General features: G+C 37.0%; 1 protein-coding gene and 1 pseudogene across 17 annotated transcripts; one reads left to right on the top strand and one right to left on the bottom strand.

Annotated features, from left to right (window-relative positions):
- Positions 1-21,859: 21,859 nt before the first annotated feature.
- Positions 21,860-52,155, bottom strand: LOC149948232 (uncharacterized). Of its 17 annotated transcripts, none has more exons than XR_016480591.1 (14): positions 51,917-52,155; positions 51,364-51,679; positions 51,085-51,278; positions 35,873-35,948; positions 27,078-27,167; positions 26,972-27,008; positions 26,573-26,710; positions 25,997-26,133; positions 25,770-25,940; positions 25,145-25,231; positions 24,650-25,074; positions 24,365-24,567; positions 24,002-24,300; positions 21,860-23,907 (listed from the first exon to the last, which is right to left on the bottom strand). XR_016480591.1 is itself a non-coding variant. In XM_090173202.1 (8 exons), the coding sequence occupies exons 3-8, from the start codon at positions 51,154-51,156 to the stop codon at positions 26,128-26,130; spliced, it is 351 nt and encodes a 116-aa protein (XP_090029328.1). In that variant the 5' UTR covers positions 51,157-51,278; positions 51,364-51,679; positions 51,917-52,153; the 3' UTR covers positions 26,022-26,127. The 17 variants fall into 17 exon arrangements, 8 of the variants coding, with proteins under 8 accessions (XP_090029328.1, XP_090029321.1, XP_090029325.1 ...); XR_016480592.1 differs by having other exon boundaries at positions 24,372-24,567; XR_016480587.1 differs by having other exon boundaries at positions 24,398-24,567.
- A 16,657-nt stretch (positions 52,156-68,812) lies between these two features.
- On the top strand, positions 68,813-69,798 carry LOC149948231 (speckle-type POZ protein pseudogene; annotated as a pseudogene).
- The last annotated feature ends 2,291 nt before the right edge of the window (positions 69,799-72,089 follow it).

Raw genomic sequence — 72,089 nt, 5'->3', positions numbered from 1 at the left:
ACGCATCGACTGGAGTCGGCCACCCAGACTGGACACGTATTCTGAGGGCGCGTTATGTTCCAACGCGTCCAACTCTTCTAAATTTTGACAACATTCGGGGGTTGTTGGAAAATTTTGAAAGAACTGACGTATCTCCAGAAAAACCATAATGTTTTTCAACGAAAGCCGACTAACGCAGTCGGGTATTACAGACGGCCCTTCTGTTAAATTAAAGTTGCATTGCTGGGCTAAGCGATAATAAAAATTAAAAATTTCAGATATACGCCACGGCCTCCTAACTGAGAAATTTTCTAATGACGCGTCGACGAATTCCATAATTTATCCGAAAACCTATTTTCGAAACTTCAGAGTCGCATGCAGTCGCTGAGATCGAGTGGCGCGGAATCCCCTGACCCGACGACCTCTTTACTTTTAAGGATCCACGAACTTACTTACTATACCCGCCTACCGAAACAATGAAGGGGTGGGGCGAAATAGCCTATTTCACGCTAATTATGTCCCGCTAATTCTAATTGTTTTAGAAAAAAATTCCATATGTGGATTTAGCCCCATTACGAATGAGATCTATTTATACTTAGAGAGGATGTTTATAATAAATTTTATTGAGCAGGAAGAGAAAGCTTACACCTTTGGAGCCCTGCTTTTGTATTGCGAGGAAATTTAATAGCAAGGACACGAATGACGATGTTATGGCACGCGTTAAAGCCTCTCGGTAAGAAAATTAGCTATCCAGTGAATAATCATAGGGGGGGGGGGGGTGTAACACGACATCAGGCGCTATATAATATTATTAAAAAAAAATGGAAATTTAAAATAAATCACACCGAGTTGACTGGAATCAGTCTATAGAAACAACTGTTATAACTACGGTAATCGGACGCTTATTATATTGGCTTCAATGCTAAAACTATACACATTTTAAAAATAATATACAGACAGGGCCGGATTAAGACCTTGTGGGGCCTATAGGCCCAAGCTAATTTCGGCGCCCCCTTTCCGTGGCGATCGAGTGAGGCGTTTCCGCAATTTGTAATTGGCAAAGGATGGAAAATACAATTTCAATGTAGACTTTAATAAATGATGTTGCTTTACATGGTATTGAAAAATGTGGACACATATACTAAAATCACTCAGGAATAATTTTTTTTTCTGCTTAAATTTAAATTTACTTTTCATGAAATGTAAATTTAAATTTAATTTTTTTTCGAAACTTCTTAGTGCCCCTTGTAGGCTCGGTGGCCCGTGCAGGCCTAGTCGGCCTATTGGGTAATCCGGCCCTGTATACCGATATCTTTCGCTCTTAGGTGAACATAGAAATTCCACGGCACTGAATAAACCTTTAAACTATAGAGTGACGACGGGGGTTTTACGAAGGTTTATGATGGTAGTAAATATAGGAACAGTGACGATTAAAAGGATAAAAGGTACTAAAAAAATTGTTAATTGACAAATGATATACGTCACGTAAGAGACGGGGAGGAAGGTTGTTAGGGCCAGAACACTCGATAATGATGTCGTCTTCACATTCCGACGACGAAATCGCAAACTATCCTTTAAACGATTGCTTTTATAAGAAAAGTTCACCGATAGAATTGATATTGCCGTCGGTTGATGGAGATAGACTGCTCGAAAACAGGATCGCGCGTAGTCGGATGTGCTTTTACAACAAATGGAATAGACAGCCCAACGACGACATCGAATTCATCATGTACGAGACGGATTTACGAAATGTCGTAAACTACGAATTATACGAAGACGAATACTGGAGTTACGTGAAAGTCGAAATACTCTATATGTTGGCCATATTCAATCACCACGCTGAAAATCCGCGCAAACGAGTGATCAATGATGACTTCAATAGAGGATGGCGACCAAAAAGAAGAAAAATAATGGAACGATCCAATCAATGTCATTTTTTATCCCAATATTAATTTCGTGATTTATACGTATATTAGAAACTCAAAACTAGTTACTTCGCGTCTAAGATATTAATCGACAAAAAACGTATTAAGATAACTATTATGTGCCACAGAAAAAAAAAATTAAAAGTCCAATGAAATATGAACAAAATGGAATAAAGAGAAAATTAATAAAATGATGGTTCGATAAAGATTTGAGAAAAGCCGCGGAAAGGGACGTTTCAACGGGAACTCTTCGGCAAGAAGCTGCCAGTTCGAGGCCATTCTTGGAAACGGGGTGTTTCGGATAAAAGGGTTTATGACTGTCTCCGCGCCCAGAATCACAGACGCGAGCCGCTGGATGCGAAAAGGATCCCCCCCCCCCCCCCTTCATGGAGCATCGCGAAGAGCATTGAAGTTGTTTTGCCAAACCTCTCTTTCTACACTTTACCGAGACTTCAAGGTTTATACCTTTTTTATTTTTTTAGTCTAGCGCAAATCCTAATATAAAATGTTGTATATTTTACGGCCCTTATATTTGAAAAAAAAATAAAATTTTTGATAATAAAATCGTATTGATTATTTCTAGTACTTTGGGAATATAATACGAGATAGCCGACATTTCAATTATAATTTTAGTGTATAGTTCGATATATTCGAAAATTTACTTTTGTTTAATAGAAAAAATATTACACAACCCTTTAATTAATAATAATAATAATAATAATAATAATAATAATAAAATCGTATTCATGTTAATTATCCTCAATGTAATTCGATATTTTAAAATTCTCTCTCAGTATCTCTCTCTCTCTCTCTCTCTCTCTCTCTCTCTCTCTCTCTCTCTCTCTCTCTCTCTCTCTCTCTCTCTCTCTCTCTCTCTCTCTCTCTCTCTCTCTCTCTCTCTCTCTCTCTCTCTCTCTCTTTCTCGTTTAAGAGGAGAGCCCGATGCCGTTTCGAGAGTCACCGGAAACAAAACGTTTATTTTCTGCAACATGTTGTTTAACGCTTTGCGGGAGTTCCCTCTATAGCCTAGCCGACGATGTGGTCGCTCTACGTGGCGCGCCGTCAGCGAGCACCCGTTCAATCTCCCCCCCCCCCCCCCCGCCGTTGTTTCTCTTTGCGCGACTGCGGCGTTTCCGGCTCTCCGCCTGTTTACGCCTGGAGCGTAACATATGTTTCCTAGGTATCAGCGAAAGACAGGCGAGGCGTGTTTATCGGGTGGGCGGCGCAGCGTCTTCCTTCCGAGAGATTTACTCGCAATAAGATATCTTTCGAGGAACGAAAGAATAATCACCGAATTTGTCAAATAGTATTAGTGTATTTTAATTACCATAATAAAAAGTGTCAATTGTCCGATTGAATTCCCTGATATTTCCCCCGATTTTTTTTACGCATTCTTAAAATTTCCCAACCGGTCCCTGATATAAATAAATGATACTCAATTATAAGCCGTTAAAAAATATAGAGAGTGACTAAATAGGAAAAAAAAACTTTTTTTTTGACAGTGTAAAATAATTTCGTTTTATTACACATGTTAAAAATATAATTTATGATATTCACAGTAAACTTTGATTTGACCCGAACATTCGTTACGTATAAAAATAATGACTAGATAAAACCACATAGAAAATCATATCACTTTAAAAAAAACACACAAATTAGATTACTTTACATCAATTCTATACAGTTCACTTGAAATACTAGGAAACAAAAACCATACAAAAAAAACTTCAAAGAAAAATTAATTATAAATATAGTAACAAAATTTGACCCGAACATTCGTTACGTATAAAAATAATGACTAGATAAAACCACATAGAAAATCATATCACTTTAAAAAAAAACACACAAATTAGATTACTTTACATCAATTCTATACAGTTCACTTGAAATACTAGGAAACAAAAACCATACAAAAAAAACTTCAAAGAAAAATTAATTATAAATATAGTAACAAAATTTGACCCGAACATTCGTTACGTATAAAAATTATGACTAGATAAAACCACATAGAAAATCATATCACTTTAAAAAAAAACACACAAATTAGATTACTTTACATCAATTCTATACAGTTCACTTGAAATACTAGGAAACAAAAACCATACAAAAAAAACTTCACAAAGAAAAATTAATTATAAATATAGTAACAAAATTTTGAACTAAATTTGAAAAATAAAAGCGCATGATTTTAAGCGCGTGCGTACGTCTTGCAGCGTGCCCGCTGCCGGCGGTGAAAGATAGAGTAAACCAAACCGAATAACAATAAACTACTTAATTAGATGTTAAGTCTTTCGAAATTTTGGGAATTTTGTACCGCGCCCAACGTGATCCTACGGTTTTACGTTTAACCGCGGTTTTATCTTTCTTGGTAGCCGCGAGTTCTTCTTTCTTTTTTAAGCGCTCAATGCGGTTATAGGTCATTCGCGTCTTGCTACTAGTAGGGTTTAACCGTTCGTTGGTAATAAAAGTTCTATTATCGCCGCATCCGTTAAAACAAATGGGCGCCTTAATTTTTTTCGCGATCCTTTCAGCCAGCAGCTCGCCATCAACGTTCAACGAGTTTAAATGAAAAACACATCGCACGCAAGACGCGACTAAAATTGTATTTTCTTTCACAAATACGGCCTTAGTGGTCGTTGTGTTGAAGCATAATACGCATTTCGTGCGGCTGATGCTATTCGAGTCTAGTTTATATCTGTCGGTCTCTGAGAACGTCGTAGTAATTTTGTTTTTTGAACGAGAATGTTTGATGGGAACCTCGCTCGCCGACGTAAGCAGCTCCGTCATTTCGGGATAGGGTCGCGCCAACTCGGAAATGTTCTCGTCTTCCGAATCGGTCACGCACACGTTGTCGCGTTCCAAGTCGAGAAAGTCAAAGGCCACGTTACCGTATTCGTCGTATTGGTCCACGTCCTGGTCATCGTATAACGGCCAGGCGTCCGGATTATCGGCGTCGGCGCAATGCTCGTCCATGAAGCGGTTTATGTCGTCCGTCAACATTTCGTTCCACGGTTTCGGCGGCGGGTGCTGATGGTCGTTCACCTCGAAACTGTTTATGCACGATGACGTTGCTCGCGAAATGATGGTTCGGATTAAAGACAGCAACACGTTCAAACCGGCCTCGGTCATTTTGATCTTCTTCGTGACCACGCTTATATTGTCGTATATCGCGTGTAAAATGACGCGACCCATATTGCGTATTACCGCGGTATCGGAGATGAGCGGAATGTTTGGATTCACTTGGTGAAATTTTATTTTTTCCAACACCACCGTCGCGAAACCGGCCACGTGCTCTTGTTCGATAACGTTCGAGCCGACGTGGATTCCCATTTTCACAATATGGAGTCCGAACAAACGACAATAGCCGTAGACTAAGTTATTGACGCACTGTTGGAGGTCCCGCGTAACGGCGCTTTCGGAGGTCAGCCAACCCTTCACTCGAAACATTCGGAAAACCGCGTTAGCCGATAACAAGCTCGCGGTATATTCTTTATGTTGAGCTTCGATTTCCGCCACCTTAATCTTAAGTTGGTTATTTAAATCGACCAACCGTCTTTGCAAATCAATCACGGTGTGATTGCACAGAATATGATGGACGTTACAAACGTTCATAAACATCATCCAGGCGCGTTTCCCGTCGGCAGCCGTGTCGTTACTTTTTTTCGACGATTTCCCGCTTTCAATGTCCAATATGATGTTATGGAAATTGTCCTTGATCCATAACAAACATTGACCCGTTACTCTCGATTTATGGTCAAACTCCGCGTATTTGGCGAGAGTCGTTTTCAATTTAGGATCTTTGAGAAAATTCCAAGCGTAAGCCAAACATTGTTTGGCACGTAGCCTGGGATGATCGTCTTTGTGATTGAGCAGATCCTGAGTGCTCAATTTCCAATATAAAAAAGTCATGAGTTCGATTTCTCCGACTCCCAAGGGCACCGGGTCGTAAGGAATCTTACTTTTTTTACCTTGGCATTTTAAGTCTTCGCGTTTCTTCGCTTCTTTTTTAATGCAGTCTTCAACCGACTCGTTATAGGCTCGCTTGCAGCATTCAATTAAATGCGTGGCGGCGTCTTTATAACGCGAAGGAACCGCCCCAAACACCAAGGGATATTGGACTAAATCAGTCTTCCCGTTGTTCGTCAGCGTGTGTACGTGATGCACGTTTTGGATGTACGTTTCCGAGTACCGGAACAAGTTTGCACCCATGACCGTGGTGGCCAATTTCACGCGGGGATCAATTTCGCGTAGGGGCGTTAAGTTTAAATTGTCCGGATACGCGATACCGTCCGGGATATCGGTATCTTCGGCGGTAGAGTACAGCGCGACTTCGCTGAAATTCACAGCGGAGCCTTTAGCGTTGTGCGGTTTCCTTTTCAAAATGTCCAACTGTTTGGGCATTTTTGGCGGCGGGGCAACGCAATTTGGCTTGTGCGGTTTCCCGGTCGGTTCAGTCCGACGGACGGCCGATTTGATTTGGTAAGGTGACACTTTGCGCACGCTTTTCGGCCTACTGACCCGTTTAAAATCGTCATCGTCGCAGTTAGAGTCTTGGTCACTGAAGCCCGCTTCAGTAGCACTCGATCGTTTTTTGTTCAAACGCTTATGTTTTCGGACACAGTAGCTGCTCGAGCTGCTGCTACTGCTTTCGGAACCCCTTCCATTGTTCCGGGCGCTTTCACCTTTGGCGCCGCTACTTGTTTTTCGGCGTTCGTCGCCATCATGAGACTCGTTTTCACTGCTTTCGCTATTAGAACTACAGCTCGAACACGAACTCGAGCTTGAATTTGAACTTGAACTTGAACCCGAACTGTCTTTGTTATAAGTCCGAATCATCGCGATACTTTTACCCGCAATTGGCGCGCGCGTAATTGGCGTGGGTATATAACTGACCGTCGGACAGTTGGAGTGGAGTTCATCGACGGGTTGGGGGGAATACGCTTCCGGAAGTGGCAGGTCCGTTGGCGGGGTTTGACGATGGTCTTCGCGACTGGCCTCGTCTGCCGGAACATTTGGAAATAAAGTGTTGCCCGGCGTCGCTGGCCTAGATGAGTCCGAAGAGCCATCGGTTGTAATGTCCTCGAACTCCGGCCTGACCACTCCTACCAGCGTGTCAATAACGTTGGTCACTCTGTCCTGGACGGCCGCCGCTTCCGTCGGCTGCAGTTGATTCTGTACCTGATTCGAAGGTGGTTGAATGGCATTCAACGCGTCTAGGGTCGATAGTTGCCACTGTTCTTTAACCGCCGAAGTGTCATTTTCGAAACGGGCGATACTGGCGGATGGTGTTCGAAATATTAAAAGATTACTTATGTCGGTCAAAAAATTGTTCTCAGGGTTACGGATTTCATTATCAGAAAAGCAGGTAGTAAAATCCATCTTTGTCTCTCGCGAACTAAAAAAAAAAAATTTATACAATTAGAATTCCACCAAGTATCGCCTCTTATACCAGAGAGCTCCGTCGTTCGAAAAATGAGAACTGCCACTAACGATAATTCCGGGTTTGGAGCTCCTTTTAACTGTGATTTCCGAGAGGCGGGGAATGACGGAACACGCATCCGGTAAATCACGTGTAAAAAGGGGGTAAAAAGGGGGTAAATAATCGGTAAAAACTACCGATATGCGGCGATAAAACGTTTAGTAAAACAATCCGGTAAAAATTTCAGATAATGACTCTAATTTTTACAATTCTATATTGTTGGAAATGAAGCTACCATGTTATACAATGGAATTTTTTTATCGCGAATATTGTATATCTTTTAAAGCCCCCAGTTAATACAGGATATAAGATTGCAATGCGTAGGCGGGTGGTGGCCAGCCCTTCGTGCTACGCGACCCAACAGCTCCCTTATACTCGAAATTACCGAACAATGTTACGCGGCAAGATTATATGAAAAGCGGGAAAAAGAAGAGCCCTAGGGAAAAACCCCTTTAATGGGTGGAAGTAGAATATAGTAGAAATAGTGAAATACCAGGGTCGCCACTTTTTGATTTTTTTTAACAAAAACCAAATCAATCGAATTTTATTTTAAATTTAAATTTGATTTTAGTTTTACATTTTATTGAATTTATTGATTTTCAATACAATTGATGGCTCTTTTCCAGCATAATTAAAGGATATTTTACTTTTATCAGTTAACCTATTTTAAATAAAATAAAATTTTAAGAAAACTGACTACTATTTAATATTCTAGTTTACTCAATAAGGACCAAGCCTGAGGCGAAGAGTGTGATTGGATTTGATTTATAAATGCACGCCAGCCCTTAACGAAAAATGAATTCTGTATTGAGGAGTGAACGACGATAATTAAGGATGAAGTCCGAAATAAACCGATATTTTCGAAACATCAAAATATAAACTATCTAAAACTAATCTAAACCTAAATATAAATTCTGCAGAACCAGGCTATATGTAAAAATGAATGGTTTACCACCCCACGAATAAATCGAAGCTGTTTTTGCGTGTTATGAAATTTTAATCGAGAAAGAACTTCCATGTTTCAAACTATAATTGATAGAGCGTATAAAATGCAAAAAAAAATTAAGTGATTAAAGCGTCTGCTGCTGGGAGCGGTCTGCTAGCTGCACTTTCCCTAATTGGCTGCGATGGTATCACGTGTGAATTTACGGAGGCCAATCTCGTTGGCTGGCGGTCGCTGCTCTCGTATAGGATGTTTTTGGGGGGAAGAGTATCTAAGCTAACCCCTCCGGCGCCGCGAGATCGAATTGAAAGAGGAGAGGCGTTCGTCGGAATTGTGTCCCCCCCCCCCCCCTAGGTTTTCTAGTAATAAGCATTCTCTATAAGGTCGAAATTATAAGCGTACGGGACTGTGGCAGCTTAATTAAAACTTCGATTTTCGTAAAGGGTAATAAAACGAAATATTTCTTTAAATTTTTCATATGAAAACTTGCAATTTCTATATTCGCGTTCTCGTGTATGTAAGCAGTACAGTTTGATATTATAAAGCGAGGTGGATCGTTTCCGCTTAAAATAGATAATACGGGGATTGGATTGAAAACGCATTCATGGCGGATTTGAAAGTTAAACCGTTATTTCTCACTTATAAAATAAAAATAAACGACTTGGCAAATGATTTTAACGTGTGGGATTTTCAACTAAGAGATCATTTCCTAAACGCGCGGAATATATATATTGCAAAGTGCGCTTGTCCACCGCATAAGCATTCAAAATTAAAGTGTCATTTAATAGACGATCCAATATGTGCGAAGTGTAAAAAGCCGAGTGAGCTTTATTTGGATTTTCGTTCGTTATTATTTCACGATGATATTGCTACGAAAGAATTGTCTACGTGCTGCGTTCATATTCACGTACCACCGTGTAAACGATGCCTACACTGCAAAACTAACGGAGAATGCGTCGTGCAATACCCATTCGAATGCATCTATACCACAGGTGATTGTCACTAACTAACCCCCCCCCCCCCCCTGGCCTACGACGGGATTTTGTTAGTTCGTCCAAAACGCCCTTTTTTTTATAAATTAATTTAAACTTCTAACATTTATTCGTTAATTTTAGATGTAATTTGCCGAAATCATAAAAATGGATTTACCAAACAAGTACATTCTACAAATGTGGCTCTACAAGAGCATGTCTATAACACTCGTCTGCCAATTTTCTTCTTTTGCAAAGCGCATCGACACCGCCATAATCAGCATCTTGACGTAGAGTGTTATATAAACACTTTTAAATGTTGCGACACCGCCGTTTCGGTCAAAGATTTCGATTCAAGCTTCACCGTAACAACGACTCGTAAAGACGGTCAATCTCTCAAACAAGAATACGTCATTTTTGACCCTCGGATATGGCGAGAGCAATCTTTCAATCATTTCATGTCGTTTGTTCGAGGGGTAATTCATACGCCCGATACCGCGTTGGAAAGATATAAACGATTTGAATCTTCCAATTTTTCTATATCAAATATCAAAAAATATAGAAGCGGTAAAGAATCCATCATTAGATCAGCCGTGACTGGATTTGAAACGAAAGGATTGTATCAAACCGCCACGATTTCGAACGTTTTACCGTATTACCAGATATTGGTACCCCAAAGATTATATACCATTTTATCGGACTCGCATTATGACTTATCGCTAGTTTCTGTAAAACGCGACCCAGCGTTAAAACAAACGTGCATGTACGTATGTATTCCTAAGAAAAATCCCGATCCAACCGTGCACACGTTAATAATTCCTGCCAGTATTGCCAAACCGTTAAACCAAGACCAAGATGGGGATAAGAACGGAGTCTATGTTCTGCCTTTAATATCGAATGGTTACGATAGAAGCGGATCTTTCTTACATAAATTAGCTAAAATGGAAATGGCCGAAGCGTTTAGAAAAAAACTGACTCTAATAGCTACTCCGAGATATTCGATCTCGGAAACCAACTTGTTACTTATCAAAAGAAACGAGGACGAACTTATGTCGAATGATTTTTTTAGACGGACTTATAAAAAGGGACCTAGGTAAAAAGCACGAGAACCGAGCATTTTTTACACGGCTGTTTCCGATATAAGCGTGTCGTTAAGTCGAGGGTGCGCTCTTTGGGTCCAGATGAGTCGCAAATTACCAGATATTTTTGAATTTCCCGACTGCTTAACACATTTTTAATATTCCTTGATTTTTTTGGGTCTATTTTTAAATTCCATAAGAAGATTTAAAAGATCCTTCCCGACCCCTTAAGAAATTACCTCTAAGCGAATTAAAAAGAGAATAAAAAAAAACAGACTTAATATTCAAAACCTTAACATTGTAATATATTTACTATAGGGCTCCAATTTTACATAGTTGATCAAATTCTATTTTGGACCTGTTTTAGTACTAATTGTCGTTCCGATATAGATTGGGGCACCCCCGCCCCCCCCCTTCCCATTCAAAGAACCGTACATAGCCTCGGGACCAGTTTTCAGCCAAAAAAACATCCACACACACATACGGTGATTGTAAGACCTCTCGTAGGGAACATAATACCCTCGGGGAGGTGAAAAAACAAATGCGCATTTAATGCAAACAATTTGGTTCGAGGCAAAATATCTTTCGCACATTCGAGCGATTTTAGTTGTTTTCGGCGGTACTTTTGGGGAGCCCCCTATCTCTGAAACGAAGCGCTGTAGGACACAGTCATAGTCATTAGACATTTTTTCAACTCATCTGAACCCCAAATAATACGCCCTCGATTTTACGACGCGCTTATCCGAAATATCCTGTTATACTCGCGACATTTTTTTCTTTCATATTTATAAATTTTCGTAACACATAACGTATGTTTTTTTTAAAATGGTTCTCAAGGTATATGATCGAAGCTGGTTGCGGATATCTTAGCAAGGAGCACGACCAATTTTGCGACTTATTAATCGAAATAAATAAGCGGAATACGCATCGGTACGTAACCGCGGAAGATTTAACGTTGAACACTGACAGATTACAAACCATTATAACTTCTAAAGCGAAGGGGCACGAAAAATTACTAGAAATGCTATTGGCCAATATATCGAAAAATGAAACCTTGTTCGAGCGCTTACCAGAAATGGTTGATCAAATGAACCGGTACATTTCATCGAGCCAAGAACTTAGTCGTAATGGAAGAAAACAGTTCATCTCGTTATATTCCGCTCACGATTTGGTGGTTTTATTCGGAAATATATTTATAAATAAAGTGTTTTACGCGGACTACAAACCATTTGCTAGCGCTGGAATGTTTATGTTTAATGAAGCGTCTTTGGATTTATTTGTTAACGATTTAGAATCTTTGTAATTTACCGTATATAAAATAAATTAGTAAAAACAAATTGAAATAAAATTATTGGTTTATTTGTCTACTGATAGACGAATGGAATTTAAATCTCAACATGGATCGATAACCCAATACACAGTGAACGAACCAATGGATGATGAAACTAACTGTGTACTATCGTATATGTTTAATTTTTTTTTTACCATGGTTAATAACTAATTTAATAATAAAAAATTTCCAACGACAGATACTTCATGGTACTACTTTTATTTTTAAAATTTACGCGAGCTTTCGGGCCTTAGCCCCTTTTCAAGCGTCTTGTCAATGCAAAATTATTTGTATAAACATATGTAACATAATTACTCATAAGTATGCCTCTGTATAACATTTCAATTGAAAAAAAATCAATGAGACCTAGTTTCACGCGGAACATACATTAAGCGAACCCAAAAATGTAAAAATGCTTATAATCCTTGCGCTATTGAAAAGGTTACCAAGGAAACAAAATCTCGTCATCGCGAGACACGAGCTAAACTTGACATGGGCAAAGCCAGAAACGCGCGAGAAATTCTCACTAAATTCCGTTTCCAATCAGTAAAGTTGATGACGCGTATTACGTCACGGAATTGTAAGTGACGTAATTTACGTCATATCCCGCGAACAAGGTTTCATTAACGAAAATACTTTTATGGCCTACTTAATACTTATGAGTGATTATGTTACATATGGTATAAATGATATATTATTTTGTCTTGACAAGACGCTTGAAAAGGGGCTAAGGCCCGAAAGCTTGCGTAAATTTTTAAATGTTTTAAAAATAAAAGTAGTACCATGAAGTATCTGTCGTTGGAAACACGCGGTCTAGTTTTCTGTCGCATACAGTATAAGTTGGCTGCAGGGGCGGCTTAACCCTTTCGGCGCCTTTAGGCACAAAATAATTTTCCGCCCCTGGGCATTGTCTAATACCCTTTACAGAGGAGGCTTATAAAACTGAGTTTGGTAAACCGAAGTTTACTTTTTATAACTCATTTCCGTACAGAAAAATAAACCTTGGTTTAATAAACGGAGTCTAAACCCGGGTTAACAAGCCTCGTCTGAAGAAGGTATAACGGATTGGTCAGCTAAGTAGGAGCAACCCACGTACTTCGACCGTGGTTTATTTTCTATTCGTAAAATATTTTTCAACAACTTTCACTTATTTACTTCTGATATTTGTGAAGTTCTAAACATGTAGATTTATTAGTCGGGATTGTTTTCTATGTATGTGTAATATTATTCAACCGCCTACAGCTATTCTTTGGGAAAAAGAGAAGAGCGTGAGCGCGAAATCAGCCGCCCTTAGAGAGGAGAGCGAAATTTAAAACAATAGACGCTAAAAGAAATTATTCGCTCCAAAATAAAAACCGTCAAAAGGAAGGGTTTTTAAATTAAAAACGCGTGAATCTCGATGATATCGCCCATTTTTTCGTCGCACGTGCAATTATTTATTCTGATAATAAAATAGAATCACGTGGGCTTAGCAATATTTATCCGCATTTGTCTTAGCCAATAAGATTATCCCTTCCGAGCAAGCACGCGCCAATTTACACAATGAACCGATGAAGATTTTCAAATCAATTTCTTTTAAGATCTATTGATTCCCGCCTTTCATCACGAATCACATCACGTGGTGCTTTTTCTGAATGTGAATTTCCCAGAAATTATCGGTCTCTGAGAGAGGGCGCTTCTCATTACGAGCAGACTGCGAGCTCTAGCTCTTCCTCTTAAAAGAGCACGAGCGGGGGCTCCCTCTCTTGTACTAAAAGAGAAGAGCGCGAGCGCGGGCTCGAACTACTCATTGTGAAAGAGAAGAGCGCGAGCTCGGAAATTTAGTTTTTGCCCATCTCTGCGCCTACGTGATTCGTCCCCCGCGTGTTAGAATTCTCTGGCTTCATTTTAAAATGCCGGCTCGGGGAAGGAGAGGAAATTCCGTCCTGGAGGAAGTGTAAGTCGAATTTGGTCTATTTTGTTTTTTACAGTTCTTAAAAATTATGAAAATCTTTAGCCCCGAGGAAGGTCCGCCGCGACGGGTAGCGGGGGTAGGGCGAGGGAGGCCTATCCCCGACCCGAACGAGATTGTAAGGTCGATACCTGCTCCGTAAGCCCTTTTTTCCCTAAAAAAATAAAACGCGGTTATTTTTTAAAAAATATCTTTTATCGTTAGCCAATTCAACAATCGGGGTGTCTTTCGCCGTCGAGGTGTAAGTAGAAATTTATCTAATTGGAGAAATAAAAAGTAATAATAATAATATTTCTTTAGACTACCTTCTCGTTACCAAGTAGAGCGGGGATCGGCGTCCGATATATGCTAGCCACGTCCGAGGGCCCGCTAATAATAATTATGTTTATATACCTTATTATTATAAGGTCCTAAGTATGTCTTACTGTTAATCCTGCCTCTCAAGTAATTTTTTAAAAATCTATTTTTTTTTTTCAGATAAAACATTTTAAAATTCGACTAGTCATTCATTTTTTCATATATATTTTTTGATACAAAGAGGGTTGGAAAGGGTAAAAAAAGTAGCTCCTTAATTTCGGTTCTATATTTCAGAACTATTAGCCTTAAATTTATGTATCCACGCCGTCGATAAACATTTGACTGAAATTGAAAAGGAAAGGCCCTGTATCGAAGTACTAAAGCTTCACTTTCAGCGAGTCGCCGGATACCCTGACAGCGAAAATTTTGAAGAAATCCATTTCGGTCATAGAGATTCTGATATATTCGAAGACGTTATGCGTAAATTCGGTTGTTATCCAAATACATTTAATATAATAACCAATTACACTAATCTGAATGAAAGACGAAACCTGCCATCTTCTCTTCAATCGTATAACCTGTTCTTCCTTGGCTTTACGCATTTACCTAGTCTGGTGTATTATCAAAATTAAAAAATTAAAAAAAAAATATAAGTCTTGTTATTCCGCTTATCTAATATTAGGCAATTGAACACGCGCCGTGAAACGCCTCTTATTAATACAAATAAAAGTGCGAGGGGTAAAAAAGGGGGCGGCCCCGTGGAGCTTCAACAGTCGGCTGGTTGAATGGCCATTGTAAGTATCCATAAACGAGGGGTGGTAAGCGGGGCTACGTAAAACGCCAAAGGGGAAAAAAAGCTAGGTTACGTATCTATAAAAACGACGGGTCTATAAAAATGGCTCTATAATGTTTTGGATCTATAAATTCGACCAATTATGGATAAGTTCGGCCAATATGGATAAGGATATTATGGAGACTTATCCATAATTTCAATTATCTATAAAATAGATCTATAATCGTCTTATCCTTGCCCAGGTCCCATTCTCTTGTCACAACTTTCCTAGGAAAGTCTGCGGAACATGCCGGATCGTGTCTGATTTCTACCTCCATCACCTCCCCCACCACACAATTCCAACCCACTTCCATCCCTGGATCATCACCGTGGGAAAAGCTGGCGGATGTTTAACTCTATTAATTAATAATAGGACTGTTTATAGAACTGGCGGATGTTGGGCTTGGTTTATGAAACTTTTCCATTTCAGACCCAACACCTCGGAAAATAAATTCATATTTCTTAAATAAGAGCGCGTCTGATATTTCGATATAAATGCCATATAAAAACATTTAAGGACCTAAATAATAATCACATAATTTGTTATAACAGTTTTCCAGTATATTATTGAATTAAACATTTATTATTTAATTAGCAGGGCCTGTTAATCAATTAAAAAAAAACTAAGTTACTTTTTTTTTAATATCACCCATTTTGAGTCTTAGCCGTGCCAAGGTTTACGAAAAAACCCAATACGTCATAGTATATGAAACATAATTACTCATAAGTACAGGGCCGTGCTTAGAGGTCTCGCGGCCCCGGGCGAAATGGGCGAAACTGACCAGTTGTGAGTGTAGCGGCCCTCCGGTATATAGATCCCTATGGTATCTACGAATCAGTTAAAAGGTGGACTACGTTAGATTTTAACCTTTTTATTCATCCTGGTAATTTTGGGAGTCGCACTATTGGCTAGTAACATATTTATTTACGCCATTGGAAAACCTCTAAATTGAAAAGGCATTTTTCGTGTCGGAATTTTAGTCGGCCCAATGTAGCTTTATAGAAATTTATAAACTCGCTCGATTTGTGTGGATGAAGTTAAATAATAAGTAGTTTAGAAAAATAAAAGGTTGAGGAAAAATGACAAGTAAGTGATCGCTTTCCGAAAATGGAACAAGTCGTCGAAGTGGGATATTCCACCAGCTTTATTAAAACCCATATCAAGCCTAGAAGAGTTAGGCCTAGGCTCAAAAGAATCTGCAAAGACTCCAACCTAGTAGATGCGTCAGAAAAGCTCAATCTGAATTTCAACTATTTTTTCCTATAAACCTGCTTCTTTTATTTGACAATGCAAATTTATTTTAGAACGTGAGTCTCCGAGAACTTCATTATTTTGCAAATTAATTACATTAACTTTTAACTCTATACATGGTGTTTCAAAAGGTTATGCAAAAATTTGAAGGAGTTGTTGGGGGGGGGGGTGAGTTGAGAAATATGCCTGTTCTTTTGGGGACTGATATAACAAGATATTGATTTGATTTAATTTTAATTTAGAAAATAAATAAAAAGGTTTAACCATCCATTTTTTGTCTTTATTACAAATATTAGGTATATCGTTTACATTGAGCATATCTACAAGTTAAGACATTTTACACTTTCTATGGGATTTTAACATACACTTCTTAAGTATGGGGTGTATAACCAGAAGTAATAAATAAGTGTGAGCCTAGTGGGTCATGGAGATTATCGAAGCCGTGTTGCTCGTTTCCCACCTAAGTTACGCTCCAATATAGCTGTTTCGAGTAAAATTAAACATTTATTATTTAATTAGTAGGGTCTGTTAATCAATAAAAAAAACGAAGTTACTTTTATTTAAATATTACCCATTACGTCATAGTAATTACAGAATTTGTGATACTAGAGTAAATTTTGCTTTAAAAAGGTGTCGACGTAAAATTACATTTTTGTAATTTTTTTTAAAGGTCCTAACCTTTCCTTGACCTAAAAAAATCGGCGCATGACAAGTCGGCGCGGTAGAACGATACATTTATTAATTAAGCGGAAACTATACAATCATGGAAATAATAGACCTCGCTTTATTACTTATTGTTGGGCTTATAATATTAATTTTGATTGTTTTGAAAAAGGTCCCAAATATAAAGACTCCCGTACCAGATATTCAATTTCTAGGCTCACAAAGCGAAATAATTAAACAAGATTGCAATCTGGCGATGGTATACAGCGTAGAAGACACGCAATGCGACATGATTTGTAAAAATACGAGTCCTTTTATACCTCACAATGGCGCGTGTGTAAATCTATTGGCTTTCAACCGAGAAACGGAAGAGCAACATTTAAACAAGAATTACTTTATACAAAAAACTATTGAAGGATGAATAAAAATAAATTATCGAATTAGTCCGAGATTTTTTCATTGCAATTTTTATAATTTTGTTCAAATTTTAACAATTATTTTTAAATTATAGTCTCAAAGCTGTAGAAAAATTTTGCACGGTTGCTCTTCCTATTTCTGAAGTAACAAATTCGATTATGAAAATGTCCAGCCTTCTTAATGCTTCCCTTCTCTCCTCGTCCATCAGTTCTTGAAAATCCCTCCGCCGGATGAAAAACGCCGTTAACGAAGTTTGAATACTAGTTAACGAAGATAAATAAAATAAAAATGTAATTATAGATATATAATAATAATAATCATACTTTATTCAAAGCCAATGTTAATCAAACAGTGTTAGGTTTTTTTTATATAGAACACAAAAACATTATTAGAAATAATACATACGCAAAACCATCGGCATTTAGTTCGTTATATCCATCCGGAGGAGGGATGTACAGCCCCTCCGCGTTTTGGGATGGACTAAAATACGAAAGTAAAATTTATAGGAAAGTACATTATATATATATATATATATATATATATATATATATATATATATATATATATATATATATATATGTACATAATGTACATACACAGGAAACATATGAGTGGCAATTATATCTTCCACAGTTCCCAGTACTACCCCTGTGTCGTACCAGGGAGTAATAACTGGGGGGGAGAGAAGGGACCTCAATGACATCATAATTCTAAACAAATATATATTGATAAATTAAAAATCTTATTATAAATCATATCCGAAATAATAAAGGTGGTATATTTACGCAAAACCATCGACATTTAAAAAATTTGAGGGCATTTCCTCTATCAGAGCGCTAATTGTTGGCCACTCCGGTTCGTCGACGGTATCCCTAATCATTGAATTGAAGAATTAGAAATTTACGGAAAATATCCATTATAATTTATCCATTATTTATAAAACATAAATAAACTTACGACTCGGTGGAGGATACCTCGTCTAGGTCGTCGCTAGCGACGCTAGAAACCGACGGGGCACTTAGATATTCGCTTGTTAGGGGCACCTTTCCTAAGACCATTTTCAATTAATTTAAAATCAAGAGTCATCCGTAAAACCCTTTTATTCGCGTTGAGCGGTCATGGAGAGTTCTGGCCATAGTTAAGACACCCATTGGCCCTTTGATTTCGGGGACTTTATTTTACCCAATCAGAATCAGGTTGGAGATGCCAGTCAAAATTGTCCTCCCCCACGAGCATCTCCACTTTTCCCCCTCCCTCCTATTTAATGTGCACGCGTGCACTTACAAGGAGACGACCCGAGGTGATAATCACCAATTTTGTTTAAAGTTGGGGTATAGTTAGACCTAGATGTAAGATGAAAACAGCTAAAGGGAAAAGTTACGATGGCCTTCCGTTTTGCCATGGCAATCAAAAATGTTTTTGACAACTTAAAATGAAAATAGTTCAATGGAAAATAACATGGTTAAATGACCATTCTACGGGTCCCCCTCTCCCCCACCCCCTAATGCAGTTTTCAAAACCTCTCGCTCTCTCTATGCGCTTTATGAAGGGTTCTGTAAACGGAGCGCTGCTGCCAGCTATTTGGAAACCGACGTATCTTTTCTCAACTATTATCCTCCCACTCCCAGCATAAGTGCGCCACAAGCTCTATTTCTTCACTAACGGTTTGTTTCAGACGTAGAGCTATTTGCGCGACGGCCACCATAAGCCAGAAACCATTAGTTAAAAAATAATAATAATAATATTAATAATAATAATAATAATAACTTGCAAGGTGACTGGGGAAATGAAACGAAAATTTATAGAGAAAATAGAAAATTTTAACTTGAATTATAAGAAAATATTTAGGATACAGAATGCGTAAAAAAAGGAAGAAAATATAAAAAAAAGGCCAAATAAAGAACCAGTAAAAAAAAAAGGTGGAAAACGTTAGATTTTAACCTTTTTATTAATCCTAGTAATTTTGGGAGTCACACTATTGGGCTACTAAACGTATGTATTTAAACTATAAGAAACATTTCTTTTACTCCTGAAGTAGAAAAACATATGTATATTCCGTTTATAGAGACGTCGTAAAGCCCATATTCCGAGGGGCTAACCACTCTTAGAACGTCTGTACACCGGATTACACTTACGAGTTAGATTACCACTGCCAAAGATTACGCGTAATCCCATTAGTACAGTCAAAGGTTACCACTGCCAAAGATTACGCGTAATCCCATTAGTACAGTCAAAGGTACGGCTCTGTACACCGATTACGCGGAGTGATCAGCCCCTCGCCATATTCTTGCCCATTTTATAGCCAAATAATAAATAAAACAAAAATAGAATAGAAAATCTCGGAATGAGAAAACCAAAAACCCAAAAGTTAAAATTGCGATTATAAAAAGAGTCCCCCCCCCCTCCCTCCCTCCCTCCCTCCTTCTCTTAAGTCCTTACAGACGCAACTTTTAAAGAAAAGAAATACATTTTTTTATGACCACTTCAAGAAAATTAAAAATAATTAGGGAATTATTTTGAATTGAATATGATATGTTTATTTCACTTTTAATACAATTATATTTACAAATATATTTAGGTTTTCATTAAAATACAATTTTTAAGAAAACGAACTAAAGTAATTACGTAATAACATTAACCCAATTATAATAATAACCGCTCACTACGCCTTGGCGGTCAGGGAAGAACTGAACCAGCGATTTCCACGCGGATGGATAAGGAGAGGAGGTTCAGCCTAACGGCCTCCGAGATCACCCGACCTAACTCCGCTGGACCTTTTAGATTCTGACATTGATTTGGTGGCAAGGATCTAAGCCGCTACCGAACAGATTCGGAAGACACCGGGAGTATTTCAACACGCGATTCACTCCTTCGACGCGGTCGTCTTGGTATTAGAGTTGAAGGAAGATAATTCAAACATTTATTGTAAAACTTGTACAAAATACACATTTTCATACTTTGTTCTTACGAGTTTAATAAAAACATTGCACATTTATCATTTAAATATTTCAAATAACTCTAATGATGAGAAGGATAATGAGGTCAACAAGTGTTTTAATTAATAATCATCTAAGCTAATACCCAAGTTACCACTACAGGCGTAAGTCATCTAGCGACTTATAGGGCCTTTTAACCAGTGGCTGAGTTAAATTGCGTAGGAGGTTGGCGGCCAGCCCTTCATGCCACGCGAGCCAACAGTTAGCCAACCATACACTTACTATTACCGCTAACCTCAACAAGTTTTTATGGGGAGGGGAAACCGAAGATCTCTGGGGAAAACCCCTTTTAACCAGTGGGGGAGAGAACTTGCAAACTCTACGTAGATGGAGTGGTTCCGGATTTTTCACCCAATGCCACTAGCTGGGATTAAACCCGGCTCCACCCCATTCAGGCAAATGGAAAATTTTAAAACAATGAAACCTTCAACTTCTTAAACTTAAGAGTTTCCATGACAATAGGAACGAATTGAGTGATTTTTTTTAATCGTGACAATGAGTTTGGCAATAAAGAAGTCATTAATATTGCTTTGCTCCTTCAACATTAAGTTTCATATTAAAATACTTCTATAAAATGAACGGGTTTTAAATATTAGATAATTAAAAAGAGACAATTTCAATATAACCCTACAACATGGGATCTTTGAGTGGGTACTCGGACTCTGACAGTACCCGAGTCCTTCACCAAGGCCTAAATATTACTCGAAATGGACTCGAAACATAAATAAATCCCGACGAGTCCATTATTTATCTCGCTCACAAATTGGCAAAATTAACTGGAAATTCCATTCACTCTGCTCTGACCGACAGATTATTTTTTTAATTTAATCACGTACGTAATTATATAATTCTATAAAATGGAACGGGGTTCGTACAAAATTTCCGGGATTAAATTACCTGACATATCCAGGTCTTCCCCCTGACCAAATTGGCAAATTTTTGTAGAATAAATTAACGGTTTGAGGTGTGAAGATCTTGAAAACTATTTTCTTTCAAAAAAAATTATTTGCCTGATTTTCTTTGGGGGGTCATTTTAAATTTCCGTACTTTTTTGGGGGGGGGGGGGGGGACCTTCTTCAAATGCCTTGGACTTTTCCCTGTCATTTTGGAATGATTTCCAAATTCCCCGACCTTTCGGAAACCTTTTAAAATTCCCTGACCTTTTGGAAACATTTTCGAATTTCCTGACTTTGGCAGGTTTTCCAGGTCGTGTGCGAACCCTGTGCCTGTATTGAGTTTGGCAATAACGAACTCATTAATAGCGTTGTCCATTTGATTGCTCGAGATGTACGGTAAAGTTTGCTTTGGTCTTTCAACATTAAGTTTCATATTAAAATGAAATGGTAAACAATAATATATAATTAAAAAAAAAAGAGACACTTTCAAAATAACCCTACAACATTGGATCTTTGAGTGGGTACTCGGACTCTGACAGTACCCGAGTCCTTCACCAAGGCCTAAATATTACTCGAAATGGACTCGAAACATAAATAAATCCCGACGAGTCCATTATTAACTCGCTCACAAATTGGCAAAATTAACTGGAAATTCCATTCACTCTGCTCTGACCGACAGATTATTTTTTTAATTTAATCACGTACGTAATTTAGGAAGTATATAATTCTATAAAATGGAACGGGGTTCGTACATAATTTCCGGGATTAAATTACCTGACATATCCAGGTCTCCCCCCCCCTGACCAAATTGGCAAATTGTTGTAGAATAAATTAACGGTTTGAGGTGCGAAAATCTTGAAAACTATTTTCTATCAAAAAAAATTATTTGCCTGATTTTTTTTTGGGGGGGGGGGGGAGGGTCATTTTAAATTTCCGTACTTTTTGGGGGGGGGGGGGCATCTTCAAATGCCTTGGACTTTTCCCTGTCATTTTGGAATGATTTCCAAATTCCCTGACCTTTTGGAAACATTTTCAAATTTGGTGACTTTGGCAGGTTTTCCAGGTCGTGTACGAACCCTGTATCTGCCTGTATTGAGTTTGGCAATAACGAACTCATTAATAGCGTTTTCCATTTGATTGCTCGAGATGTACGGTAAAGTTTGCTTTGGTCTTTCAACATTAAGTTTCATATTAAAATAAAATGGTTAAAAATAATATATAATTAAAAAAAAAGAGACACTTTCAAAATAACCCCATATAAACCGTACATGGAATCTCCGAATGGGTTCAAGAATCATTTGTAACAATTTTTTATAATTAAAATAAATTTTGAGTGTTCAAAAGTTCAAACCAAAGTAAAATTGGTATTAATTAAATAAATAAATAATAGCTTTATTAGGATCACCACCTCAGTTTCTCACTGATTTACAGTTGGGTCCTCTACTTTAAAGTGAATATAACCTGCAAAGAAATCTTTATGGAAGACCCCTTAAATTTTTCAAATTACCCTGTACAGTGGCGCCAAACATTTAAAAAGGCCAAGTTAAGAGCGGCCGGAGCTGCAAAAGTTGCTGTTCCACACCAAATACCCGAGGTTAAATTCCCCTTTAAGTTAATAATAAAATAAGTAACTGTCTTTTGGCATTTCGGCTGAGAATCCTAGGCCTAGGCTTAGCGGGAGCAAATGTCCACACTTTCCCTTTTTTTTTTAAATTTCAAATTGGGTGTCACTTGCTATTAACTGTAGTTATGCCTACACTTTTTTTTCATAGGTGTGCGTTTAGTTCCCAGGGAGTTACTGAACACTTCAAAATCATTCAATCTATCGAATATGAGATAGGAAATCCCATAAGTTATAAAAAAAAATTAGATTCAATTTTGCCTAATATTACAAATGGTACTATTTTTTTGAGAGCGTACTATAGTTTAATTGTAAACATATTTCTAAGAATCAACTTCGATACTAAACCTAAGCGTACATTACAAAAACTCATTCCTACTGAATTTTTTTTGTGAAATACTGATAACTTTTTTAAATTATATTATACCGATAATTATATTTGAAACTGTGGTTAACATATTTATCGAAAATGGTTTGGAGACACAAGAGGCTGAAGATGCAAAATATCGACTTATTCGAAGTTCAATTCACCACACAAATCACCACACGCCGACATATTTTTTAATTTTCATTCTTCTTGCTCCAAAATCCTTCGAGATATTATTATTTGGGAAATAATGCATGATAAGACTTTGATATCGGAAGAACTTATCTATTTTATGGCGGCAGCGTTGGCATTTCCAGGTACGAATGTGTCGAATGAATCGTTGCGCGCGAAAAAGAGTTTGATCGAGGAGTTCTTTCGAGTCTTCCGCCGAAGGAGACGTCGAACGCTTGGGAAAATTGCTGCAAAAAGCCGGTGATGACGAAACCCGATTTTGGCTCCTTAACAATGTGGACCGTAATAGGGACCATTATTCAGCTCTAGATTTCGCGGTAGTTAACGATAGAGTAACTTCGCTGATATTTCTTTTAGAAAGTGAATCGCTGGTAAATCTACAAGTCAAACACAGGCACTTGCCTCCACTATTGACAGCCATACGAGCCGGCAATTTTGAGTGCTTACACGCGGCCATACACATTGCAACAATCGAAGGAACATCCCACGCAGTCCAGACACTTCTTGACCCCGGTGCTAATTTCAAGTCTCAGATACTCCGACAATCCATTTCGAATAATCACTAATTAATCACTGCCAACGAAACTACCGACATCTTTGACGAATGGTGTCCACACTCGAGCCATTAAATAAGTTTTAAAGAATGCAGCAAGAGAAAGCGGGAAAGTACCACCAGCAAGTTATCGAGAGAGAGAGCCCAAGATGTTCTAAAAGCTACTAAAGAACCGGCAAATACCAGAATAAAAAAAAACAGTTATTAGAAATTTCCTCCGAAGTATTATTATTTTAACACTATACTATGGCTAATTACCATAATCGAAGACGCTCCTGGGAGAAGACGAATTGGTTGCAATGGGGTGAAAATCATTCTTAAGTCCGCTTGTGGTGGTGTTTACCATTGAGGATAAAATTGAACGTCGTTGAAAGGTGGTGCGACGTACCGATTCTGGATCAAGAGCTAGTATTTATTTGCCAGTATCCGATGACAGCGTCAAGCTTTGAAAACATTATGGCATCTTCTAGTTGTCCAAGAGTTTAGTCGACTGCTGGCAACTGGAATAGTTCTCTCTATCTCTCTTGATGTATTTGTTTAGCTCAATCAAGTCAGTTCTGTAGAAGAAAACAATTGGGGTTTTTTTTAATAAAAAAAAAGTCTTATTTTTCATTCGACTACATTTTACTTATTCCCAAATATGTGGATATGCACCTAAGGTATCATTGGTCTGGGGGAGATGGCAAGGAAGCTCGAAAGTGTGAGGTTTTCCCGCAAATAAGGGTAGCAGATCGTCGCACGTTCATAGATGTTGATCGCAGACTAAGAGAAAGCGGGCAAGTAATTGAGAGAGAGAGAGAGAGCCCAAGACGTTCCAGAAGTTACTAAAGAACAGGTACAAACAGATCAAAAAACAGTTATTAGAATTTTCATTTACATTGTTATTTTAACACTATAGCTAATTACCATTATATAGAAGGTGCTCCTTGGTTGCAATGGTGTGTAAATCATTCTTTAGTCTGCTTAAGAATAAAATTTAAATAACTACAGAGTAATGTTTAAGCTTTGAACCAAAACATTATGTAAGGGGATTGGGATTTTATTTTGGTATTCTGGGGGGGGGGGGGGGGGGTGAGAATAAGCAGTTTGGGCACAATTAAACGTGACAACTTGAAAAGGTTGAACTGTGGACGAGGTGAACCAGTTGCGTGGTCAGCCAGATCTGTCATTTTTTTTAAACCCCTGCAATTTGTTTCTCTGGGGTCTTTTTACCACCATATTTTAAATACCCATCTTCAATGTAATTAATTTCGTCCGGGGCTTCCCAATAACAAATGTTTTTTCCTGAGTATTGAACATCATCTATATTGCCCTTCTAGGTTAAGCCTTGCCTAAAAAAAAAAAAATTACTACCGCCATTATGATTACTGGAAGAAGAATAATTAATTAATAATTTATTACATTTGAGATTAGAAACATTGAAGAAAATTTACTTCAAACGTTATTCAAATCCTCTTATTTACAGCTTTGGAATTTCTTTATGAGATTCTGAAAAAAATGAAGCGAATGAATATCCATACATCAACCCACATTTGCATACGTACAAATATATTCAAGGTATTTCATCGGCCACTGATATAAAAAAAACAATTCATGCATAGGTATTCACATTTACACAAATATCCAAAATAATTTCTCAGGGTTCGCACGAAATTTTTGGATTTAAATCCCTGACTTATCCAGGTTATCCCTGACTCCTTTTTAGCAATATCCCTGATTTCATGGGTAAAAGTACAAAGTGGAACAATTTTTTTTTAATATCATTAACTTAATTATATTTTACAACAAACATGCTGAGAGCATCTCTCTCCTCTCTGGGGAAAAAGTGCCAGACATGACGCCCCAAAAGAGAAGATACCCAATGATATGATGTTATTTAAATTCCTGACTCCCCCCCCCCCACCCCTAATTTTAAAAATCCCTGACTTATCCACTCATACATAAACATATTCATAAACGCATACACGCATCCAATCACACTTACGTACGTGCATGCATTAATATATTCGAATTAAGAACTACTTACTCTCTACTCTGGTCAAATTCTTTGTCTCTTTCGGTTTTATTCCCATTCCCCTTCTTGCTGAATGTTAAGCCATCGAATGATATAAAAATGTCATTTCTGGTTTACTACTCTCCATTATACTGCGGAAACAGTAAAACCTTCACCACAGAAACGGCTTTTTCGTCAGAACACCTTAAAAATAATTAAATATATGTAAAACCAATTTGCAAATTTCTACATAAACTCACCTAGTGGTATAGAAACTCGCATTTCAATCATTTAAACGAATCTGATCTATCAAATGCTTATAACCGGTGTTATGATGGATAACGCCCCTTAAGAAATGAAGGTATCTCCAAAACTGCCTACGTTAGTTTTCTCAAACCTTGTTTTCAAGGAAGAAAAAGCTACTGGAAATTAAGAAACTGGCAAAACAATGATGAAAAAAAATTATTTGTCAATTATATAATTAAATAATTTAATTACAAGAACCAACGTGATTAAATTTTAAAAAAATGTGTCAGTCAGATATTTGACTGGAGCAGTGTGAATAGAATTGCCAGTCAAATGGCCAATTTGCGAGCGTACTTAAAAAAATTAAAATGAAATGCAAGTCTTTAAGGGAATGGTAATATGATTGTACCTCTAGCATGATTTTTTTCAATTTAATTAATACCAATTTTACTGTGGTTTGAACTTTTGAACACTCAAATTTATTTTAACTATAAAAAAAATTATTACAAATGATTCTTGAACCATATATTATTGTTAACTAATTTATTATAATATGAAACTTAATGTTGAAAGAACAAAGTACACTTTACCGTGCCTCTCCGTACAATATTAATGAGTTCGCTATTGCCAAACTCAATACAGCTAGGGTTCGCACACGACCTGGAAAACATGCCGAAGTCAGGAAATTCGAAAATGTTTCCAAAAGGTCGGGGAATTTTAAAAGGTTTCTGAAAAGTCAGGGAATTTTAAAAGGTTTCCGAAAGGTCGGAGAATTTGGAAATCATTCCAAAATGACAGGGAAAAGTCCAAGTCATTTTAAAATGGTCCCCAAAAGTAAGGTAATTTAAAATGACCCCCCAAAAAAAATTAGGCAAATAAATTTTTGAAAGAAACTATTTTTCACACCTCAAAACCATTCATTTATTCTACAAAAACGGTCACTATTTCTTTTTTTTAGGGAATCATTAAATATAATACTCTAAGCATACCTTCTGCTTTCCTTTGCAATATTCAGGTATTCCGAGGCTATAATACATAAAAATTAATTCGTTTCCTTAAAAATGCAGCATTTCAAACCTATTTAACCTATAGTACCTTTCATATTTTTCCCGTTATCAGACACCTTGGACGTCATATTAAGTTTTACCGGATACTTCGTTGTTTTATTTTCAGTGCTATTTCTCACTGAAATATAGAAAAATAAAGAACTTTATAAAGATTTATAAGAGTAAAATATCAACTATTTTAATCTCATCGGACTTTTGAGTTAAAATATAGAGTATTATAGGAAATTTCGTGAAATTATAGGAGAAAAAAAAAGGAGAGGAGTTGGCTCTTTAAAAAAATACGGTATAACGATAGGTCCTGATATTTAAAATTAAAGTTTGGTGGTAAATATAGATATATAGAGTTGTTGTAATTCATTATGAATGGAAACAAGAGGCGTAGAAACGCGAAAAACCCCAAAACAGCTATTGTGGAATCAATTTCTGACCCACTTAAACGGAAAAGTAGACCCGAAGATGACCCCACGACCAAATACGTGGACATATTTTCTATCGTAAACGATAAAGGCCAAGACGGCGATGGCCTGGGGAATATTGATTACATCGAGCCTAATTTAAATGGAAAAAACATATCGCCACCGATCGATGTATTAAAATTGGCAGGGGGTACGCTTATAAAACCACAAATTCGAAATAAAGATTTGAACGCTAAATTTGGCGATAACGGCGATGTCCCCAAGCAAATATCGTATAACATACGAGCGTATCTGGACGTGTTATTCGGGTCTTTAATGATAGAAGCTTCCAATTCGAAAAACAGCGTTAGAGCGATCCCTAATGTTGTTTCTAATATTTTAAAATATAATAACATTTATTTTAAAAAGGTTAGTATGTCGAACACATGGATGGAGTTACCAGAACCATTGTGGTACGAACACGATATAGCTAATAGCTGGTTACATATATATCTTAACGAGGCAATGTTCGACAGTTTCTGTTTAAAAAATTTCGAACGACCGGTGGTTATCGCATCGGGAACTGTCCCTATAGAAAATTATAACCCATTCGAACAACATCCGAATATACCACCTATAGATTCGGCCATGATAAATTGCGGTATAATTTGTGACCACGTCGCCCAACATATTATATCGGACGTATTGAGCGACGAAGTTAAACCGGAGGCAGCAGACATACACGAAAAATATACCGAAATTGGAACGACTCTACATTCAATGTTTAACATAACAATCATACAATCGGCGCTTAAGAAAAACGAGTGTTCAAATTATTGTACCATACTAAACAGTGGCAATGGCCAAGGTGGTGGACAAAGCACGTTCAATAACCGATCCCATTCGATAGATCATACTATCGATTTGACAAATTACTCCGTCGCAAACCAAAATAGTACAATGCAATATGGTTTATTAAATTAGTAAAGTTCCCAATTTCATTATATTATACTTGGATGAATCACTAAAAAAATTAACTAGTAGTCGATTTCAAGCTTCGTATATTTTAACTAATTCAACTTCTGTATCAAGTTTACCATATAGCGATAACGAATAATGAAGATTGTCACTGTGTATTATAATTTCAACTGTGATAAAGTGACAAGTTAACTAGAATTAACTTGAGCGTTCCTATTCAAAATTTGAAATATTTGATTACAAAATTAATAAAATACTTTATAAAATATTAAAAGGTTTCGTTATTTAAACAAAAAACACCTAAAAAAACGTTATTTACACTATAAATGAATAGGTTAAAAATAAAATCAATTTAAATAAAAAAAAACATGATTTAAATCGAAAAAATAGATTTATTTGGTTTTTTGAAAAAAAATCAAAAAATTTGGCAACCCTGAGTCTGTTTGACACATTGGTACTATGTCGTTTCTGGTTGAGATGGATATTCAGAGAGGGCAACGTTACTTTCACTAGCATTGCCTTCCAAGTCTGTTACTGATGTCGGAATGTCAACTGTTTTTGACGCGGTGTCCGTCAAATATTGATCGAAATAAGTTGTGTTTACTGCCTGGAATTCTGGTACTGATTCGCTGATTGAAATATTTCTTCACCTTCTGGTTGGTAATCATTCGCGACGGACAACGCGTGTGTTCCAGAATATTGGTCAGCGGGGATGAAATTTCAAAATCAATAAAATTAATCTAGGTCCTACAATAAGCCTCCGAAATTTAAGCTTCACCTTTTTTTTTTCTTAAATACCTCGTAAAATCGAGATACTACAGAATTAAAACGACTTAAAACTGTCTAACGAACTAATAATAAAGACAGACCGAAATAAAATTAAAATGAGAATAAATACGGACCCACGATGTAACTAATTATAAAGACCGGCCGAACTAAAATAAAAATGAGAAATAAAAAACGGGACCCACGATGTAACGTCTTTCCCGCCAGCTAAATCGTCCTAGGAAATATTGGATGAAATTTCAAAATCAATAAAATTAATCTGGGTCCTACAATAAGCCTCCGAAATTTAAGCTTCACCTTTTTTTTTTCTTAAATACCTCGTAAAATCGAGATACTACAGAATTAAAACGACTTAAAACTGTCTAACGAACTAATAATAAAGACAGACCGAAATAAAATTAAAATGAGAATAAATACGGACCCACGATGTAACTAATTATAAAGACCGGCCGAACTAAAATAAAAATGAGAAATAAAAAACGGGACCCACGATGTAACGTCTTTCCCGCCAGCTAAATCGTCCTAGGAAATATTGGATGAAATTTCAAAATCAATAAAATTAATCTGGGTCCTACAATAAGCCTCCGAAATTTAAGCTTCACCTTTTTTTTTTCTTAAATACCTCGTAAAATCGAGATACTACAGAATTAAAACGACTTAAAACTGTCTAACGAACTAATAATAAAGACAGACCGAAATAAAATTAAAATGAGAATAAATACGGACCCACGATGTAACTAATTATAAAGACCGGCCGAACTAAAATAAAAATGAGAAATAAAAAACGGGACCCACGATGTAACGTCTTTCCCGCCAGCTAAATCGTCCTAGGAAATATTGGATGAAATTTCAAAATCAATAAAATTAATCTGGGTCCTACAATAAGCCTCCGAAATTTAAGCTTCACCTTTTTTTTTTCTTAAATACCTCGTAAAATCGAGATACTACAGAATTAAAACGACTGAAACTGTCTAACGAACTAATAATAAAGACAGACCGAAATAAAATTAAAATGAGAATAAATACGGACCCACGATGTAACTAATTATAAAGACCGGCCGAAATAAAATAAAAATGAGAAATAAAAAACGGGACCCACGATGTAACGTCTTTCCCGCCAGCTAAATCGTCCTAGGAAATATTGGATGAAATTTCAAAATCAATAAAATTAATCTGGGTCCTACAATAAGCCTCCGAAATTTAAGCTTCACCTTTTTTTTTTCTTAAATACCTCGTAAAATCGAACGAAAGTCGTTTCAACTATCCTTATAAATCCGAGAGGTTGCAAATTTGCAAATTCGAAAATATTTCTAAGTCTCGTTGGAAAGAAATTTCCAAAAGCCGAATATTCGACTATGTCCGGAACGAAAGTCGTTTAAACTATCCTTATAAATCCGAGAGGTTGCAAATTTGCAAATTCGAAAATATTTCTAAGTCTCGTTGGAAAGAAATTTCAAAAAGCCGAATATTCGACTATGTCCGGAACGAAAGTCGTTTAAACTATCCTTATAAATCCGAGAGGTTACAAATTTGCAAATTCGAAAATATTTCTAAGTCTCGTTGGAAAGAAATTTCATAAAGCCGAATATTCGACTATGTCCGGAACGAAAGTCGTTTAAACTATCCTTATAAATCCGAGAGGTTGCAAATTTGCAAATTCGAAAATATTTCTAAGTCTCGTTGGAAAGAAATTTCAAAAAGCCGAATATTCGACTATGTCCGGAACGAAAGTCGTTTAAACTATCCTTATAAATCCGAGAGGTTGCAAATTTGCAAATTCGAAAATATTTCTAAGTCTCGTTGGAAAGAAATTTCAAAAAGCCGAATATTCGACTATGTCCGGAACGAAAGTCGTTTAAACTATCCTTATAAATCCGAGAGGTTACAAATTTGCAAATTCGAAAATATTTCTAAGTCTCGTTGGAAAGAAATTTCAAAAAGCCGAATATTCGACTAATTCCGGAACGAAAGTCGTTTAAACTATCCTTATAAATCCGAGAGGTTGCAAATTTGCAAATTCGAAAATATTTCTAAGTCTCGTTGGAAAGAAATTTCAAAAAGCCGAATATTCGACTATGTCCGGAACGAAAGTCGTTTAAACTATCCTTATAAATCCGAGAGGTTGCAAATTTGCAAATTCGAAAATATTTCTAAGTCTCGTTGGAAAGAAATTTCAAAAAGCCGAATATTCGACTATGTCCGGAACGAAAGTCGTTTAAACTATCCTTATAAATCCGAGAGGTTACAAATTTGCAAATTCGAAAATATTTCTAAGTCTCGTTGGAAAGAAATTTCAAAAAGCCGAATATTCGACTAATTCCGGAACGAAAGTCGTTTAAACTATCCTTATAAATCCGAGAGGTTGCAAATTTGCAAATTCGAAAATATTTCTAAGTCTCGTTGGAAAGAAATTTCATAAAGCCGAATATTCGACTATGTCCGGAACGAAAGTCGTTTAAACTATCCTTATAAATCCGAGAGGTTGCAAATTTGCAAATTCGAAAATATTTCTAAGTCTCGTTGGAAAGAAATTTCAAAAAGCCGAATATTCGACTATGTCCGGAACGAAAGTCGTTTAAACTATCCTTATAAATCCGAGAGGTTGCAAATTTGCAAATTCGAAAATATTTCTAAGTCTCGTTGGAAAGAAATTTCAAAAAGCCGAATATTCGACTATGTCCGGAACGAAAGTCGTTTAAACTATCCTTATAAATCTGAGAGGTTACAAATTTGCAAATTCGAAAATATTTCTAAGTCTCGTTGGAAAGAAATTTCAAAAAGCCGAATATTCGACTAATTCCGGAACGAAAGTCGTTTAAACTATCCTTATAAATCCGAGAGGTTGCAAATTTGCAAATTCGAAAATATTTCTAAGTCTCGTTGGAAAGAAATTTCAAAAAGCCGAATATTCGACTATGTCCGGAACGAAAGTCGTTTAAACTATCCTTATAAATCCGAGAGGTTGCAAATTTGCAAATTCGAAAATATTTCTAAGTCTCGTTGGAAAGAAATTTCAAAAAGCCGAATATTCGACTATGTCCGGAACGAAAGTCGTTTAAACTATCCTTATAAATCCGAGAGGTTACAAATTTGCAAATTCGAAAATATTTCTAAGTCTCGTTGGAAAGAAATTTCAAAAAGCCGAATATTCGACTAATTCCGGAACGAAAGTCGTTTAAACTATCCTTATAAATCCGAGAGGTTGCAAATTTGCAAATTCGAAAATATTTCTAAGTCTCGTTGGAAAGAAATTTCAAAAAGCCGAATATTCGACTATGTCCGGAACGAAAGTCGTTTAAACTATCCTTATAAATCCGAGAGGTTGCAAATTTGCAAATTCGAAAATATTTCTAAGTCTCGTTGGAAAGAAATTTCAAAAAGCCGAATATTCGACTAATTCCGGAACGAAAGTCGTTTAAACTATCCTTATAAATCCGAGAGGTTACAAATTTGCAAATTCGAAAATATTTCTAAGTCTCGTTGGAAAGAAATTTCAAAAAGCCGAATATTCGACTAATTCCGGAACGAAAGTCGTTTAAACTATCCTTATAAATCCGAGAGGTTGCAAATTTGCAAATTCGAAAATATTTCTAAGTCTCGTTGGAAAGAAATTTCATAAAGCCGAATATTCGACTATGTCCGGAACGAAAGTCGTTTAAACTATCCTTATAAATCCGAGAGGTTACAAATTTGCAAATTCGAAAATATTTCTAAGTCTCGTTGGAAAGAAATTTCATAAAGCCGAATATTCGACTATGTCCGGAACGAAAGTCGTTTAAACTATCCTTATAAATCCGAGAGGTTACAAATTTGCAAATTCGAAAATATTTCTAAGTCTCGTTGGAAAGAAATTTCATAAAGCCGAATATTCGACTATGTCCGGAACGAAAGTCGTTTAAACTATCCTTATAAATCCGAGAGGTTGCAAATTTGCAAATTCGAAAATATTTCTAAGTCTCGTTGGAAAGAAATTTCAAAAAGCCGAATATTCGACTAATTCCGGAACGAAAGTCGTTTAAACTATCCTTATAAATCCGAGAGGTTACAAATTTGCAAATTCGAAAATATTTCTAAGTCTCGTTGGAAAGAAATTTCAAAAAGCCGAATATTCGACTAATTCCGGAACGAAAGTCGTTTAAACTATCCTTATAAATCCGAGAGGTTGCAAATTTGCAAATTCGAAAATATTTCTAAGTCTCGTTGGAAAGAAATTTCATAAAGCCGAATATTCGACTATGTCCGGAACGAAAGTCGTTTAAACTATCCTTATAAATCCGAGAGGTTACAAATTTGCAAATTCGAAAATATTTCTAAGTCTCGTTGGAAAGAAATTTCATAAAGCCGAATATTCGACTATGTCCGGAACGAAAGTCGTTTAAACTATCCTTATAAATCCGAGAGGTTACAAATTTGCAAATTCGAAAATATTTCTAAGTCTCGTTGGAAAGAAATTTCATAAAGCCGAATATTCGACTATGTCCGGAACGAAAGTCGTTTAAACTATCCTTATAAATCCGAGAGGTTGCAAATTTGCAAATTCGAAAATATTTCTAAGTCTCGTTGGAAAGAAATTTCAAAAAGCCGAATATTCGACTAATTCCGGAACGAAAGTCGTTTAAACTATCCTTATAAATCCGAGAGGTTGCAAATTTGCAAATTCGAAAATATTTCTAAGTCTCGTTGGAAAGAAATTTCATAAAGCCGAATATTCGACTATGTCCGGAACGAAAGTCGTTTAAACTATCCTTATAAATCCGAGAGGTTACAAATTTGCAAATTCGAAAATATTTCTAAGTCTCGTTGGAAAGAAATTTCATAAAGCCGAATATTCGACTATGTCCGGAACGAAAGTCGTTTAAACTATCCTTATAAATCCGAGAGGTTACAAATTTGCAAATTCGAAAATATTTCTAAGTCTCGTTGGAAAGAAATTTCATAAAGCCGAATATTCGACTATGTCCGGAACGAAAGTCGTTTAAACTATCCTTATAAATCCGAGAGGTTGCAAATTTGCAAATTCGAAAATATTTCTAAGTCTCGTTGGAAAGAAATTTCATAAAGCCGAATATTCGACTATGTCCGGAACGAAAGTCGTTTAAACTATCCTTATAAATCCGAGAGGTTGCAAATTTGCAAATTCGAAAATATTTCTAAGTCTCGTTGGAAAGAAATTTCAAAAAGCCGAATATTCGACTATGTCCGGAACGAAAGTCGTTTAAACTATCCTTATAAATCCGAGAGGTTGCAAATTTGCAAATTCGAAAATACCCGGTAAAACACGATAAGCTAAAATCCGTAAATCTAGTTCGTTTCCCAGCTAAGCAACTAAGTTATACTTACATTTTCTAGTTGAATCGCTGTATTGTAGTTCGAAATGAATTGATTGAAATGAAAGCTCTATTCAATGGGAGTATTCTTCGCACTTTCCTAGGAAAGTTGTGACACGCCTTCTTGAGATTTCATTGGGCGCGAAATCACATGTCGCAATACGTCCCTGTTGACGAAATGCGCCATCTGATTTCACGCCCAATGAAGAACGTGGAAAGGAAGAAGGCGTGTCGCAACTTTCCAATGAAAGTCCGCGGAATACCGCCGATCATCATGTCTGATTTCTACCCCCATCACCTTCCCACTCACAATTCCAACCCATGATCATCACCGTGGGAAAAGCTGGCGGATGTTTAACTTTATTAATTTTTCTAGTTCAATAACAACGCTTTTTCGGCTAGACTTTAATAGGCGCTTTAATAAAACATCCTTCCGACAAGTGAGGATTGTTTATAGGATTGGAGGATGTTTGGCTTGGTTTGTGAAATTTTTCCATTTCAGACACAACACCTCGGAATATAAATTCATATGCGAGTCATTCCGTGTGAAATCGACCACACGGAAAAATGCCTAATTTTTAATTTTAATAATATTTTTTCTACAAATACATTAGGTTAAGACAGCGGTTCCCAAAAGGTGTTCCGCGGAATTACCCTGGGGTTCCGAGAATTCGCAGCCCGGCCATCTTTGTTTGCGTCAAGAGTCTTTAAAGATAATTAAAAAAAATTAGTTGGGGCAAAACAAAATTGGGAACCGCTGGGTTAAGAAACTAAGTTTCTCAAACTTTGAGTCTCGACAAAATTTGTTTTTTCGAAATATAATTTTTATCCAAAAATTGAAATTTTTGGCTTTTCAATACGAAATTTTGAATATATTCAAATATATTTTGAACCAATTCACCGAAATTAATGAAACTGCACATTTTTAGGCATAAAAGAAGTGCTGAACCTGAATCTGAAACCTAAATTTAAAATATTTTTGTTTTTAATATTTGAATATTCGGGGGGGGGGTCATGGTTGGTCGCGATTTGCGACGCGTACTCCACCTTCAAATAATCTGATTTTTTTATATTTTTCTTATAATGGGGTAAGAAGTCTTTTAAAAATATAATTGGAAGGTATTATTTTTTAAACGCGAGAAAAAAATAAAAACGTGTTTTTAAAAAAAAATCAATTTTATCGATATTTGAATATTCGCGGGTCACGGTTGGCCGTGATTTACGACTTGAACACCACCTTCGAAAAAAAATATATTCTGTTTACCTTACCAGTTTATAAAAATAATTTATATTAATATATCAAATTCTTAAAACCTGGTGAATTGACAACGTCATACCGCTGGCCAAGAAGAAAAGACTTATGTTGGATTCCAGATTGCAACATTCTTTGTCACGTAGAATGTCCAACAACTCCTAACAGAAAGAAAATCAAGTTTGAAAAAAAAAGATTTAAATAAAGTGGGAAAGCTATTTTCAAAATACGATCCACATAACGTTGTTTAAAATATAACTATCACTTTCTTACTTAAGTAATTTAACTTTATTTCTTTTTAAAAATTGTCTTAGTGGGCTTTCAATTATTATTAACTTCACATTTACCATAAATTGTTCTAGAGTTTGTTGGCTTACTTTAATATTTTAAAAGGTGTTCATGTTGCAACACGAGGTGAATTATTGAAACCTGTATATTCATAAACCAAAAATGTACTTTTATAAACTGCTTAGGTAAACAGAAAGAGTAAATTTACTTTAAAAAAGGTGTCGACGTAAAATTGAATTTTTGTAATTTTTTTTAAAGGTCCTAACTTTTCCTAGACCTTTTGGGCCTATTTTTTAAATTCCACGACCTTCTCCTGACTTCTTAGCCTTTTTTCTTAAAGTTCTCAACTTTTTCCTGGTTTTTGTTTATCACTCCGACAAAAAAAGATATTTGGGTAGTGCATGCTTGTTTTTTTTTTTCATGGTCTTGCATTGAAAAATATGCCTATTACCAGGATTTTACTCCTGCTATTACTGAACGAATCGACATTATTTGTTTGTTTTTGCGTATGCTGAACAACTGTTCAATTGAAACTTTTTTGCCTTCCGCCTACCGGTTAAATCGTTGCCTACGTTATAATAAAGGCCCGTGCGCGGGTGATATTTTTATTTCTTTTCTGGTATTTTACTTCGCCAAATAAATCCGCTAGGTTTGCTCGTAGCTGGACCGTTGCCTAGGAAACGGATCCCCATAGATTGAATGTAACAAATGTGGCGATGTACCGGGGAGTGGACTGCTCGCTGAGCTAGGATGTAATTAACGTTTCAACATCAATAAAGAAATTTTATTTACCAAGAAATATGAAAAAAAGAAAGGTAATAACTTCTTATATTTCATAAATATAAATTTTTTCAACAACAATAGTTTTACTTATTGGTTATAAATGTATATAAAGTTCAGCCTAACAGTGATCACAGATAAATCTATTCCATATTGACTAGTAGATTTCATTGTCGTGATAACTAACTAATTAATTATTTGTGTTGTAGGTGAAACATAAAAATGGTTGTCTATTCTATACTTAACTGTAATGAAAGTGAAAGGCAAAGAAGCAGGAAACGCAAGAGTCAAGGTGAAACCACTTATTTGTAATTGCGGGGATGTAAACCTACCCAAATTACTGTTAGAAAAGTTTTTAAGGCCTTTACTATATAATTACGCAAGAGATGTGAGTGATACATTGCACATTAAGAAACCTTTGAACTACGTACCATTATCAAGAAAGGTACATAAAGTTTAACCGCTACTAATATTGAATCAACAATGTATTTTCCTATTATTTAACAGTGTACATTAAAAACCCTTCAAAAGTTAAAAAATGTATTATTTATTTACCCTCATACACAATAATTTTATTAATGTCCCCAGTTTCCATACAAAATCCAAAATAAACTTTATGGAAATCCCTAACCACGTCCAACTTTCTGCGCCATCTCTCGTGATAAAGTAGAAAATAAACAAGACGTCGCGTCTTTAAAAAATACCCCCCTTGTTGGGGAGCGCGCACGGGCCTTTGCAACGGTTAAATAAAATATTTTTTTTTCAAAACCGTGAAATCTCATCAGATTGTTCTGAAATTTAAATTTAAAAATTTCTGGATTAAATAGTTTTTCAGAAAATTACCTGGGCCGATCAAATCGGAAAAACCCCCTGTACAATAGAAACATGGCTACACCGGTTAAGAATTTAATTGGTACTTGAAAAAATAGGAATTTATAGGAGTATATTGAAATTATAGGAATTTATAGGAACTCTGGGAGCCCAACCGTTGAGGGCATAGAAATCTCATAGGTAACTAGAATGCTGCCGTGTAACTCGCAAATGGACCAAACGCCGTGGCAGACGATAGCCAGATCTCAGCCAATCAGAGCTCAAAGAGTGGTTCTGCCAAGAATTTTATGTCACCAGAGAGAATGACGTCACCTCGCTCCCGCGATAGTAGCGGAACCAAGGAGGTTAAAATAGGAACAATTTTGAGAAAATAGGAAATTATATGAGCATATTGAAAATATAGGAATTTATAGGAACTCTGGGAGCGCCGCATTTTCGTAGCGCCAGAGAGCTACTAACCCCTGGAAGTAGGCTGCAACCAGCGCAAAACCAAGCAAATCGGCGTTTGACAAGTCGGCGCGTTAGAACGATACATTTAATAACTAAGCGGAAACTATACAATCATGGAAATAATACACCTAGCTTTATTACTTATAGTTGGGCTTATAATATTAATTTTGATCGTTTTGAAAAAGGTCCGAAATATAAAGACGCCCATACCAGATATTAAATTTCCAGGCTCACAAAGCGAAATAATTAAACAAGATTGCAATCTGGCGATGGTATACAGCGTAGAAGACACGCAATGCGACATGATTTGTAAAAATACGAGTCCTTTTATAACTCACAATGGCGCGTGTGTAAATCTATTGGCTTTCAACAGAGAAACAGTTGAAAATAACTGCGACCCTAAAAAAGGCGTTTTGGCGTATTTATTGGGTAACCCGCAATTTGGGAAAACTAAGATGATATGTCTTAGTATAGATTTGGGGATCCAACCGGATAATCCAGATGGGCAAAATAATATTTGTGTCGAGGGATCTATCGATATAGATTATATAAAATCATTTCCTCAAGTCGAAAATTGTACATGCGCAAATAATCAAATACTTTCGATATTACCAAATACAAGCGCGGTACGAAAACGTGGACTATGTGTAAAAAATCAACTGTATGACGTATTTAAGCATAACCATTTAATATTTGATCCAACTGACGTATAATTTGGGTAGTGCAGGCATGTTTTTTTTCCATGAGCTTACATCTTATCGAACAATCCGGCCAAGGCCATCATATTAGTTGCCCATCGATGGGGTTAGAATAATTTTTCTCTAGGCCTTGGCGCGTGCCAAAAGGGTTAAACATATAGCGTCAGACGTAAACTTCTTTATTTGCATTCTAAGTTTGAGCTCCGTATCTCAAATCCCATAGGAACTACGAAGAAAATTCGCGTACGCTCTCTAACCCTTGGCGCGGGTTAAAAGAGTTAAACGTAGGCATTATGTTCCAAAACGCCCAAAAAAAACGGCAAAAATTCCCCATCGAATATCTTAAAAATATTTTTGCATATTATGAATCAGTGTAAAATCAGATTGCACCCACATAAAGTTTCAATTCACCGCGAACCCCCTAAAACCGTTTCTTTCTTTCCCTGTAGTTTCTTTTACAACAAGTCCGAATTGAGGGTTGCCAATTATCTTATTCGGAGTATTTCTCCTTTTTGTGTTATATTTTTAGAAATAGCTTCAAGTTATGTGTGATACATGCCTGGCGTCTCGGTGGCGCCAGGCTTGACATAATTGCATACCTTGATTTTTTGGGGACCAAACCAGGATGTTCGCGGCTTTTGGCCAGATCTGGTTTGGGACCCCCTTTATTCCACAAGGTCGAAGACACTCTCTAAGTTGTCCCGGGTCGGCCTTTAAAAAATGCGAAGTTGCTGTGGTGAGAATCAGTGAAGCCGCGAGATTCTCGACCGCGAAGTGCGGGTACCGTTACGGTCTCGCGGAACTAGAGAAGTTCTCGGTCAGCAATTTTTCCCACGTAGGCACTACAATTTGGTGCCCCTCTTGCCCACCAATTTTTAATATATTTACTTTGACCATAAGTAACATAATCAACATAAGTATGACACTACCTATTTACCTAATGCGTTTTTTAAATAATGGTCTGTTTCGCCATTGTAAATTATTACGCGACTAAAGACTAATAACTCTCGGCTTATTCCTCTTATTCTTTGCAAATCGCCGAGTGATACAGCCAAGGCCCATTCAAAATTGAAATGCTTTCAAAAATGTAAATAATGCTAACTATGTATGAAAATATTTATGCATTATTATATAAGGAGATAAAAATAACTATTATAAACATTAGCTAGTTATTTTCGAATTTCAAACATGCGTTTTCGCTGGTAACCATCTGAAACTACACTACTACTATAACTAACAACGTTACTTTGTCAACAGGGTCAGTACAGAAATTTCTGGTGGTTGTAGGGGATGAGCTGAGAAATAAGCAGGTTTTTGTCGCGTTTCTCTGCGACGAGTTTAAAGAGCGCTTCAAAGTTTAACCTACTACCCCCTGGAAGTAGGCTGCTGTAAGCACGCACCCACGAAGCAGGAAAAAAACTATTTCGGGGCTTATTACCTACCAATTCGAAACTATCACGAGATTAAACGGCATCGCTAGTCATTAGGGTGGACTCAAAATATTGTTTAATAGATCCAGATTGGCTCTTAATTAGAGTATCTTCCATTTTGCTTTTTCTCCGCTTTTGGAAACCAAATGGGGTTTTTCTCAAACTCATTTTAAACTAGGTTGTATCAACCGAGGTCTCAAAATTAATTTAATCTTACACTATTTTGCAATCTTTATATATGATTCAACTATGATCGCGAGTTCTAAATTGCTGCTTTATCGTACGAAAACAGACTGGAAAATGAAGATATATGAAAAATTGAAAATGGTAAAGGATTTTTGAAATAGGCTCTACAAACCTAAAAAACTGACTTAACAAAGAGAAAGTGAGTCACCCTTTTTTTTCTTTGAAATAATACACATCTCTGCCACTGACGGTCATTTCAAAATAGTCGTCAAAATATAGCGAAGAGAACTATATACAAGCCTTAAATCTAGTCACAAGATAGCTTGTTGTTTGTTTATTTTTCTTTCTGTCGCAACTGTGCGATTTCAAGTTTCGTCTAGCCACGCGTGTAACTCCCCCTCAGCCGGAGGAGAAGTGACGGCCGCGTAAGGCACCCGTTGCGTTTTTGCTGACGCGCTTACCCCCTGGTATTATACAATGGGTATTATCCTTTTTAAATGGAGTGCATTTAAATATGGAAAAGCTGAAACTATGATATCAAATACAAATGGCGTTTATCCAAAATATTCCCTATGCACGTGCCAAAGGTTTAATCTTAGTGCTGATGTATTCTGTAACTACCGGAACCCAAAACCACCAAGCAGCCGGTAATGAGAAGTTCGGTAAGGCGCCTTGAACCCAATTGTTTCCAGTTATTTTTCCACTAGTTTTTTTTTAAACGGTGAAGCGATAAACGCAATAACAAATACCAAATGAACAGGCGAAGAAGAAAAGAAAACGAGAAACAGTTACCTAGTAGTGGCGACAAAGGCTCATTTCCTGCTCTTTAGGGTTCAAATCACGCGAAGCAGTATCGGTTAACTTAAATAAGACCGCGCGCAACGAGAGAGTAAAGAGAGAGACCAATCAGAGTACTAGAAAACATCTTATTTCCGGCACGGAACGAGAGAGAAGAGGCGCTTTCTCATCGAAGCCGTGTATGGCCAAAAGTAATAAATAAGTGTGGCGCTTAATTATCGAAGAAGCGGAAAGGCCAGCGCTTTGGTTTAATTGCTCAGACATATTACCATATGTAACATAATTACTCATAAGTATGCCACTGTACCTTTATTTCATTCAAAAAAGATTCACTAACTAACTGGGACTCACCTGAAGAGGTGTTCGAAACGATGGAGCTCATTTGCATTTTTTGAATTGGTGGGCAATTATAGACTGATATAGTATGAATAACAAGATATTTATTTATTTATTTATTTATTTATTTTTTAATTTAGAAAGTAAATAAAAAAGTTTAACCATGCATTTTTCATCTTCATTACAAATATTAGGTATATCGTTTACATTAAGCGTATCTACAAGTTAAGACATTTTACACTTTCTATGGGATTTTAACATACACTTCTTAAATGTGGGTGTATGGCCAGAAGTAATAAATAAGTGTGAGCCTAGTGGGTGATGGAGATTATTGAAGCCGTGTATGTCCAGAAGTGATAAACACTAAAAGCACTATGTATGTAGCGCTATAAGCACCATAAATAGAATATAAGCATGACACTCCCTATTATCATAACACTACATTCTTTCAAGATAAGACTGGTTCGACAAAGACCATATAAATAAAAGAACCCAAGAAGTAATTGACTTGAATTTACGATTATATTAGTTATTTCCGTATTTGGTGCTAATAAAAGAACTTTCCACGTAGGATGGTAGTTCCTTCTCAGCATTCTCATTTAAAAGAAAAAGGCGCCCAATATTATTTAAATCACCCGAAAAGTTATTTGTGCTTATTTTTTAAAATTCCTTAACTTTTTCCTGGTTTTTGTTTATCGCTCCGACAAAAAAAAAGATATTTTGGGTAGTGCAGGCTTGTTTTTTTTTCATGGTCTTAAATCTAATTGTAAAATATGCCTATTACTGAACGAATCGACATTATTTGTATGTTTTTGCTTATGCTGAACAACTTTTCAATTGAAACAATTTTTGAAAACCGTGAAATCTCATCGGATTGATCTGAAATTTAAATTTAAACATACCCTACAAAAAATCGTTTTTCAGAAAAATGCCTGGACCGATGAGTAGGGGTGAGTTGAGAAGTATACCTGTTTTTCCCCCATTTTCCAACGATGAGTTAAAAGAGCGCCAGAGAGCTTCCAAGTGTGGCCTACTAGCCCCTGGAAGTAGGCTGCAATCAGCGCAAAACCAAGCAGCCAGGGAAACGCGAACATTAAGGTTTGGGTTCATGTGATATGTAAAAAAGGACTTTGTAAACAAATCGAGCTAACCAGCGTACAAAAGCAAACTTAAACAGTATTTAAAGTCCCCACTGCTTGGTATTGCGTTTGTCGCAGCCTACTTCCAGGGGCTAGTAGGCCACACTTGGAAGCTCTCTGGCGCTCTTTTAACTCACCGTTGGAAAATGGGAAAACAGGCATACCTTCTCCACTCACCCCCGACAACACCCTGTATGCGCTCTCTCGTGGCATATAACTCGCATATAAAGTATAGTGAACGCATTTAAAATCCACGACCTTCTCCTAACTTCTTAGCTTATTTTTAAAAGTCCTTAACTTTTACCCTTATTTTTGTTTATCGCTCGGGCAAAAAAAAAAGATATTTTGGGTAGTGCGGATTTGTTTCTTTTTTCCTGATCTGATATCGAAATAGCGCTCAGAATCGGAGGGCGTTTTCCTTATGAAAATGATGAGAAAATCGAGTCAAATAAAAGCAAATTTCCATCCGCGTGTTTTGACCCGATAAATTGCACTTGGGAGTTGCGAGTATAGCTATTTCTATGTATAAAATATAGTTTCATAAAAACCAAAACGTTTTTTGTTTCGGCCTAGGAGCGTGCAAAATTTCAAATTCGAGGTCAAAATGTGTTTTCATGAGGAAAACGCCTCCAACATGGGGAGTATAGCAGTCTGATAACTTCGGTTCATGGAGTTGTTTATTTAAATGTAGCCGGAATACTCGGAATTCTTCAGTTTAAAATAAAATGGGAAATTACCGAATCAACCCCCCCCCCCCCCCCAGCCCCTACGAGAGCTACGATCAGTAAGTTAATCATAAAAAAAATATTTATATTTGAGGCGCTTTAGCCCTTTCGATATCTTTAAATTGTGTATGATCGGTATACGAATTCCCAAGAGTGTGGTGTCTATACCAATGTTGTACCATTAAAACTATTCGTAGTAAATGTTGAAACCGAATACTTTGTTGAACGGTCAATTTTCCAATAACCGATTCAGGGTTTTTATCACATTGCGCGCTAATTTTTTCAGGTTCCTCAATTACTGATAATACACTTTTAAATATATCGAAATCTTTTACAAATTTAACTTTATTATCTGGTACTTCGATGGGTTGATTAATATATAAAGCCAATAGAGGTATTGATATGAAAATGGCGTCCTTAAAAGTACATATCGGTTCCGGCAGCGTGACATTCGTTTTAACTAGAGTATAAGTTTGAAGACCCGTGATGAGACTGATCATATCGCAAACGATCAAGACGTGGTAATCCGAAAAGTACAGACTCGTATACGGATTATAAAAGCGTTTTGTCATTTCGATGACGCTCTCCCACGAATCTAACGATAAACTCATTTTATAATTAAATGTTTTACGGGTCCTTGTAGCGGAATTTTACGGTCGGTACTATTTTTAAGTATAAATTGGGTAGAACCACTGTAATTAGAAAGAGGGGCGTTGACAAATCTGCATAATTTAATATAATCTGAAGCGCTTGGTACCGTAATAGGATGGCCGAAAGGGAAATAACGCCACTCATTCATGTATTCGCTATAAACGCGAGCTACGGGTCGTTTGGCGATATTACAAAATCCACTTCCCAGCAAGGAATCAACGAGCTCTATAGCCTCATTTAAAGATACGTTACGAATTAACTCTTCTGATAGATCAACAGTGACTAAACCGGTATTAACTATCTCTAAAACCGATTCTTTGGGCGACGTTTTAAATAAATGGGTAAATAAAATGGTCCGAACAACTGATGATACATCCGTTTCGGTGTATCTTAGTTTTTCATCAGACCTAGCTTCTTTGGTAAAATAGAAACCATTTATTAATTGACATAAACAATTGTCGGATTCAATTATGTTTTGATCATTAGTGCACGGTTGAGGAGGCTTAAAATCAGACAACGTGTATATGAATCGGGCGCTATTAGATTGAACGTTAAACATCGCCCAATGTCTGGAATCATTTATATTTCCGATAATTTTCCACTGCCGGAGCCGCGAAAAGAAATATTACCCAATTTGGGGTGTAAAATAAAACGATACGCTAATGGAGGCAAGGTAGACTCTATAAGACGCGAAATTGAATCTATATTTAAGCGCGGATACACTCACGTGGTAAATATGCCGGGACCTTTAGACGAGATAGCCTATAACGCGAGATGCTTCTATATAATACCCGTAGACGAAAGATTTATAAAATATGTCGCCGAAATTTGTAGCAGATCAATCTCTCCAAAAACATTTTGAGAGGGCGAATTAAAAAATTAAACGGAATGACAACTAGCTTATTTTCAACCTTAATTCGACCCAGTCACTTCCCAAATTGTTTTCACCGAATCACCGCTTTTTTTAGACCACTGCTCAAAACACCCTTATGGTGTTGGTTAAAACCACCTCTAAATTATACCATAATAAATAGACTAATAAATTATTAAAAATAAATAACTTACGAGCTTAATTACTCAGTCTATCATTTACACAAGGAATTAAAAGCCTTAATTGTCACGTCCCTGATGTGGAACAACGATCACTACTAAGGGAACCAGAAATACTTATAATAATATAGAAAAATAAAATGAAATCGTTGACACTAAATCTTAAAATTTACAAAAACTAACCCTAAATAAAATACCCTTGTAAGTCTTAGATGGGGAGATTTATTTCTGGGGACTCGAAAGATACATAATTGAGAGTTGCTTTTGAAGTTAAAATAAAAGTAATCGTAAATTTAATGTTAAAATTTCGACTGGATAAAAAAGTAAGTTAGTTATGTTTTGCATTTCCCAGGGCTCCCAGCGATTTTTTTGTAAATATTATAGGAATTATAGGAAATTTCATAGAAAATATAGGAATTTATAGGAACATTATTAGCCAAAAAATAGAAATTTATAGGACCATTGTAGCTAAAAATGGGAATTTATAGGAACATTTTAGCTAAAAATAGGAATTTATACGAACAATTTTGAAAAAAAATAGGAAATTATAGGTGTATATTGAAATTATAGGAATTTCTGGATATAGCTATAGAAAAAACTAGAACATTTCGAGAAAATAGGAATTTATAGGAACAATTTTGAGAAAATAGTGCTGCGAGGACGCAAAAAATAAGACCGCCTCCTTTTTTCCTCCCCCCCCCCCCCTAGCGTGACGGCGTTAGGGCCTCAACATGTCCGTCGATAGTCTCGACATATTCATTCTTAAAATCTAGGTCGAGCTTAGGCTATAAAATCTCAATGTAGAGAATTTTTACCAGGATAAATCTAAAATCATGGCGAGTGGTGATTTCTATCTAGAACCTGTAGTTCCTTTGCCGCGATCGTTAAAATTTCTCTCTCTTCGAGTAGTAAGAACTTTTAATCTTTTTAAAAAACAAAATATTTGTACAAAATTAGAAGAATATTGTTTACATAGTGTATTTCTAGAGTCAAAAATTTTAATCGAGCCATATGGTTCAATTATTTTTAAATGCCCATTTTTTAAATATTCGTTTAAATTAAACCCCACCTTATTTATTGCGCCCTATGATTCACGAATTGAGCAAACACAAACATTTTGTTCATTTTCTGTTCATGATAAAAGTTTTAAATGTGGCCATCCAGGAATTGTGTATGATGAACTATTATTCCATACTAAATCGATGTTATACGGCTGGTTTAGCTACGAAATTCTACATTTATCAAGCAAATATATGCACATCTTTTGCAATGCTAACCAAATTTCGTGGTGGAATCAACATAATTTAAAACAGTTTCAGTCTGAACTACATTTACTAGACCAAATCCAACATGTTGGCTCTGTCCAACATAAAGTACGATCTGTTTTAATCAATGCGGACATTCTCGAGATGTATTCATCAGAGGCAATTAAGATCAAAAATAGTGTATTTGTTCGCTCAATGATGGAGCAGCAAGAGAAAATCAAAGAATTGTTGTGGTAAATATTTTTCAATACATTTATTTAAATAGATTAATTAATATTTAAAAATTCTAGCCCGAATTTCAAACCAGATACATCGTTTTGTACCGAAGCAGAAAAATATCTTCTACGGATTGATGTAATTATAATTATTTTTAATTATACACTTATAATATTTTTAATTTTGTGTTTTTTATTTTTTAGCCTTTAAATTATTTATATCCTTTTTGTTAATTCTTTATTGTTTGTTAAGTTAATTTGTTAGTTTTATTTAACGTATAATATTTCTTGTATTGTTTATTATTTAAAAAAAATTGTTTGTATAGAATATAACAATTATTAAACAATATAATATCTAATTTATTTACTATTAAATTTTATTATTTTTAATAAACAAGTTTAGCATTGTTTAAGAATAAAAAAAATGTGTAACCAGAAGTAAATGATCAGTAGTAATTGGGGGGAGGGGGTCATACACGAGCGCTGATATCTCGGTCCGAGCTTGCCCGATCGTGTCCAAACTTGTTTGGGTGATAGACCGAGGCTTATTGGGTGTGATCAGGGGTCAAGCATCGAGGTCAAAGGTCATATTCAAGGTCAAATTTGAGATAAAAAACAAAAAATATTTTATTGACTTTTCTTAAGGACAAAACTGGTTTTTAATTTTTTCTTCTTAACTTTTGGTCGTACGTTGTAAGCATCGCGTATTACTCCGACAAGTATCACACTTATTTGTAACTTTTGGTCATACGTTGTAAGCACCGCGTATTACTCCGATAAGTGTCACACTTATTTGTAACTTTTGGTCATACGTTGTAAGCATCGCGTATTACTCCGATAAGTGTCACACTTATTTGTAATATTTGGTCATACGTTGTAAGCATCGCGTATTACTCCGATAAGTGAATATATAAAAATAAAATTAAATCATTGTCAATAAATCTTAAAATTAAAAAAAAACTAACACTAAATAAAATACCCATCCTCACCCCTTCTAACGTGAATAAAGAAAAAAGAACTCAGAATTATAAGATTTTCACCAAGAATTGATCTATTTATATTATAGAGAGGATGTTTATATTCCGTCGATTTTCACCTTGGCTCCCTTGCAGCTCTAGGATAAGATATAAAATGAGCATCAAAAAAGAGGTAAGCTACAATACATGGGATTGTCCAGGCGGTCATTCAAGTTGTCAGAGATGTCAATCAGTTGTCACTCGTCAAAAAATTAAGTACAGGATAAGAGGGGTGGAAATTCGCTCTGGTCTCGGTCTTTAAAATTCAATCAATTCCAGGCGGCGCGTTATTGGCTCCCTAAAAATTACATCCTCTTGATGCAGTTGCGGTAATATACGTATATCCGCGTGAGTGACGCGTTAAATAAGAACGCCTCCTTTTTAATGATGCGACGTGACTTACAGTATATAAACATTATCTCTATACAGGGTGTTAACTGGAAAATGAACCAGTGCGAATATCTCAAAACGTTTTGTAGCTAAGATTTTAACCTGGTCTCTATCGCAATTCATTTTAGGGTTTACTTATCTTTGATCTCGACTTCCTATTTAGAAAATCAGATTCGGTTAAAGCTAGTTAGCCATAAAATGTGACGCGAAACACTTTTCTAATTGGAACCAATTTCGTAAGTCCTATGTTTTTCAAGGTAAGTTTCGAATTACCTCGAAGACATGGTTCAAGGTCATTAAAATTTTCATAGTCGGTTAACCCCCCCCCCCCCCTCAGCGCTCTATTTCAAAATCTTAGCTAAAACACGTTGTGAGATATACGCTCTGGTTCATTTTTCAGTTAACACCCTGTTTATAAATAGATCAATTCTTGATTTCCCATTTGGATAAAAAGAACTAAACAATAGGAAATCAAACCTTAAACCATCCCACCCTACTAATAAAGAAATGAAATTAGGGCTTAACTCAAACAGGCCTATTCTCAAAACAAACAGATAAACAAGAAAAGAAAATCGTTTATTTAAAACAAAAATTGCTTTTGTAAACAAAAGAATGGAATTTCACCCTACAGCTGAAACTCTGAAAACATGGAGCATGTCTTCAATCCAAAAAAATTGATATTATATATTAACTATTTTCTGCTTTAAATAACTCGACTAAGTACACTAACATTAATAATAATTACATTTTCAAATCACCCAATTACCCTTATCTAATTTTAAGCACAACTAGCCTAGATTTAAAAACGTTTTTTTTTTAAACTAAAATGAGTCTACTTAGATACATTATCATCTTACGTTTTATTAAGGGGTCTATTCATTTTGTTCATATACAGGGTGTTTTAAAGGGTATTGCAAAAATTTGAAGGAGTTGTAGGGTGGTGCGTTGAGAAATATGCCCGTATCAAGAATGTATTTATTTATACTCAGGGAGAATGAATATGTCGAGATTATTTTTAGCGTTTCTCCAATTCCACCCGTTGGGGCCCCCGGTATGCTCCTCCGCTTTAATAAAATCAAATAATACTGCAATCTCATTAGTTGTTAAAAATTACGTTTTTCGACGCGATTAACGCTGCTGCGAGGACGCAAAAAAATAAGACCGCCTCCTTCCCCCCCCCCCCCCCCTTAGCGTGACGGGGTTAGGGGCTCAACGTGTCCGTCGATAGTCTCGACATATTCATTCTCCCCGAGTATAAATAATTACATTCTTGCCTGTATTTTTCCAATTTAAACTCATCTTAGGAGAAAGGGGAAAAATACAAGCATTTGGGACTTTGAGAGTTGATTATGAGTTACAATATTATATTAAAATAAGAGGTATTTAAGACTTCACTTTGGTATCATATGGGGAGACTAATTTTTGGGAACTTGAAAGAGGCTTATTTGAGATTTGATTATGAATTACAATATTATATTAAAATAAGAGTCCTTTAAGCTAGTCTCATATTTGAAGACGTATATTTTGGGAATTAAAAAAAAAAAAAGATTCCACTATGAGTTACAATATTATATTAAAACAAGTCATTTAAGACTTCACTTAAGTCTTATAAGGGAGATTCATTTCTGGGGACTCTAAAGATACATAATTGAGAATTGTTTTTGAAGTTAAAAAAAGTAATCGTAAATTTAATGTTAAACTTTCGACTGGACCCTCTTATCCAGTTCTTTTTGTAGTGTTATCTAAAAATGAGGGGATTTTTTTGACAATAGGTACTTTTGTTTTTTGGTTTGATATTTGTCAAGGATTACAGTAATGCAAAAAGTTTTAACCGCAATTTATTATTTAAAAAGATATGATCAATGTAAAATTGTTACTTGCCAGCAATTTATACAAGGGAACATTCATATTTCGAGATTTGTGTACGTGTTGGATGAGGTAGGACTGATGACGAGGACGATTCTTTAAATTCCTAGATTTTAATACTTTTCTGATAACGTAGGACTGATGACGAAAAAGAAAAAGACTGAAATGCAAAACAGTACTAACTTTTAAGGGTTGGGAATTTTGCCCGCATTTCAACGCAATTTAGGCTTTTTTTTAACCATAATATGTCATATTATATGTCTTCTGTGTGATGTTGACTTATATAACGTCTAATGTATTCTAAGTATTGGCGCGCGGCGCCTCCCCAATCCATACTAAAAAAAGCTAGGGGGCCATCTATAACGCAACCTAGAGGACAGCACCAAGCCTGACACATCAAGTATCGTCAACCCGATATTAATCCAACTAACCTAATAATATAAATAACTTAACCGAACCTATTTTCCCGCCAAAACCCCTAAAATGCGTTGAAATACGGCGAAAATACCTAAAATAAAAAAGGAGGTTAGTAATGTTTTGCATTTCCACATTCTTTCTTTTTCGTCATCGGCCCCACGTTATCCAAATTGCAATAAAATCTAGGAATTTAAAGAATCGTCCTAGGGATAATACTCATTCAAAAAACTCACCCCATTTTAAAAGTTTTAAATTCCAACTTAATCGCTTTACCAACCCCACCCCAACATCCTATAGTTCTCTTATTGATTAAATTTTGGTCTCCTTCTAATCCTCTGCGTAATGTAGCGAATAGATCTCAGTAAAACTTGTGGATGTGAAAAGTAATAAGTGTCACACTTATGTAACAATATCGTACACTAATGGCTATAAACTATATGAGATGTCAACTACGAGCTGACATTTTCGTTTTTCCCATGTTAGTCTATTCTTTGTCTGTTATTTATATACACATCTCTCGAGGAATCTACTATGGTTCTTACAAAAACATTACCACATGAATAACTTATATTTCTCCTATTATTAAAAGCTATAGCCTTAATTAAGTTCTCGTATTTCATCTGAGATATTTTTCAAATATGCACCCATTTATAGGTCCCACGCGTAGTTTACATTTCTGGTAAAAATCTTAGAACTTAGTTGATACTCAGGTCTATGTTTCTAAGAAAATTAACCAGCATAAATATTAAAAATGAAAAACCATTACCTCTGGTATCCAGGACGTCGTTTTGCCTTTCGAATCTCTGCTTGCTTTGGCATTGGGAATCACAACTTTCATCACAGTTAAGTCACTTTGGTTTTGCGGGTATTAGGCTGTCCCCATGACCCCGTCGCAAGAGACACCACCGATTGTTTCCATTGTCTAACCGAACATAATCTTGTATTCATAGCCTTTCATTGCTTGGTTTTGAAATTACGCACATGGAAGATAAAGCTGTTGTTAAAATAAACACTACATTAAGATTGAAGACAACGGTAAACGAACCAATGGAATGTTTCCTCCTTTTGGTGGATTCACACACGCAGCAATCTCTATATGAAATGTCAACGTGCATGATCTTGGGCCAGGATTTCAATCGTCAAACTGAACGTAATCTTGGTATGCATGGCGTTTTATTGCTTGGTTTTGAAAAATTACATAAATGGAAGATAAAACTGTGGTTATAATAAACACTACATTAAGAGTTAAGACAACGATAAACAAAACCAATGGCATGTTTCCTCCTATCGATTAGATGACGCCCACAGCAATCTCTGCCTTATACATAGGGCAGACTAGGCAAAGTGACTAGGTCCTCGGCCTACGAAAATTTTAGGAGACATTAGGGCCTACTATTCCATATGGATGGGCCTACGAAGGTCTGAAAAGTCGCTAAATGAGAGATTATTGCCTAAGGCCTACGGAAAGTTCAATTCCATATTAAAAGGGTCTGCTAAATTCCGGAAAGTCGTTAAATGATAAATTTTTACCTAAGGCCTACTGAAAGACTAAAACGGCCCTGTTTCCAGCCCCAATATTTAAATATGTTTTGGCTTACTTGGTCCTCAATTTCCAATAGGCAGGCTGTTCCTCGACTTGCATCTTATCTCACGTTCGATAGAAATCACTGTAAAATGAAAATTCATAATTATGGATTATGGTTTTTCACCTTTGGAAAGTATTCCGCCTCCAGGCTCCAAACAAATTTGAAATAACGAAGTAAATAGGGCGTTGTCTGCGGAGATTCGGAGAAAGTGTTTAGTTTCACTTTGGCATTGGCAAGTAATGCGACACTCGTCACCACGGCCAACTTTGATCTAGCGCTATACACTCTTTTTTCGCGCTATTTTCCTGGCCGCGTCCATGTTTTGTTTTCCCCTTGCAGCCCCATCCCCCATTACGGGAGCCACAAAGAGTGGATGCTAGCAAGGTGGAATCCCCGCTGAGGGCAGAGGCAATAACCGACGACCGGGAGGCAAGTATAAGAGGGGGTAAAATAATAAAGGCGCGAAAAAGAGTGAATAGCTGCCAACCCAGTCGTTGAAGTTTCTATTTAAACCGCGGAGGATTAAGGGAAGGGGAGTTGTATTGAGGCGCCTCTTATGGCTGCATCCGTAGTCAGTTTTTTCTTTAATTTTTACAAAAATGGTAGGGACGAAAACTATATTTATGTCTGCTCCAATCGGCAAAACTGACAACAGAGAAAGAACCTAAAAGGTTTTCCTCTTACGGCCAACTTAGTTACACTTTGTCAAAAAGGGAAATTATATTTCATGGTAGATTATTTAAAAAAAAATTAAATACCCTTAAATTTCCCATGAAATGTTCGAAATACCCTCATTTTCCCCATTACCCTCAGTCTCGAAAAAAAAATCCCTCTCGAGGTCAATTTTACGCGAAAAAGGGTAAAATACCCTCAAAGTGGAAGCATTGCGCCGAACCTCAGGGCTCAGGCTTCCTATTTCATAATGTAGATGGGGTTCCTTTCTTTCCAAAAAATATTTTGTTTCGTTTTTTTTAGTTCGGGAGAATTTAAAATAAAATAGCAAAGAAATGTGTCCGATAAAAGGGGCGTCCGATAATAGGGGGGACTGACCCCACATATTACTTAAAAATCCTTGATCCTACATTGAGACTCATTGGCGACTATAAAGTAAGACTCCCATTTTTGGTAAGGGACACTTTCCCACCCTCATGCGCGGATATTTATTTAAAAAGAAACAATTGAAAGAAATATCATCATGCAATTATGCATTTTTTTATTACAGAAGTTTTATCCTCTTACAGTTCTTTATTTTGGAATCTGATAAAACGGAATTACGGGCGAACGATACTACTCGTTTGTGATGACATACTTTATGCTTTCTACAATACACTACGCTTCTAGAACAATCGTAACACTGAGAACAAACTAAACATTCTCTGGGTGATTTTAAACACTCCACGCAATTGGTATCTTCATTTCCCATCATCACGTATAAATCCGACCACGGGACGCGTTTAACGCAATAACTTTTGAAAGTGATCGAATCGTTTAAGGTGACGGACCATTTACTACAATGTTCCGAACACGGGCACGCGCTTTCTTTTTTTAAATAAACGTAGAGTTTTCTAGGCCATACGGCCAACATTGATAGACGGCATATTTTATGAGTATCTTTTATAGCTTTTTTGATGGTTGATTAGTCCGCACTACAAAATCTGTACAATTAACATCTTAGGCTTCCCAAATTCACTTAAACCGTCGGATTAATAGCTCTTTTTATTAAGTAGCGGGGCCTTATTGATTAAATGTGACTCTTACGTCACCGTCTCTTACTTTTACAAGCCTACACTCGCCAGAGGATTATACAGGATGTGTCAAAAGACAAAGCTACCTTTTTTTTGTATTTTTTTTCAGTAATTTTCCAACACCCCCCCCCCCTCATTATTTTCATTGAGCTGTGCGCGCTAATTAATGTATTATTTGTTCCGTATTATTCATGTTCGATTATTTAAATTTTATTAATATCAATGTTTCTATCTTAAATGGTTTCATTAAACCCGTTATACTTTGTTAATCCTCTAACTATTGGTTTATTGTAAAATTTAAGTTGACTTCGACTCCATAGAGCACTATTTAAGCCGAAGATTTTCGCTAAAAGACAAGCGACTAGACCTCCTCACTCTGTTACTAAAATAATAGTGAAACCGAAATTCCAAAAAATTGATTGTCATTCCCAGTCTGTGTGTTACGTATGACTTAATGAATACTTATTTACTCTTTATTATAAACCAATCCCAAAAATTAAATTAGGCGAGGAAACCATTTAAACCTTATAGCAACCTTTGAGCGGAAATTGCCAGAAATCGGTTTAATAGGGTGGATGAAAATATCATTTATCCCAAAAAAAAATGTCTAATCTGAAAGTAGTACGTATCACGTACTTTTAATTTCAATAAAAATTTATTTTATATTTTTATATATCGTTTTATAATCTTCGTAAGTAATCGATGAATCTAATTCTCGAACTTGGTGAAAGGAGAGATCTGGTTTGTTAACATATCCAATCGGTTTTTTTTTATAAGAGTCGGTTTGATTTATTTTAATACGAGATAAAACTTCCATTAACGAATCGGTATACACATCGAGGGAATAACCCGTAAGCGGTTTTAAGGGTTCTCCGTCGTTTAAATAAATCCTTTCTGGGTTTATTTCGCGAATAATTTCTTTAAATTGAGACTGATTTACGAAACGACTTTTTATGGGTTGAATAGCTCTTATATCTCTCCAAGCCGTTACTGGTTCGTTTGTTCCGTTTAAACCGAGCATTAAGTATCCGCATAAATGTTTATGTAATAAAATATTTCTCACCTGTCCAGAATTACGAGACATATTAATGAATGAACTCGCAATATTCGTCGTACGGTGGCGTCTCTCTTTAGAAATTTCCACCGTCTGTTTCATGATTTTGGCCGACATCGCGCAATTGTTTTAATATACTAGGTACTTTGCTAATATATCTATATATAAGTACAATGCAATAAAATATATATAATAATTGCAAAATATTTAATTAAATAAAAAAACGTTACCGTTAGAAAAGCCGCGGAAAAGCTGAAATTATGATATCAAATACAAATGGCGTTTATCCAAAATATTCCCGATGCACGTGCCCAAGGTTTAATCTCAGTGTTTATGTATACTGTAACAAAACCACCAAACAACCGGTAATGTGAAGTTCGGTAAGGCGCCTTGAACCCAATTGTTTCCAGTTATTTTTCCACTGTTTTTTTAAACGGTAAAACGATAAGAGCAATAGTAAATTCCAAATGAAAAGACGAAGAGCAAATAAATTGAGAAACAGTTACCTAGTAGTGGCGACAAAACCTCATTTCCTGCTCTTCTATAGGTTGAAATAACGCGGTGCAGTATCAGGTAACTTAACTAAGACCTCTTATTTCCGGCACGGAACGAGAGAGAAGCGGCACTTTCTCATCGAAGCCGTGTATGGCCAAAAGTAATAAATAAGTGTGGCGCTTAATTATCGAAGAAGCGGAAAGGCCAACGCTTTTATTTAATTGCGCGTACATATTACCATATGTAACATAATTACTCATAAGTATGCCACTGTACCTTTATTTCATTCAAAAAAGATTCACTAACAGTTTGTTTCACCACGAACCAGTAAAAAAAAGGTGGACGACCTTAGATTTTAACCTTTTTATTCATCGTTGTAATTTTGGGAGTCTCCCTAGCTATTGGCTACTAAACGTATGGATTTAAGCCAATGGAAAACCTAAAAAAAATGCGAGGGGCTGATCACTCCACGTAATCGGTGTACAGAGCCGTACCTTTGACTGTACTAATGGGATTACGCGTAATCTTTGAAGTCCCTGCCTTTGGCAGTGCTAATCTAAGCGTAATCCGGTGTACAGACTTTCTAAGAGTGGTTAGCCCTCGAAAAAATGAGAAGGAATTTTTTTGCGTCGGAATTTTAGTCAGCCTAATGTAGCTTTATTGAAATTTATAAACTCACTCGGTCTGTGCGGATGAAGTTAAATTTTGAGTAGTTATGAGAAAATTAAAAGGGTGGGGGGAAAAAGACTAATACGGTTCGGTTCAGTCACGGCCAACTTTGATCACGCGCTGTTCGCGCTACAGCGGCCAACACATTCGTCGAAATTAAGTGAGCAAGGATTCCCCCCCCCCCCCCCCCCTATAAACTGTACTACAACGTGTTGGAGTTCAGCGCCACGCTCGGTTTTTATATCGACTTCAATGTAAAAACTATTCTAAAAATAAAAATCCGCAAAGGGCGCTCACGTCATACATATCTTTTGCTCATAGGTTAACACAGAAACGTCAACGAATGAGATGGCCGCTGTAGCGCGACAGATCAAAGTTGGCCGTGGTTCAGTGATCGTTTTCCGAAAATGGAACAAGTCGTTTAAGTGGAATATTCCACCAGCGTTATTAAAACCCATCCCAAGCCTCGAAGAGTTAGGACTATAGGCTCGAAAGAATATCTGCAAAGACTCCCATCTTGTAGATGCCCCAGAAAAGCTCAACCTGAATTCCAACTGACTAAACCTATTGAACCAAGAATGAATATCAGTTAAATTAGATGAAATTTTTAAAGAACAAAAACGTTGGATAGGGAATTGTCATTTTAATTTCACAAAGAGCCACAAAAATATACTGGAATTCAATGATGATAAGGAAAACACGTTCGAATCTTTATACAAAGATTTGTGGGGAAAATGCATTCATGATTTTATATAATAAAAGGGCAACATTTTTCACCGGAATGTGACACTACCAATCCGGAAATTTGTCACGCATAAAATCAATAGCCTTAATATTTAATTTAAACATTCACATTAGTTCACTTTTCTCACATCCTTAACTTTACGACTCTGGGTATATGCTTAGAGTCATTTAAAAATTCTCAGGAAAACATCCCCACAACCCTTCCCTGCCTAGACGCTGGCCGTCTAGCTGACAGGTTAATGGGGTTACCCCCTTTCTAGATCCCCTCTCTATAGAAAGTCGTTCTGGGACCTCTGGCCACGGTTCCCCCTTCGCTTTCTTCTTGCCGTCCCGCGGCACCATCTTTATTGGGCTTAGCGACTCTCCCTCTCTTACCTATTGTTATTTTCTTTAAAGTAAGGACCATTCCCCATCAATTTTACCCAAAAGTTGAGGTTTGCAAGTATATAATTTTATCATGCACTTTGAAATAAAACCAACGTTTTTTAATCAACTTCTATAGATAAAATTTTTGGGTGATGAATTTTAAGAGCAAACGACAACAAAACTACAGTTGTAATAACGGGAGGTTGCGCGGGGTTAAAACTGCTAAAGCGGGGAGACGCGCGCGAGGAGGGGAATTCTTTTATCGTATACGAAACCGAAAACGGTCCCCGAGATCTTACCATATAGGGAATACGGTCAGATAACCATTCCAAGTCCGAGGTATGAATTCCTGGTAAGAACCAAATGTTTCTTTTACTCCGGAAGTCGAAATACATAGGAATATTTCGCTTATAGAAGCGCCGTAAAGCCCATATTCTTGCCCATTTTATAGCCAAATGATTGTAAAATAGAAAATCTCGGAATGATGTGCGGCTGCTTTGTGAGAAAACCAAAACCCAAAAGTTCAAATTGCGATTAGAAAAAGAGTCCCCTCCCCCCCCCCCTACCTCCCTCTCTCTCTCTCTCTCTCTCTCTCTCTCTCTCTCTCTCTCTCTCTCTCTCTATCTCTCTATCAACCTCTCCTCATCGAGCCCGCAAGAAACCCCGTTGAAATCGAGTGGATTCCCGCGGCTCCGACCGCTGCTCGGAGGCAACGCTCCGACGTTAAGGCAGTCTTCTAAATCTCTCTCTCCCTCTCGCTCTGCGCTTTTTGAAGGGTTCTGCAAACGGAGCGCTGCTGCCATCTATCTGCAAACCGATGTATCTTCTCTCAACTATTATCCTCCTAGCATAATTAACATAATTACTCATAAGTACGCCACTAGCTCTATTTATTCACTAACGGGTACAGGACGATGAACGGTTTTTGGGTTACACTACACGGAAAAAGTTATTATTCTCGCGTATTATGACAACTATATCGTTTGGTGGAAATTGAAAATTAAATTGGAAATCAAAATAAGTACACCCAGCAAAATGAACGGAAACTGGTGAAATTAAAGGAAAATATAGGAAATAAGATAAAATTCGAGGAATTTATAGGAAGGCATTGAAAAATATAGGAAAAATAGGAAGTCTGGTCACCCTGAAGGCCTGAACTGGGTTTAAACTGCGTTTTTTTTTAACCAGTGGGGTTTTAAGCCAGCCAACACCGCGTAATTTTCGTTTAACGTATTAATGTGGGTAAGTCGTTGATTCCGTTATTTTGCGTTTTTGTAATATTGTCTAGATCACTTTTATCACTAATAGAGCTATACCGCGAATTTTTTTGTCTCGGAAAGTGCTTCGTTAGTCGCGCTTTCAATTCCGAGCGGCTTAATTTGCTCGGTGTTGTCAACCGAATGACCGACGATCTAGCCACTCTGCGGCCGAAAGGAACGTCATTATTCTCCGGCTCATCATTATCTAATATTTCGTTCGAAAAATCCTTGATCCTGCATTGAGATTGGTACGGGAAACCTTCCCACCCTCGTGCGTGGATATATATTAACAAAAAAAAAAGGCAATTTAAGAAATATTATCAATTACACATTTTTTTTATTACAGAAGTTTTATCCTCTTACAGTTCTTTATTTTGGAATCTGATAAAACGGAATTACCGGCGAACGATACTACTCGTTTGTGATGACATACTTTATGCTTTCTACAATACACTACGCTTCTAGAACAATCGTAACACTGAGAACAAACTAAACATTCTCTGGGTGATTTTAAACACTCCACGCAATTGGTATCTTCATTTCCCATCATCACGTATAAATCCGACCACGGGACGCGTTTAACGCAATAACTTTTGAAAGTGATCGAATCGTTTAAGGTGACGGACCATTTACTACAATGTTCCGAACACGGGCACGCGCTTTCTTTTTTTAAATAAACGTAGAGTTTTCTAGGCCATACGGCCAACATTGATAGACGGCATATTTTATGAGTATCTTTTATAGCTTTTTTGATGGTTGGTATAAATCCATAGTAAACGCATTCGTTTCCTTCTATACTGCATTCGGTAAATTTATACGCCAAAATTTCTCCGCCATTTACTCTCGCTTGTAGGACTCCCCGATTTATAGACGGTGCGATCCCGTGAGAGACGTGCATCGCGTGAAGCCAACGATTTTGAAGAGTCTCTTTTAATTTTTGAGGAGCGAAAGAACGACTTTCCGTAAAATCACAGTTGCTCAGTAAGGTGTAATCTTCGAATTCCGTCGCGAATATCGGCTCATTGGATATAAAACGCGTAGCTCCGATTTTTATTTCGTATCCAATGGAAATTGAGGGGGTAGGTTGATTTGCCGTTGACATTGCTATATGTTTTTATTTTATACTTGGCCGTTTATAGCCCCGCGCTTTTAGTCGCGCTAGTCTTATCGGAGACCACGGTTATACTATATAAAATTGAAAAAGTCAATTTTGCTTTTAAAATTCGAGGGAATTGAATCTCGGGCAAAACCTGGATGGTTTTGAATGTATCTATTAAGGAACGCTTGAAATATACGTGATTCCGCCAATTCGGTCGTTACATCTTCGCGGATGATATCTTCGAATCGTACATCTTTTACGTGTTTATAGTTTCTAACGCGCTGGTATTGCTGTTCATTCAGCGGCTGAGTTCTTTTCGCCATAAACGATTTGAAATTTTCAGCGTAGCAATGTACTCTCGCTTGTTGGCTAGTTAATTCGCATTTACACTGCCTAGCATTTAAAAGTTCAGTATTAGACATTGTTTTTTTTACTCAACTCGAATAACAAACTATTTGTAAAATTATATATAGTAACGTGTCGGCTAGCCCGCTTTGCGACTCGAAGACGTACACTCGGAAGAGTAAGCCGATTTTATTCTATTTTGATAGGGGCTAATTAATTAATAAGATTTATACTCTTGTCTTTCTTTAGTGAACGATTTGTCGGCTCTAGAATTGGCAAAGGAAGGACACACCGCGGTGCTACGAACGGGGGTATATTTCTGCATTAACTGCGACGGTCAAGTGTTTCACGTTCCAAGCTACGGAGGTTTAGCCTGGTACTGCGATGGCGAAAAGGACTGCGAAAAATACCGGAAAGCGGTCTATTTCCAGACCAAGAACTGTTTAAGTTTAAAAGTGCCGGCTTGGGTTTTAACGGATTTACCGCGTATTTACATTTGCGTTAATTGTGGCCTGACTGGCACGAAAAGAACCGCCAGCCTGACTGAGTGTGAGGTCACTGGTGGTTGCTGCATATTCCCAAAAATAAATAGGATTGTTTAATTTTTTTTAATTTTCTATTACCGTAAGTTCAAAAAAAACTTTTAAAAGTATGTTTATATATATATAATAAAAATTTTAACGTTTATGATATTTATTTATTTCTTTGATTAATAATCATACTTAACAATGACTATTTGCCTTTTTTGACCCAAAACCACGAAACAGCCGGTAATGTGAAATTCGGTAAGGCGCCTTGAACCCAATTGTTTCCAGTTATTTTTCCATGAAGAGAAAAAGAAATTGGGAAACAGTTACCTAGTAGTGTTGATAGAGGCGCACTCCCTGCTCTTCTATAGGTTCAAATCACGTTGAGCAGTATCAGTTAACTTAAATAACGAGAGAGAAAAGAGAGATCTGCGCGTCGACCAATCAGAGTACTACAAAACCTCTTATTTCCGGCACGGAACGAGAGAGAAGAGGCACTTGTGACTTTCTCATCGAAGCCGTGTATGGCCAAAAGTAATAAATAAGTGTGGTGCTTTATTGCTTTATTATCGAAGAAGCGGTTATAGGCCAGCGCTTTGGTTTAATTGCGCGTACATATTACCATATGTAACATAATTACTCATAAGTATGCCACTTAACCTTTATTCCATTCAAAAAAGCTTCAGTCGTCGAAGTGGGATATTCCGCCAGCGGTATTAAAACCCATCCCAAACCCATAAGAGTTAGGCCTCTAGGCTCAAAAGAATCTGAGAAGATGCCCTGGCCAGAAAAGCTCAACCTGAACTCCAACTATTTAGAATGATAATACATATAGAATGGCGTCATATATAACATAATTACTCATAAGTATGCCTCTATATGACATCTATGTATTAAAAATTTCAATGAGACCTTGTTTCACAGCCACCAAAGAAAATACGGATAACGTCGTGTAAAACTGGTTTTCACTTCCTTCCCTCCCCCGCCAGACCTGGTTTTAATGACGAAAAAGCCGTCATCGATTGGAAAATGACGTCAATCACGTCATACTCCTGCGAACAAAGTCTCATTGAGAAGACGTTCCTTTTGGCACACTTAGGAGTAATTTTGTTACATATGATGGCGCATACTTGGTCTGAATTGGACGAGATTCACTATATATTATAGTATCGGGAAACAGCAGTTCATCAAGGCGATAATATTATTTCGTTCACCCCTTTTTTCAATTTCTAATAACTGACAGCTCCGTAAAATTTTTGGAAAGGTGTTAAGATTTCAACCATACGGTTAAGTAAGAACAGGAATTCACACCTCGAAGGTATGAATTCCTGGTAAGAATCATTTCTTTTACTCCTAAAGTCGAAATGCATATGTATATTTCGCTTAAAGAATGTTAAGAATCGTCGTAAAGCTCATATTCTTGCCCATTTTAGAGAGCAAAATTTCGATTAGTGCCCCCCCCTCCTTAGCGTCGTTCTCCGACCCGAAGCGAGCCCACAAGAAACCCCGTTGAAGTCCCGTGGATTTCCGCAGCTTCGATCGGGGCTCGGAGCTTTGCTCGGAGGCCGCGCTCCGACGTAAAGGTAGTCTTCGAAACCTCTCGCTCTTTCTCTGCGCTTTATGAAGGGTTCTGTAAACGGAGCGCTGTTGCCATCTATCTGCAGACCGATGCATCTTCTCTCAACTATTATCCTCCCAGCATAAGTGCGCAACCAAACAATATAAAGCTCCTTCTTAATAATAATAATAACTTGCAGGGTGACTAGGGAAATGAAACGAAAAATGTATAGGGAAAATAGATAATTTGAACGGGAATTATAAGAAAATATATAGGATACGGAATGCGTAACAAAAAAAAAAGGAAAATGTAGGGAACACCATTAGGCAAAATAGAAGAAAATATAAAAATAGGCCAAATAAGGTATACTATAGGATATATAGGACGAAAGGTTTTTGGGTTACACTACACGGAACAACCAAAGTTATTATTCTCGGGCATTGTTATTGTTTGGTGGAAATTGAAAATTAAATTGGAAATCAAAATAAATACACACAGTAAAATGAACGGAAACTGGTGAAATTATAAGAAAATATGTGAAATAAGGTAAAATTCGAGGAATTGAAAATATAGGAAAAATAGGAAGTCTGGTCACCCTGAACTTGGTTTAAACAGCGTTTTTTTTACCAGTGGGGTTTTAAGCCAGCCAACACCGCGTAATTTTCGTTTAACGTATTAATGTGGGTAAGTCGTTGATTCCGTTATTTTGCGTTTTTGTAATATTGTCTAGATCACTTTTATCACTAATAGAGCTATACCGCGAATTTTTTTGTCTCGGAAAGTGCTTCGTTAGTCGCGCTTTCAATTCCGAGCGGCTTAATTTGCTCGGTGTTGTCAACCGAATGACCGACGATCTAGCCACTCTGCGGCCGAAAGGAACGTCATTATTCTCCGGCTCATAATTCTCTAATATTTCGTTCGACGTAATCCTCGATTTCACTTCGGTATCGAATGTGATCCAATTTTTCACCAAAACGTTCAGAGCCGAAAGAATAGTGAATGTTGGGCCGTTGATTTGGTAAGGTACGTATTTGGCTACGACGTTCACGTAGGAATCTAATATCGACTCGTAGTTGACTTTTAAACAAGTCTCTACGAAATGAAGCGCGAATACGCGTATAGCTGGCGTACTACCGGGACCGCATTTAACCCCACCTTCCGGATTTAATATATATAATTCTCCGCGACACGCCCAGATATACCAGTCGAATGGTGATACTATAATGAGTCTATTACAAACAGTTTCGGACGACTTGTCGTAAATTTTAAATACCGTAGGAGAGTACGTCGCCTTCTCTACAGAATGGTCTATAATACTCTTTATATTTAACTTTTTATTCAACAAATAAATATATACCAAGACGCACGTGGCTATAAATAAAACGAATATCAATAAAAAGGTAGTCCCGGTATCCATCATTCTATAGCGCCTATCGGGGTATATACATGTATACGCCGTAGATATGGAGATACCAATATTGCCTAATAATGGCTGCCATATTACGAGGGAAAAAGAAGGCGGTTTTCTACAGCGAGCCGATTTGCCGCTCTATAAATATCAGACTGAAGGTAACGGATACGTGCTATTTTCAAGAATATTCGACACCTTTTACGAATGGCCACGTGACAAACCATTATCCAGCAACGATTTGGACTCTTTCGCTAGCACTGGACATACTCTAGGATTGGATTATACCAAGACATATTGTCGTACGTTTTCTTTAGATTTAGATTGTATATGTCGTAAAGATCAGAACGCCACTCGACATTTAAACGACACTTTAGCTGACCAAGTGAGACTTAAAACGTTAGAAGCGTTTAAAAACGTCTTGCATTTAACGGAGACAGATTGCGTGTTGTGGAAAAATCGGTGTGGATACCATCTGTATAGCGACGTCCCGGTATCTTTGCCAATGCACTTATATCTCAAAAAGTTGATTGAGGTCGATTTTGCTCAGGCCGAAGTCTTATTCGAAGTTCCTAGCATCATGCCGTTACCATATTCCGCGAAAGAGAGTGGTCAGCCTTATAGACCGTTATTTACGGGACAAAAAGCCATCACGTTATTACCAAAGAATGGCGAACACTACGAAATCGCCGACTATACGAGACTTCCAACTAGCAACCAAATAGCCAAAATTGAAACGCTACACGGTCCAATCTACGCGAACAAATTACCGACAGCCGTAAAAAAGTATACGTACCCGAGATTATCAAAAGTCTTCGCGGTAACGATAGATTTGGCGTTCGACTACATGGCCCAATTAGAACAATACGTAGCGAACACCGTCATAACCCGAGAAAGAAATAACACTATGATCGAGGATTTGGATTTATCATCAATATCTGACGAAACTGTCAGAACAAAGCTGCAATTATTTATGACTAAATTTAATAAATCGCATTTGAGTGAACAATCGGAATCTCACGTAAAATTTGTGGAGACGTCCGCCGTGTTGAATGGCGGATTATATCTGCAACCTTACGTCGTGGCGTTGCATAAACATCTAGAACCGATTTCTTTCGATAACGTGACCAAATTGTTAACTATATTGTACTCCGATGTTACGCCAAATGATGGCTCTATCGGGATATTTATCGAACGATATGACCAAAACACTTACAAGTGCTATTCGAATAACGGCGATGACATGATGAAGCATTTGTCGTATCTATACACGAATGGAATAACGGCGTGCATGTCTCTGGATGAAACGATCAACGAAGCCATAAGCGTCGCTACGAACGAATCTTCGCCCGAAAATATTTGCAAAATCATTCGAAACTCCTCCAATAAAAATAGCGAACGTGCCGCGCTAATTACGGGTGTCGTTGAAGTTTTCGTGGCGGTACTAATTAAATTAAAAATTATGATGTACAATCCAAGCTCGTCTAATTGGTATATACTCGAAGACGGGGGTTATTACAAAACTTTTAAAAAATTTGAAACAAACAACATTCCGACGGCCATTTACGACTGGGTTGGTAGAGATAGACTCTCTTCGGATATAATCCACGGAAACATCATGATGCAATTGGCCAAATTCAAAGTGACGGAGACCGCCCTCTGGAGTTTGTGTCATTTTATGTTTTCAACGTCAGTTGGCGTTTTTAACAGTATCACCGGATTATATACGGCGAAAACCGCCTTTTTGAGATTTTATAAAATGAGAGATTACGCGATTTGGGAAATGGGCCGACCGTTTGTAATGTACCCGGATCAGAATAGGGATGTCGTTCGTATATATCGTTTAGCGGAAAAATATACTAGTCAAATGTATCACAAAATCACCGAACTGTTTGTTCATTTTATAATGGCTCCGGCCGTATTGCAATTGCAAAAAATTATCAGCGTCGAAGAGTTTAGAATTATAAAATTCTTTCAACGTCTCGGGTCGCACCACGATATTAGCTCGGCCTACTTTTTGACGGAATATTTTCCTATCGATCCTAAATTTATATACCTCATAATGTATATATATATCAAATATGATAAGTTTAATAGTTTAGAAACGTACGTGAAACTTACGGACCATATATTTAATTACGATCAAGTAACCGAAGAAGCGTGGCGTCACAAATTTTCCAAACAGCTGGATTCGGTCAAATATCGATTTCAGAGCCGATACATGGACACGTTATTGACCATAGAAGGTGAAAATGTCAGCGAAGTTTCGGAAGAATTTTGCTTGTATTCGGTATTGATCGCGGTGTGTATAATCAAATGTCGAACATTCGCCCCTTTTGTGAGAGCCTTTGGCGTGGAAAATTTACCGGAGCCAAATGAAATTCACCCGGAATACCGCGATTTCACGTATAATATGAATTTGGATGAATTTAAGTTAAACATGGCCAGAGCGTCAAAAATTGTATTCGGCGAGAACTTAAGCCCCATAGAAATTAACTTTGTATCAATGTGCTTCAGTATAGGAATGTCTACTTGTTTCGATCCAGAAACCACGACGGAAATGCTGGACGCTATTTCGGCGGTATTTGTTCCGTACAACAAAAATAAAAAACTCATAATTTTTTACGGGACTGGTAACGTTGGTAAATCTCACATATGCGATCTCATCCAGCATATGGCATCCCCGCATGTTGGTAGGTTCCGGGATTTGCAAGTGGCGATGGATCGAGCCAATGTGACAACGAAAAACAACGTAACAATTTTAAACGAGGTGTTGTACGTAGACGCGGAAAGTATCAAGTCGGCTACAGGGAACGACGCCGAGTCCGCGAAACAGTTTTTTTCACAAGATTACGAAATGCAGAAAGATCAATCGCTAATATACGGGGCCACGAATTCGATAGTAATTTTTACGACTAAACATGGAAAAAAAGTAGAAGTCGAACGAACTAGTATAAACCGCTTGCACGCGATTTACCTCACTGGTCAACATAACCCGGCTAGTTTCCAAACGTGTAGCATCTTTACAATGTTAACGGACTCGCAATTGTATTGCGGAATTATTGACGTACCAAAAAAAGAAGCCGCGAACGCTTTAAGTTGGTTAACTTTCGTTTCTTACGTTTCCAGACGAGATAAAAATATGTATTCTCCGCTCAACCCAAATAATGCCAAATCTAAGGAATACAGAGACAATGTATATTATAACAATAATTGTTTGTACCGGTTTTTAATTAATGCGGGAATCATGGAAGAAGACGGGTTCTTTATTGGGAAAGACTCGTTGTTGAATATAGTGAAGCGGAATTTATGCGAAAAAGGATCGAAGGGTATAGCGACGTTAAAAGACTTTATAATTAAATTTGAAAGACAATACGGCGTAAAATTAGATTGCACGAGTGTGATTTTAAACATACAGCAAATTGGTTTAATTAATCACGTCACAAATAATATGAGCACTACAAGTTCTCCCGGTGCGGTTATAACCTACGAAGGGTTATTGGACAGAGTTAAAATTTACAGCAAAGAATTAGACAAAGATAACGCTCTGTCCTATTTTAAGAGAACAAATGCCAAATATTACAATTTTGGAACTAAATGCTATAATGGCCTAATATTTGAGACGGAATTACCAATAAGCTACGAAGGTAACGAATCGAATTATTTCACTATAAATACAACAAATGGATTTGTAGTTGATCGTGTATAGATTTTAGTACTTAAAAGAAATTTACACCGCCTACCATGTAAAAAATAAAAACTTTTTTTTCCAAATTAACTTTTTGGTTTATTTAAAAAAAATTAACATTGTTTTAAAGTTCTGAACTCGAACAAATTGTTAATCCTAAATTTAAAAACTAAGACTCGCATTATTATACATTTTCAAAACTAAAAAAAAATAAAGGTTTCATATACCGGGTGCTGCGCGGCCCCTTAGACCAGCCCTAGGCTTCACAGCGATGCCCGCGTGTATTGTGTGTGGGAGCGATACGGTATACTCGCAGGGGCAAACAACTGTAGTTTTTTTTTGTTTTTCGAAATTTAGAGTTTGAACCCCCTCTAACCATTGATCTCGCTCTGCCGACCTCTCCACGTGGAAGGATTAAGTCCGGCATTGTTAGCGCTGTCAAAATGGTCAGCAGTGACAATGCTCTTGAGAACCGCAAAGTCCGAATTACGAGGTGACCGCGTCGCTATCAATGCGGGGATAGCGAAGGGAAAAGCAAAAAGACTTTTGAACCATTTTTCGACACTGGGAGATGAAATTATTTGAAACTAGACCTTTAAGCCAATGAAAATCGTAAGAGAAAACACGTATACTCTGATGTCAAAATGATGAAAAAAAAAACGGTCCCCTAGATAGAGATGCTGTATGATTTCTGGTGGATTATATTCAGGGTGAAAGGTACTTCGCTCCGTCTCACGTGAGAACCACTTTCTCCTCGGTTAAGACGATTTTGTTGAACTTGGAGAAATCTTGTATTTTAATATATTCCCCGTCCCACGTAGGAGAAGGGTAAGGAGGCAAGTCGGGCAGAGCGAAGTACATTAATTAATGTTAACGCTTGAAATGGTTTGATCCACTGTCCTATATAGATTAGTCGAAAGTAAAGAGCCTGGGGTCCGAACCAAAGGTCGCGATTGGTCAACTAGAATATACTGATGGTGAAAGCGCGGTCACTCGGGTGATTTTCCCAAGAGAAGAAGCGGAGAATTTCACTTTTAACTTAATATTACGAAACCCGATTAATGAAACCAACCATCACTTTAAAAAAAAATCCTATACAGGCGTGACATCATAGACATTCTACATATCACTCGCCTGTTAAGTGTATACGCTTAATAATGCTTGGAACTGTAGTTGAAGCAATTATTGAATCTGTGGATATTTGTGGATGGTGTACGGCGCGAATAGATTCTATGCCCGGATGGAAATGTTTGTTAATATCGAGAAGATCCGTTAAAGTGCCTGGCCAACGCAAACTAGCTAAAATTATCAGATTTGACGTTGAAAAAAAGTATATCGATTTACTTGAAATATATGATGTCGAGTAATCGGTACCTAATAATAAGTTTGGAATGTAATAAATATTAAAATGTGATTTAAGAAATGTTTTCATTTCCATCCATTTGCCGCTTGATTTAGCGCTTGATGCAGCCTACTTCCAGGGGCTAGTAGGCCACACTTTGAAGCTCTCTGGCGCTCCTCTAACTCATCGTAGGGAAATGGGAACAAAAAGACAAACAAGTAGACTTCTCAACTCACCCCCTATAACTCTTTAAAATTTTGGCATAACATTTTGAAACATCCTGAATTTAGTGAACTATCTCTTTGTATCTTTTTGCTCGATGCCCGAGGAAGGGAAGGGGGGGGGGGCGGTGGAGTGGATCATTGACGCCCACGGGATCCTCGCGTTCCGCAACCCAATAATAGTTTATAATTCGTCACACTGCGGTCGCGATTAGAGGGGAGGGGGGGGGAGAAATGATCACTTAAGAGATTCGAGACGCAACACTACGATTATACTTATAAAGCTATGTTCCGTGAAGTAACAGCAATATTTTAAACCTACATTTTTTGAGTTAAATTTATTGAACAAAACTACATCTATTTTGATTCCCCAACCCTATCAACCGCTATGGGCGAATCGGCGATGCCTTTACCCGTCAGCGAATCTAGCACCCCAACCGCCGACAGTTGGTGCGATACCCGATCAATTCTTATCAAACAGTCTTTTACTTGGACTATAAACAATTTCAGTTTTTGTCGAGAAAAGCCGGGTATTTGGTTGGCGAGTTGTTCATTCTCAGCCAGCCCCAAGGATCAGTCAAAATGGGCTCTACGCGTTTATCCCGAGGGTGTCGACGAAGAAAACAAGGATTTCGTTTCCTTGTATTTATTTCTGGTATCTAGCAATAAGAGTGCCGTTATGGCGTCGTTTAAATTATCAATTTTGAACGCTAAAGGAGAACCAATTTATACCCAGGAAAGTTCTCGAGTTTTTTGGTTTTTCACGGGAAAAGATTGGGGATACCGAAAGTTCGTGCGCCGAGATTTTCTTCTAGATAAATCTAATGGATTACTTAAGGACGATACGTTAACTCTTCATTGCAAACTAGCCACGGCAGGCGATAGCGTCACCACCTCAGGTCGAAACAACGCCACGCGGTTTAAAGTTCCCGAATCGCGCGTCTCCGAGGATATGAGACTTCTTTTAGAAAGTCGCCATTTCAGTGACCTCGTTCTAAACGTGAATGGACGCGAGTTTCACGCTCATAAAGCTATTTTGGCCGCGCATTCCCCGGTGTTCGCTGCCTCGTTTGAACGCGATACGGAACGAAAGAAGGAAATTCGCGTGGAAATTATCGCCGACGTAAATCCTGAAGTTATAAAAGAAATGTTGGAATTTATCTACACGGGAAAAGCTCCCAACTTGGAAAAAATGCCAAATGATTTAGTGATTGTGGCGGACCAATACGGGCTAGAACGTTTGAAAGCTCTATGCGAAAAAGCCATTTCCGCTCATCTATCCATTGAAACTGCGGACTCGTGTTGGCAAATAGGGCAGATCGACTGAAAGCTCGACTCAGAGACTGTACGCAAACGCGCGCGCGTCCGAGGTAATGAGAAAGAGAAACTCTGTCGAGGGTAATAATACATTTTGATGAAATAAAATTTTGTTTCTTTAACGCCTAAAAGCTGTTCAGTGTGGTTTTAATTTAATTTTAAAACGAGTATACTGTTTCAATCCGAGTTAAAATTCGCTTTCCCCCCAAAAATAGAAGCGTTAAAAATTCTTCAGGCAACGAAAAAAAATGCTAGAATTTTCACGATTTATAATTTAATAAATAACGCCAGGCATTCATTTTCTCTCAAGTGTCTCATTGGTGCGCAATGCTGCGCGTGCGCTACGGGAAGTTCATTTTGGGGGTCGTTCGTAAAAAAACGTAAGTAAATGATAGTTTGTTGTTGGGTGATCCGTAAAAAATCTTTTGTATTAAAGTCACTTGTTAAGATTGACAACTATGTTTGAATGAAGAGAAAATTAATTTTCAAGTTTTAATAAATGGTCATATAATATAACAAAAACAGTTCTCCGAACTGGAAAAAACTGGTTTTTTTTTCATCTCCAATCTTTATTATAGCAATATCTTAATTTATCGACTCAAGTTATTTTTGACATTGGCTAATTCGTAGTTAGTAAGTCGATTAAATTCGTTCGTAGTATAAGTAAAATCAGCTTTAACGTATTTTCTGGTTGTTTCTATATTTTTATGCTGTAAAAAGGTTTGAATGGCGCTCAAATTGTCAGAGCATTGAGCCATTAGGCTAGACATCATGTTTCTACAAGAATGGATTCCGAAACCATTGGGTGGTAAATGTCCCGTCGCTCTATAGAACGAGTTTCGCAAGCGATTGACCAACGTCTTTGGCGTGATATAAAACAGCGGAACGTTTGTGGTGGTTTTTTTAAACGAATCGTATTGAGTTTTATACAAATCTAATAAGCGATGCACGAACGAGCATAGTCTGGTATTATAAATTGGTTCCCAAAATGTCGGTTCGCTATCCTCACTCATTAAGGTTTGTTTTCGTTTGACGCTACTAACCGTTATTTGGCGAGTTTTTAGTTGATAAAGCGTATAAGTTGTAAATCTTAGTATCTCCGATGTTCTGAGTCCGGTATAAAAGGCAATTAGAATCGGAGCTGTATATTCGGACCAACGGTCGTGTAAATATTTAGATAGCGTCACGAAATTTCGCATGCTCACTACGCGCGTGTGGGTTTTACCGGAATCTATGAACGCCAATTTATCGGGTTTAATATTAACCGACGGTCCGAAAAGACCCCTTTTTTTAAGCGCGTTAAAATATTTGATCGTAGTATTGTACGAATACTGTTTCAGACGACAGTAACCTATAAATATTTCCGAACGACGCTCCATATTTGGTTCGTCGATTAATTTTATTTCACGAATAGCTTTTTCGATATTTTTCGGAATTTGTACGACCACTTTGCGTCTTATTTTTGATAGTCGGGGTAGCTTCCGACGTACGACCGCTCTAAGGACATCGGTCGGTATCGAGTCGAACAGCGAGTTTAATTTCTTCTCGTCTATTCTACGCAAACTAGAGGTAGAAGCTTTCGATATGTGGTATATCATGGCTGTACTTATATTCTTTGCAGCCATTTTTTGTATGGTGTTCGCTAGAGATAGCTATATTAACACGGAATTACGAGGATACCAAAGATTGATAAACGAACCGTGGCTTAATAGATTAGTCGCTTTAAAATACGATGGACCAGTCTCGTGACAGGCAAACTGACCGCGATGATCGGTATAAAGACATTATCCGAGGGCAAGTGGGTGAAAACGGGATAACTTTAATCGTTAATCAATCATTTATATTTATATTATCTCTTATACTAATAATGCTTATATCGATAGCTTTCGTTATAGCGCAACCCAAAAATGTTCTTTTCAAATATCCAGCGCTAGTAACGTCGTAAAAAAAAAAACAATACGGCCAAGGCCGTATTATTAGTTCCGCATCGATGAGGTGAAATTAATTTTTCCCTAATCAGCTTTGGCACGTGTCAAAATGGTTAAGCCTATAGCGTCAGACGAACCGTAAACATCTTTATATGTATTCTAAGTTTGAGCTCCGTATCTCAAACCCCATAGGAACTACGAAGAAAATTTGCATACGCTCAATAAGCCTCGGCGCGTGTTAAAAGAGTTAAGCATAAGGTCAGACTTCAGCCGCTCCTTTATCGGTATTCTAAGTTTGGGTCCCGTTTCTCAAATCCAATAGGAACCTAGTCTATTAATACCGCATTCTCCAGAATTTTTTTTGCGAACTTTCTTTCGTACTCTGCGTAAGGCAAAAACGAACGTCAGCTTTAGAATAGA

This window comes from Leiobunum rupestre, chromosome 4 (genome assembly GCF_980474605.1).
Source record: "Leiobunum rupestre chromosome 4, qqLeiRupe1.1.hap1, whole genome shotgun sequence".
Lineage (NCBI taxonomy): Eukaryota > Metazoa > Arthropoda > Arachnida > Opiliones > Sclerosomatidae > Leiobunum > Leiobunum rupestre.
The sequence above is the reverse complement of the archived record's forward strand: the minus strand, read 5'-3'. Positions and strand labels throughout refer to the sequence as shown.

Coding starts and splice junctions, on each gene's coding strand:
- LOC149948232 (XM_090173195.1), bottom strand. CDS start 51,156: ATGAAAGTTGTGATTCCCAATGCCAAAGCAAGCAGAGATTCGAAAGGC. Junction 35,949..51,084: donor CGACGTCCTGGATACCAGAG/GTAATGGTTTTT, acceptor TCTTTCTGTTAG/GAGTTGTTGGACATTCTACG. Junction 26,174..26,572: donor ATATTGTACGGAGAGGCACG/GTAAAGTGTACT, acceptor TTGTTTTGCCAG/TTTCTTAATTTCCAGTAGCT.